Source organism: Zea mays, chromosome 9, assembly GCF_902167145.1.
Source record: "Zea mays cultivar B73 chromosome 9, Zm-B73-REFERENCE-NAM-5.0, whole genome shotgun sequence".
Classification (NCBI taxonomy): Eukaryota; Viridiplantae; Streptophyta; class Magnoliopsida; order Poales; family Poaceae; genus Zea; species Zea mays.
This window is the reverse complement of record NC_050104.1, coordinates 146544028-146616116: the sequence shown is the minus strand read 5'-3', so window position 1 is coordinate 146616116 and position 72089 is coordinate 146544028. Positions and strand designations below refer to the sequence as shown.

The 72089-nt window shown below is 46.4% G+C and overlaps 1 protein-coding gene and 1 pseudogene across 2 annotated transcripts; both read right to left on the bottom strand.

The window, feature by feature from the left end:
• Positions 1-32445: 32445 nt before the first annotated feature.
• Positions 32446-33807, bottom strand: LOC103639320 (glucan endo-1,3-beta-glucosidase GII-like; annotated as a pseudogene).
• Positions 33808-51195: 17388 nt separating this feature from the next.
• LOC100502326 (enolase) lies at positions 51196-56828 on the bottom strand. 2 transcript variants are annotated; one of them, XM_020543805.3, is made up of 11 exons: positions 56235-56828; positions 55819-55896; positions 55603-55719; positions 55352-55432; positions 54882-54958; positions 54663-54766; positions 53189-53287; positions 52991-53076; positions 52840-52926; positions 51631-51868; positions 51196-51559 (listed from the first exon to the last, which is right to left on the bottom strand). In XM_020543805.3, exons 1-11 carry the CDS (start codon positions 56667-56669, stop codon positions 51552-51554), a joined length of 1410 nt encoding a protein of 469 aa, XP_020399394.1. In that variant the 5' UTR covers positions 56670-56828; the 3' UTR covers positions 51196-51551. The 2 variants fall into 2 exon arrangements, with proteins under 2 accessions (XP_020399394.1, NP_001350194.1); NM_001363265.1 differs by having other exon boundaries at positions 51202-51559; positions 51671-51868; positions 56235-56760.
• Positions 56829-72089: the final 15261 nt, after the last annotated feature.

Sequence of the window (72089 nt, the reverse complement as noted above, 5' to 3'; positions counted from 1 at the left end):
GGCTACACCCGGTGGGTGCGCTCGCGCGCACCCACCGGAACAAAATGCAACCGAGAAAGGCTGGTCCCCTTGCAAAAAAGTGCTACGAAAGCCTCCAAGCGAGTGCTAACACTCCCTTCGAGGCTCGGGGGCTACTGTCGGGGACCATAATTAGGGGTACCCTCAAGACGCCTAATTCTCAGCTGGTAACCCCCATCAGCATAAAGCTGCAAAGGCCTGATGGGTCCGATTAAGTCAGGGGTCAGTCCACACGAGTGGCTCGATCACGCTTCGCCCGAGCCTAGCCTCGGCCAAGGGCAGCCGACCTCGAGAGACTTCCGTCTCGCCCGAGGCCCCCCTTTTACGGCGGACACCCCTCCGGCTCGCCCGAGGCCTTGGCTTCGCTTAGAAGCAACCCTGACTAAATTGCCGCGCCGACTGACCAGGTTGCAGGAGCATTTAACGCAAAGGTGGCCTGACACCTTTATCCTGACACGCGCCCCCCGGCAGAGCCGAAGTGACCGCCGTCACTCCACCGCTCCACTGACCAGTCTGACAGAAGGACAGCGCCGCCTGCGCCACTCCGACTGCAGTGTCACTCGACAGAGTGAGTCTGATAGGCAGTCAGGCCTGGCCAAAGGCGCCATAGGAAACTCCGCTCCGCCCGACCCCAGAGCTCGGACTCGGGCTAAGACCCGGAAGACGGCGAACTCCGCTCCGCCCGACCCCAGGGCTCGGACTCGGGCTAAGACCCGGAAGACGGCGAACTCCGCTCCGCCCGACCCCAGGGCTCGGACTCGGGCTAAGACCCGGAAGACGGCGAACTCCGCTCCGCCCGACCCCAGGGCTCGGACTCGGGCTAAGACCCGGAAGACGGCGAACTCCGCTCCGCCCGACCCCAGGGCTCGGACTCGGGCTCAGCCACAGAAGACGACGAAACTCCGCCTCGCCCGACCCCAGGGCTCGGACTCCGCCCTGGCCTCGGCCGAACGATCTCCGCCTCGCCCGACCCGGGGGCTCGGCCTCGGCCACGGAAGACAGACTCGACCCCGGCTTCGGAGGAGCCCCCACGTCGCCCGACCTAGGGCACAGGCCCGCCACGTCAACAGGAAGCGCCATCATCATCCTACCCCGAGCCGACTCGGGTCACGGAGAACAAGACCGGCGTCCCATCTGGCTAGCTCCGCCAGATGGACAATGATGGCGCTCCGCAAGCTCTGTGACGACGGCGGCTCTCAGCTCTCTTACGGAAGCAAGGCGACGTCAGCAAGGACTCGACCGCTCCTACAGCTGTCCCTCCGCCAGGCTCCGTTGCTCCTCCGACAGCCACGACATCACGCCAGCAAGGTGCCAAGACCTCTCCGGCTGCCACATTGGCATGTACCTAGGGCGCTAGCTCTCTCTCCGCTAGACACGTAGCACTCTGCTACACCCCCCGTTGTACACCTGGATCCTCTCCTTACGACTATAAAAGGAAGGACCAGGGCCTTCTTAGAGAAGGTTGGCCGCGCGGGGACGAGGACGAGACAGGCGCTCTCTTGGGGCCGCTCGCTTCCCTCACCCGCGTGGACGCTTGTAACCCCCCTACTGCAAGCGCACCCGACCTGGGCGCGGGACGAACACGAAGGCCGCGGGATCTCCACCTCTCTCACGCCCGTCTCCGGCCACCTCGCCTCTCCCCCCTTCGCGCTCGCCCACGCGCTCGACCCATCTGGGATGGGGCACGCAGCACACTCACTCGTCGGCTTGGGGACCCCCGGTCTCGAAACGCCGACAGCTACGCTGAATGGTTTTTCTTTAACCAGTTTGTACAATGCCAACTGACATAACGTCAAAGGAAGGATGATCCGCGTGTTAGGGTGAAATACCTAACTGAGGAGGACTACCCGCATCTGAATGAAGACTGGGAGGTTCATTTCTAAATTGCTCGCAACTTTTACAAACCCCATGCAAAATCCGCTTCAGCTAGAAGTTTTTGTGCCTAAAACTATCGTATTTCTATCAAACTTTAACCACTTCATGGAAGAAGAGAATGTCGAAGCCCAAGGAAAGGGAAGATTGGACGGTTTTGCTTTCTGGTTCGCTGAGTTCCTTCGGATGCGACTGGATTTGAATGATGAAAATTTGATTAGGAAAATACAAGGATGGAAGTCATTGGCCACTGCACTGAAAAAATGTAAAAGGGGAGGGTACCAGGTCTGGAATCCAAAGAATATAGTGAGAAACATGCGTGCTATTTTCACAATCCAAGGCATCAACATCTATGATTTCTCTAAGGCTGTGTTCGGCTGGTATGGATTCAATCCCCAAGTGTAATTAATCCAGACATGGATTGAAAGGATCCCCTATTGACACTTTTTCCCTACGTGGTTTAGTTCCCTGCCTCCTTTTCCCTGCCCCTTTTTCCTGTCTATTTTTCCTTGTTCGGTTAGCCCCAGTCCAAAGAATAAAAGCAGAAAATCTGATCCATTGTACATACATCTAAAATGTCAAGCTATACATAAAGATTTCTGCTCTAAACATGAAGAACCTTCAGTACACTCGTAGCAAACAGACAATAAGGTTTAGTTCTACATAAAGTTTCAATTCAACAAGATAACTGTATGTCCTAGCAAACAGACAATATGTTGGTCATAGTTTGCACATGATTTAAATAGATAAAAACAAAGAACAAAGTAGAGTTGGTGCTTGCAGTCATTTTGTCCCACTCGTAGACCAAGGTTCAATCCAACAAAATGCAGACATCACTCATGGCTCACAGTTCTAGGCATGGTTACAGCCTACCATCAAGTTTGGCCAGGCTTCTAAGTTTAAAACTTTATATAGTAATAGCAAAAGTGTCCTGGAGATGTAAAGCCTGCAAATATACAAGGGGAACAATGATTAGATTCTCACCGACAGAAAGAGAAATATATGTAAATATATGTACTCTAAACTGAAAGAGAAATATATGTAAATATATGTACTCTAAACTGAAATATAATATGTGCAGAACAAGGCCTCGCTGATGATCTTGATCACCAGGCTGGGCTGAAATATAAACTGAAATATAATATGTTGCTACAACCAATCAGATCCGTGGCTACAGTTAACACGGCGCTGGCTGGGCTGGTCTGGCCTGCAGTAGGAATATATGATGATCAACCAAGCACTTTGCTTCTTTCCTCCCAGTGACTGTCTAGGTCTCAGTACTTATTTACATACTAGTGTACACAGTCAGGACTCATGAAATAGCTTGAGATGAAAGGGCCAAAGAAGACAAGAAAACCAGGGAAAATATAATCCTAAGTAGACTAGTGTCTAAAAGAGAAAATCATTTCACATACAATGATTTCCACTACTGAATAACCCGAAACTTCTGCTTTTAGGAAAAGTAACAGCATTCATTCCAGAGACAAATGGAACAACCACAACCTCCTTATCGACAGAAGAAATATAAATCATAGATAGAAGTAATATCTATAAAAAACATTCATTGGCACTACTGATTAAACGTGATGCTTCTTAAATACAACTAATGGTCTAATGAAACTACATATCATAAACAAATGGTCTACTGTAAGCAGAAGTTAGGAACTGAAACTACACGTCATGATTTATTGAGTAAAGATGAAAGTAATCAATTGAACTAATCGATTCTTAGGGCACAAATTTGATTGTCAGCACAAAGTAATTGAAGGTTGAGATAAACAACCACTAGCGTTCACGTGCTCCACTACACGTCAAATTTGATTGTCAGCACAAAGGAATTGCTTAGAAAGAATCTGGATCTTGAGATCTGGTAGCGCCAGGGGGATGGAGGCCAGCGCCGGGCTGGTCGCCGGCTCGCACAACCGGAACGAGCTAATCTTTGGGCTGGTCGCTGGTCGTCGGGCTGATCGCCGGGCTGGTTCTCCTCCTCACCTAGCTACTATGTTCCACCAGCAGCAAGAGCTCTTGCAGGCAGAAGTTGCAGCGGTGAAAAGCAGATCCACTCTCCATCGACATGTGAGAAGGAGTCAGAGGAGAAGGACGTGAGTACCGGTGAAAACCTGATGTTCTCCACGCTGATCTTCGTGTCGTAGCCTCGTAGGTAGCCGCTGATGTAGCCGCCGCCGCCGCCGTCGCCTCACGCTGGTTCTTCGTGGTTTGTTTCCACGACGGGAAGACGAGGGCTGCTTCCCGGCCGGGTTGAGGTGAGAATAACCGGGATGGGCCGGTGTTGAGGCCCGGGCGGGGTGAAACGAATGTTGTTTTGTCGTGGGCCGGGATCTTTTCCAGACCGAGCTGATCCACGGGGAATTGGGCCTAACCCCGGTCGGGATTTACTTAAACGAACATGGCCTAAAGGACAGAGTATTTATGAACGGTCATGTGGTGCAGAGGGTGAGGATGAGGTTGGGATGGCTTGTATTGCTGACTTGGACTTACATGGATCTTCCAAAAGCATCAACCTTTATGATTCCTCTAAAGGACAGGGTATTAATGAACGATCTTGTGGTGCAGAGGGTGAGGATGAGGTTGAGATGGCTGGTATGACTGAGTTGGACTTACATGGACCTTCCAAAACCATTAGTGGTGAAGATTTATTGGTACTTAATTTTTTATCCAGTCTCCAAGGAGTCCAAGAGCTCTAGAGAAAGGGAAAAGGTTGTCGGTACTAAGATAGATGTGATGAGAGTTTAGTGACCGCTTCACGACAGTGGGGAAGGACACAAATGTCTTGTTTTCCGCAAAAGCCACCGCCAAGTGATGCAGATTTTATGTGTAGTAATTGAAAATGCAATTCAGACTGAGATTCTAGTTAAGCTTTTGTTGGGTGAATTACTTAAGACTATATGGTCTGTAGAACCATCAAGGCCTCGTCATCTGACTACAGAGGCAAATATGTGACTCTTTTCAGCGAGAGAAGCTTGGACATACGTTCCTGTAGATAGACTTACAAATCGCTGGCAGTTCCTGTTGTGTGTTTATCTCACGATGCTAAATTAGGACTTGCCATTGATGTGATATGAAAGTTATAAAACCGTATAATCTAACCTATCTCATGGAAATGGTAGCTAATGGTCTCATATTCAGTGCTGAAGGAGAAGTGAATGTCTAGTTTGTTGGTTTTGAGTTTATAGTTGTTCTAAACGCCTCCAAATCCATAACATGAGGATTTACTCCAAGTGAAGTTATAACTCACATGTATTATCAGTTATGTTATTTAAGGTGCTGCCACAAGTTATGTGGATTTATTCACTGTGATTAATTTTGACAAAAGGTTATTCCAAAAAAATCCGATAAAAGATAATCTAAAAAAGGTTGGCAAGGTCACAATAATGCTTTGTGGCATGGAGACAATTGACTATTTGATGTTTCACTGTTCTCTAGCCAAGTTATTATGGGGGTATTGGATCTAAAAAATGATCTTGAAAACTACCAAGACATGTTGTAGGATGCCTTGTAGGAGTACCATCCATTTGTTGGTCGTTATGGAAGACAAGGAATCAAGCTTGCTTTCAAAATAAGATTATTTCTGACCCAAATACAATAATATATATGTTTTGTTCATGGCTTACTACTGGTCTCTTTTCCAGCAGGACGAGCACGCTAATAGGATCAATTAAGGAGCGACGAGATTGCGCAAGGTGATGAACTTTGGAAAGCTGGTGATGAATTAGATGCCTTTGAGAAGATGTATTGGTGATGGACGAAGAATTAGTAGAGAAGGCTTTTTCTAGGCTGAATGTAGCTCATCTAGGGAGTGCGAGATCCCGGCAGTAGTCTGTGCGTTGCGACGACTCACAACAATACCCATGTAAACTATCCACAAAAAAGATCTTAAAGTTTTTTATTGATTGTCTCCGCTCTCCACATAATATTTTTTTATTTGACTAACTGATGTTGTTTACTCCATCCAATATGTCTTGATACAACACGAATAATGAATGAAGCGATTAGAAGAGAGTTCACAACGACTGGTTGAACGAATAGAGATTATTGAACGACATAATTCCACCATACATTGACCAAATAAGAGGAAGTTTGTGAGCTGAAGTTTCTAAAATAAGTTACATGAACTCAAACTTATTAAGAAGATAGATCAAAATATGGAGTGGTTACCAAAGTCAGACATCGATAAAAACTTAATGCGCTCCATACAAATTATAGTACTTCGTAGCAATTACTAACATTTAAAACCAACAAATATCCTTAATTTTACTGTTAATGTGACAAATCATTGTTGTTACATCCAATTCAGCAACCTCAAACACCATATAGTAAATTGCGCCAATGTGGTCTCAGAAATGACCTAACGCATGGTGACAGTTACATAGAAATGGTTGAAGCATACCGAGTCCATACTGAATTTTATATCTATCATTTGAGAAAATATAAAATAAATTTGAGGTTTTACCTTTTATGAATCTTTACTAGCTCAATGCTTAAAACAAGAATACAAATTTGTATAGCATATTCTATATGCTATTTATTCGCAATCAAATAAAAACAGCCAAAAAACTGATTACCGAATAATTACCGTTTCCGACCGCTTTCATCCCTCAAACCATCAGAGCATGCTATGCACGGAGCTTCCTCCTCTAACGCGCACTAAGATTGTCTTCGGTGCACGTGTAAAATAGGGGACATGATATTGTAGATGATACTTATTCGATCTCAAATTTAAATTTGTTTTTTAGTTAATTAATATGTTCGTAAAATACTTAATATATGTGTTTTGTATGTGTCTAGGTTCATCTTCATCTATGGGAATATAGACATAAAAATAAGTGCTAAAACAACTACTATTTATGACGGAGGTATTATTTAACACTGTTTGTAGAGTAAAGTTTGAAATATAAAATGTGATAGAGAGTTGTTAGACCATCTCTAACAATGTCTCAAACTGGTGCCTTAAATTGAAATATATGACTCTACGCAGGGCGACTTTTATTATAGGGCGACTTTTCAAGTGCCTAAAATATACTACACTGTAATGTGTTGCCTTATAATCTAGATTTAAGAATTTAATGCTAGAGTAGAATATTTTGTTGGTGCCCTAAATTTTATAAAATATACTTATTTTTAAATTATAAAATATTTTTATAGATCATATTGTTAGGATGCTCCTAGAGATAGTTAAGTCACGTACAGTGGCACCTTCGACTCATGTTGCAATGCTAGATACGGTAAGACAAACCACTGTTCGAATTAAAAAAATTATATGCCATCCCCACCTTGTCGTCGCCCTTCCCCATTACTTACGGATGGGGTCAGACGAGGACAAAGATGCTAGCTCCGATCCAAAGCACCAAACATGTCTCTGTATCAAGTAATACACAGTGGTTTTGGTGATGTAAAGTAAAACTATAGTATTTATGTTGTGACAATTGTAAATCATGGTTTTAAAATACTTTGGTTCCAAACAGGACCTAACCCTCATGGACACTGTCAGTATCCTGCAACAGGGGTACCCCTTACTACAGTGTGAAGGCGCGATGCCCATGCGGCTACGGGCTACCTCTAGTCGCGTGGTAAACAGCGCCCGACCCCACCACGTAGACGACTCCCGGGTCGCTACGCGGCCAGAAAAGACGATATACTCCAGGGTATCAACCGTGCGTCCGGACCCCATGAGGGAGTGCCGGACCCCTGTACGTACAGACCGGACCTCCGAGTAAGGTCCAGAACCTCCACGGACGTGCCCAGACCCCTGGGACGGGCCCCGAACCCCCCCTGTGCAGGGTCCGGGCCACGCACAGCAAGATCCCAGGACAAAACATGCACGGGCCTTGGACAGGACCCAGGCGGGGGTCCGGTGACGATACGTGTCTGGACCCAGTCTGGTGCGGACCTGTCCGCTTGCGCCACTGCTCCTCGCCCGGGCGGAGACCCGATGCTGCCACGTGGCCTACTGCGCGTGACGTAAGCTGGCGGACGGAGCCTGACGTAAGGCCTCCAGCATGGCCCCTGCATTTATTGCGGATAAGGCGCGCCGCCTGTCCGTCCCGCCGACAGGCGATGTGCCGCCTCAACATTTAATGAGCCCTGTCTATTCCGCTGGCAGGGATGTGCCGTCTCGACATTTAATGTGCCCTGTCCACTCCGCTGGCAGGCGGCGACCAGGCCATCCCGCAGGCGGCGTGCCTGTCCATTCCGTTGGCAGGCAATACGGCCATGCTGCGGAGTGCATTGTGCTCATCATCACTCGTACGTTGCCAGGAAGCTTCCGCTGCACGCCAATGCTACGCAGACCGCGGATATCAGGACACAAGGAGATTGCACTGGCGACTAGCATTAGTTGCTCCAAGTATTACATCCGTTATGTCCCTGGACCCGCATGTCGGGGCTCAGTGTCTTTGTACGTGCCCCCCTTGAGCTATAAAAGGGAGGGCACACGACGTTACAAAGCAGGCTCACTCGGACACTTAGACTCTCAGACTCACAAGTTTATACAAGCTCTCAAGCTCAATACATCACACAGTGGAATAGGGTATTACGCTCCGGCGGTCCGAACCAATCTAAACCCTTGTGTGTTCTTGTGTTCGTTCATCGCTTAGTAGACAGGCAAAACACTTAGGCCCCTCCTCATCTTAGGATTTAGAGCGGGTGCATTCCGCCACCCGGCCGGAGATTTCCTCTTCGACATTTGGCGTGCCAGGTAGGGGCTAGGCTTTATGTCTTTGCTTGTTTTCTTGCTCAGCATGATGGTGCAAATCATGGAGCACCGCGCCGAGACTTCAGAGGATTTCCTGGTGGAGGAGGAAGCTGCTACTTCCACGCCGCGGGTTCCCAACTGCCCAGTGCCGGGCATTGCTGTTGTGCACGCTGCATAGCAGCATACGACTGCGCAGACATCTCGGACTCCGTCGAGGGCTGCTCCGGGGGCGTTGTCTGCGGCCAGGGAGTTGCTGCGCCACCCTCCAAGCTCCACGGCCTCACCGGGGGCCATGAAGTAGTGGCGTGACGACGTCGACCGATTACTCGGCATGGCACACTCTGACTCGACTAGGTCTAGGCCACGGTCATCCTGGCGCCAGCATGAGGCGACGACGTCTGTGCACTCACCCTCTGTGAGGGGTGCACAGATCGACGACCTCCGGGCAGAGCTCAACCGCAAGCGTGCAGGAGAGGATGCCCGGGTCTCTCTGGAGAGGGCGCGGGAGCGCCGACAAAACTTCGAGGGTTGCAAAGACGCTCGAGTCTCTCTAGAGAGGGTGCGTGAGCGCCGGCTAAACATCGAAGGTCACAACCTCGATCAAGACTTTGTTGCGGTAGCACCGCAAACCCTAGTGGGCGCCCAGTTCTAGGCGGATGTCCCTTTGGCCGGCGTGGGCTACGTCGCACTCGCGGATCATCTGCGCGGCGACCTGGCCATCCAAGTTCCGGCCGCACCTGCCGGAAAAGTACGACGGTACGTCCAACCTGTCGGAATTCTTGCATGTGTACGTCACCGCCATTACGACAGCGGGTGGAGACACCACCGTAATGGCAACATATTTTCATGTTGCCTTGTCTGGGCCCGCCTGGACTTGGCTCATGAACCTTACCCTAGGATCAATCTACTCCTGGGAAGAGCTTTGCGCGTGGTTCGCAGCGAACTTCGCCAGTGCTTATCAGCGGCATGGCGTGGAGGCTCATCTCCATGCAGTGAGGCAGGAGCCCGGGGAAACTCTCCGGACCTTCATCTCCCGCTTCACCAGGGTACGAGGAACTATACCCCGTATCTCCGATGCTTCCATCATCACCGCTTTCCGCCAGGGGGTGCGTGATGAAAAGATGCTGGAGAAGTTGGCCACGCATGACGTGGAAACTGTCACCACGCTCTTCGCTCTGGCCGATAAGTGCGCCAGGGCCGCCGAGGGCCGTGCATGGCACTCGGCACCACAGACCAGGGTTGCCGAGACGGGTGGCTCGGGTGCCATCGCTTAGGACGGCAAGAAGAAGAAGAAGAACCACGGCTCCGAGAGGCTGCCGTCTGCCGCTCTAATCGTCGTAGCTGCGACTGGGGGCCGGAATGAGCGCAGCAAGTGCCCACGACCGCAGAGGGGTAACAGCGGCCCATGCTCTGTACACCCCAACAGTCGCCATAGCACTGCGGAGTGTCGCGAGATCATCGAACTCATGAAGCGCGTTAGCGAACGGCGCGAGCACACAACCAAGGATGGCTCCCCTCCTCATCGCCGGTCTGGCAAGGAAAGGGTCGACAGCGGCGAGGTGGCTGCGGGAGAACCGGACCTCAGGTATCAGTCACTCGAGGGGGTCCTGAAGGATGTTTTCACCGGAGACTCCGACTCCGGCGATGACAACTAGTCGGGCCACCGGGGAGACCCCATCCTTCCTGGTCTACAGGGCTGAAGCCTGCCTTCCCCCGGAAACCTTTATGGGCTCCTCACGGGTCCAGTATTTTAACGAGACTATGCAGGAATAGCTGCGGTGTGAGGACGTGGACTTCATCAACGAACGCAGATGGCAAGCGGTGACCTAAAATGCACGGTACAACCAAGCGCTCGGGCGCCACCGCCAGCGGATCGTGCATAGTAGGGAGCTCGGGGTCCGGGACCTAGTCCTACGGTGAGTACTGAACCGAGAAGGGCTCCACAAACTCTCCCCCAGTTGGGAAGGACCCTTCAAGGTGACGGAAGTATGCCGACCCGGGAGTGCCCGCCTCGCCACAACTGAAGGGGTGCCTCTTCCCAATCCCTGGAATATAGAGTATTCATGTAAGTCCTACCCACAGAAGCAAGTCCGAGGGGTTATGATTTCTTCTGTTAACTAGGTTGTGCATACGTGTATGCCAGCCCGGTGAGGTTCGCCCTCATAAGCCCGGCCTGTTGGTCTGCACTCATGCATGTCAAGTTATAAGGAAAGAATTTACCCCCTCAGATGTGCCCCTGTGATGGTTTTATTCTGCTACAGATTCCAGATATTATTATTTTTTATCTAACCCATCCATACGGTCTCCCACCCTTGCTGGTATGATGACATCCGAATTGAGTAGCCAGGCTTACGGTTTAGGACCCCTCTATGAAAGCAGGGGGGTCCGGCAGCCTCGGGGCTAGTTCTAAAGAATGGGTACTCGTCTCCTAGGGTGGTCCGAAGCTGTGTAGCCGCTTAGCTTGGTTCTGCACCCTAAGCCTGCACGCTCCACCACTCTGCGATGGGTATCCTAGTATTTGGAACTATAGCCCTGTGGGTCCGCGAACCTGGGGTCTGGTTCTAGGGAATGGACGCACGTCCCCTGGGGTGGTCTGGAGCCGTGTAGCTGCTTAGCCTGGTCCCGTACCGTAAGCCTACACGCTCCACCACTCTGCGATGGGTGTCCTAGTATCTGGAACTGTGTTTCAGGGGGTCCGGGCACACGGCTTGGCTTCCCAGGCCAAATCCTGCAGGTCCTGTTGCATGAATCAAAGGATGGCTGATACCAAACGATGGACCCTAATGGGTGTGTTGCTAACACTTCGTAACCGAAGCTGTGTGCAGGTCCAGGTCCCAGTCGAGGCTACCTCCTGGAGGCTGGGACACCAACTCTTCCTTTGGTATGCTGGTATCTAGCCTCGACACGTCGAGCCTACATCCCAAGGGGGCCAGGTATCAGGAAAGGAGTTGATAAAACCACACACGGCAAGAACAAGCGTCATACAGATAAGACCTATTTAATTGATAGTTCCCAAAAGTATCTTACAAAAACAAAGCTATTACATCCACCTTCAAGCGGGGCCCTAGCCTTATGTCTACAGGTATGACCTACTCGACATCAGTAGGGTCGCGCTGGAAGCGCGCGACCGCCATCTCCGTGACATCTTGTATGACCTCCTGGGTGGCGTCTTTAGTAACAGCAGCCGGGCCAGCGGTCACCGTTGGAGGCGGCACCGAAGTCATCAAAGCCAAAGAGATGGAGCCGCAGCTCAGCTCGCTTCCCACCTCATGGAGTTGGAGCTAGACCAGTTCATGGTGGTGTACTATGGGATGCTGGTGAAGCTCATATGAAAGATGGAGCCGCAACTCAGCTCGCCTTCCGCCTCCGGAAGGTCGCTGCGCAACACCCATTCCTCCGAATGCTGGAGGAAGAAGCGTTGCCCCCACGGACATCTTGCAGAGGTAGGCGATGATGGCCGCCTGAAGGATGAAGTAGGGCGTGAAGTGCTGAGGTTAGAAGCCGAGCTCCTCCAGCAGCAGCACGAAGAAAGACGAGATCGGCAGCGCCAACCCGCAGGAGAGTTGGAGACGAAGAGCACGAACTCCTTGGCGGCGAAATCGCCGTGAGGAGAAGCACCGATACAGATCCTTCCGGCGAACGCCGACACACCCCATCCGAGCAGGTTGCGCACCAAGTCGAGTACCACCTCAGACTGGAAGCACTCGGGAGGGTCCAACAAGGCCATGGCGGCTACGGTAGCAGAAGAGCGTGGAGAACTCGAGGGCGAAAGGGCGCTGCGAGTATGGCTACCGCGCTAAGGGGAATCCCTTTTTGAAGAAAGATTCCCCCACTGACGCCCCGAGACGCCGCAGAAGATCTCGCCTGACGCGCGCCAAGGTGACCCAGCCTCTGGCACGGGGGCCCGGGCCCATGAGTCATGCTCCTTGGGCGTCGGTCTCCGTGTGCGAAGAAGGCGAACCACCACGCAAGGAGCGAACCGCCGCACCTCTTCATCTCCGCCGAAAGCAGCGGGCCAACCTCTGACACGGGGGCCCGGGCCCACGAGTCATCCTCCTTGGGCGTCGGTCTCCGTGTGCGAAGAAGGCGAACCGCCACGCGAGGAGCGAACCGCCGCGCCTCTTCATCTCCGCCGAAAGCAGCGGGCCAGCCTCTGACACGGGGGCCCAGGCCCACGAGTCATCCTCCTTGGGTGTCGGTCTTCGTGTGCGAAGAAGGCGAGCCGCCATGCGAGGAGCGAACCGCCGCACCACTTCATCTCCGCCGAAAGCAGCGGGCCAGTCTCTGACACGGGGGCCCGAGCCCACGAGTCATACTCCCTGGGTGTCGGCCTCCGAGTGCGAAGAAGGCGAATCGCCATGGAGGAGCAAGCCACCGCCCGCGGTAGTACGTCTCTTCACCTCCGCCGAAACCAACATCCCAGTCTCTAACACGGGGGGCTGAAAGGGAAATGTGCCCTTGGACCATTTCTAGTATATTTTGGTGATTAAGTGCCCAACACATATTGAGTGAGAAACAATATGCCAAATGATGGATGAAGTGCAAATCGACAAGAAGGTATGGTTCTAGACTTAGTATATTGGTTTTTGTGTACTAATATATTTGTCTAAGTGCTTGAATCAGAAAAAGAAAGGGATTGGAAAGAGTTGGCTGTGTACAGCCAACTGCTGCTCAGTCTGGGTGCACCGGACAGTGTCCGGTGCGCCAGGCTGGCTCTACTGAACTGGCCACTCTCGGGAATTCGTCGACGGCATACGACTATAATTCACCGGACTGTCCGGTGAGCCAACAGCCGCCAGCGCAACGGTCGACCGCGCAATCCGCGCGTGACACGTGGCCCCAGCCAACGGTCGGTTGGGGGCACCGGACTGTCCGATGTGCACCAGACAGTGTCCGGTGCGCCAACGGCTACAATTCTGCAATGGTCGGCTGTGCCATTTAAGGAAGGAGATCCGCACCGGACAATGAACAGTGGATGTCCGGTGGTGCACCGGACTGTCCGGTGCTCCACCCGACAGAAGGCAAGAATTGCCTTCCAAGAATGCCTCCAATGGCTCCTAGCTGCCTTGGGGCTATAAAAGGGACCCCTAGGCGCATGGAGGAAATACTCAAGCATACTTTGAGCATTCTAAGTCTTCCACACTCCGTCTCCGTGCACTTGATTGTCTTTCTTGGTGATTTGAGCTCTGTTCTAGAGGTGAACTTGTTGCGATTCATTTGAGCTCAAGTCTTGGTTGTGTGTGCGCGTATTGCTGCGGATTTGTGTGTGTCACTTCCCATCCTTACTTTCGTGCTTCTTTGTGATCAACAATTGTAAGGGCGAGAGGCTCCAAGTTGTGGAGATTCCTTGCAAACGGGAAAGAGTAAAAGAAATAAAAACATTATGGTATTCAAGTCGATCATTGGATCACTTGAGAGGGGTTGAGTGTAACCCTCGTCCATTGGGATGCCACAATGTGGAGTAGGCAAGTGTTATACTTGGCCGAACCACGGGATAAATCACTGTGTCTCTTGTGCTTGTTTTCCTTGTGACTATTGTGTTTCACAAGAGCTCGATTCTTAGCCACTTGATTCTATTGTGCTAACACTTAATCAAGTTTTGTGGCTATAAGTTTTAAGTTTTTATAGGATCACCTATTCACCCCCCTCTAGGTGCTCTCAATTGGTATCAGAGCCGTTCTCTTCACGAAAGGGACTAATCGCCCGAAGAGATGGATCCTAAGGGAAAGGGGATGGTGGTCAACGATAAGGAGAAGGAATCCGTCTTCAACGAGCCAAGAGACGATAAGCCCACTGACTCTGGCTCAAGTCACAAGAAGAAGGACGGGAAGAAGAAGAGGTGTATCAAGAAGATAGTCTACTACGACAGCGACGAGTCTTCCTCTTCCCAAAGAGACAACGACGACGAGAAAAAGAAAACGGTTAACTCATACTTTTCTTTTGACTATTCTCGTATTCCGTCTAACTCCAATGCTCATTTACTTTCAATTCCACTTGGGAAACCTTCGCACTTTGATGGAGAAGACTACTCATTTTGGAGTCACAAAATGCGTAGTCACCTATTCTCTCTCCATCCGAGTATTTGGGAGATCGTTGAAAATGGAATGCTTTTTAATAGTACTGACAATCCCATTTTCATTAATGAGCAAATCCATAAAAATGCACAAACTACCACTGTTTTGCTAGCATCCTTGTGCAGGGACGAGTACCACAAGGTGAGCGGTTTCGATAATGCCAAGCAAATTTGGGACACCCTCAAGATCTCTCATGAGGGGAATGACGCCACCATGATCACCAAAATGGAGTTGGTGGAAGGCGAACTAGGAAGGTTCGCAATGATCAGGGGGGAGGAGCCAACCCAAACGTACAACAGGCTCAAGACCCTGGTCAACAAGATCAGGAGCTATGGAAGCACGAGATGGACGGACCACGACGTCGTCCGACTTATGCTCAGGTCCTTCACTGTACTTGATCCTCATCTTGTGAATTCTATCCGTGAAAATCCTAGGTACACCAAGATGACGCCCGAGAAAATACTCGGAAAGTTCGTAAGCGGGCGTATGATGATCAAGGAAGCAAGATACGTTGATGAGGCATTGAATGGTTCAATGCCCATCTACGAGCCTCAACCGGTTGCTCTCAAAGCAACAAGTAGCAGGGAGGCACTACCTAGCAAGGTGGCGCAAGTTGAGGCGGCCGGGCTAAATGAGGATGAAATGGCCCTCATTATCAAGCGCTTCAAGACCGCATTGAAGGGACGCAAGGAGTACTCAAACAAGAACAAGGCAAAGGGAAAGTGTTCCTGCTTCAAGTGCGGTAAGACAGGTCATTTTATTGCTCAATGTCCCGATAATAAAAATGACCAGGGAGACGAAAGACATGGGAAGAGAGAGAACAAGAAGGTTTACAAGAAGGCGAAGGGCGAGGCACGCCTTGGCAAAGAGTGGGACTCGGATTGTTCTTCGTCCGACTCCGACGATGAAGGACTCGCCGCCTCAGCCTTCAACAAATCATCGCTCTTCCCCAACGAGCGCCACACTTGCCTAATGGCAAAGGAGAGGAAGGTAAACGCTCGAGAAACTCCTAAGTACTCTACTTCTAGTGATGAGGACTCTAGTGATGATGAAGTAGATTACACTAGCTTGTTCAAAGGATTAGGTAGAGCTAAAGTAGAAAAGATTAATGAGTTGATTGATGCATTGAATGAAAAAGATAGACTGCTAGAGAGGCAAGAGGACATCTTGTATGAGGAACATGACAAATTTGTTAGTGTTCAAAAGTCTCTTGCCTTAGAGATTAAAAGGAATGAATTACTATCTTCTGAATTATCTATTTGCAATGAATCTATTTCTAGCTTGAAGATTTTGAATGATGATTTAAATGCTAAGCTAGAGGTAGTTAATAAATCTAGTCCTTGTGTAGAGCATGTTGTAATTTGCAATAGATGCAAGGATTTTAATGTTGATACTTGTGATGAACACTTAATTTCTATTTCTAAATTAAATGATGAAGTAGCAAGTCTTAATACTCAACTTAAGACTTGCAAAAGTGATTTTGATAAATTAAAATTTGCTAGGGATGCCTACACTGTTGGTAGACACCCCTCAATTAAAGATGGGCTTGGCTTTAAGAGGGAAGCCAAGAACTTAACAAGCCAAAGGGCTCCCATTTTCATCAAGGAAAAAGGGAAGGCTCCTATGGCTAGTAGTAGTCAAAAGAATAATGCATGTATTTATGATAGAAAATTTTCTAGGAATGCTCATCATAATAGGAGTTATAATGCTTATGATTCACATGCCATGATTGTTTCAAGTTCTTCCTTTGTGCATAGTAGAAATATGCCCAGAAACAATGTTGTTCATCATGTGCCTAAGAAAATGCAAAATAAAACTGCTACTGTTTTTCATGCCTGCAACACTGATTTTGTACTTTCATGTAAAAATATGAAAGTGGTTGCTAGGAAATTGGGGGCAAAATGCAAGGGAGATAAAACTTGCATTTGGGTCCCTAAGACTATTGTTACTAACCTTGTAGGACCCAACAAGAGTTGGGTACCTAAAACCCAAGCCTAATTTGCCTTGCAGGTTTATGCATCCGGGGGCTCAAGCTAGATTATCGACAGTGGATGCACAAACCACATGACGGGGGAGAAGAAGATGTTCACCTCCTACGTCAAGAACAAAGATTCCCAAGATTCGATCATCTTTGGAGACGGGAATCAAGGCAAGGTTAAAGGACTAGGAAAAATAGCTATTTCATCCGAGCATTCCATATCTAATGTGTTCTTAGTTGAATCGCTCGGGTATAACTTGTTGTCTGTTAGTCAACTATGTAATATGGGTTACAATTGCTTATTTATCAAGGTAGATGTGTCTGTCTTTAGAAGGAGTGATGGTTCATTAGCTTTTAAGGGTGTACTAGACGACAAACTCTATTTAGTTGATTTTTCAAAGGAGGAGGCCGGTCTAGATGCATGCTTAATCGCTAAGACTAGCATGAGCTGGCTGTGGCATCACCGTCTAGCACATGTTGGGATGAAGAACCTTCATAAACTTCTAAAGGGAGAACATGTGTTAGGTCTAACCAATGTAACTTTCGAAAAAGATAAACCTTGTGCAGCTTGTCAAGCAGGTAAACAAGTGGGAAGTAGTCATCACAGCAAGAATGTGATGACCACATCAAGACCCCTGGAGCTACTTCACATGGACCTCTTCGGACCCGTCGCCTACCTCAGCATCGGGGGAAGTAAGTATGGTCTTGTTATTGTTGATGATTTTTCCCGCTTCACTTGGGTATTCTTTTTGCAGGATAAACAGAAACCCAAGGGACCCTTAAGCGCTTCCTAAGGAGAGCTCAAAATGAGTTTGAGCTCAAGGTGAAAAAGATAAGAAGTGACAACGGGTCCGAGTTCAAGAACCTTCAAGTGGAGGAATACCTTGAGGAGGAAGGAATCAAGCACGAGTTCTCCGCTCCCTACACACCACAGCAAAACGGTGTGGTAGAGAGGAAGAACAGGACACTCATAGACATGGCAAGGACGATGCTTGGAGAATTCAAGACGCCCGAGCGATTTTGGTCGGAAGCTGTGAACACGGCTTGCCACGCCATAAACCGGGTCTACCTTCATCGCCTCCTCAAGAAGACGTCGTACGAACTTCTAACCGGTAACAAACCCAACGTATCATACTTTCATGTATTTGGGAGTAAATGTTATATTCTAGTGAAGAAAGGCAGGAATTCCAAATTTGCTCCCAAGGCTGTAGAAGGGTTTTAGTTAGGATATGACTCAAATACAAAGGCGTATAGGGTCTTCAACAAATCATCGGGTTTGATTGAAGTCTCTAGCGACATTGTATTTGATGAGACTAATGGCTCTCCAAGAGAGCAAGTTGATCTTGATGATGTAGATGAAAATGACGTTCCAACGGCTGCAATACGCACCATGGCAATTGGAGATGTGCGACCACAGGAACAAAAAGAGCAAGATCAACCTTCTTCCTCAACAATGGTGCATCCCCCAACTCAAGACGATGAACAGGTTCATCAAGAAGAGGCGTGTGATGATCAAGGGGGAGCATAAGATGATCAAGTTATGGAGGAAGAAGCACCACAAGCCCCTCCCACTCTAGTCCAAGCGACGATTCAAAGGAATCATCCCGTCGACCAGATTTTGGGTGATATAAGCAAGGGAGTAACTACTCGCTCTAGATTAGCTAATTTTTGTGAGCATTACTCGTTTGTCTCTTCTATTGAGCCTTTCAGGGTAGAAGAGGCCTTGCTAGATCCGGACTGGGTGTTGGCCATGCAGGAAGAGCTCAATAACTTCAAGCGAAATGAAGTTTGGACCCTGGTGCCACGTCCCAAGCAAAACGTTGTGGGAACCAAGTGGGTGTTCCGCAACAAGCAAGACGAGCACGGGGTGGTGACAAGGAACAAGGCTCGACTTATGGCAAAAGGTTATGCCCAAGTCGCAGGTTTGGACTTTGAGGAGACTTTTGCTCCTGTGGCTAGGCTAGAGTCTATTCGCATATTGTTAGCCTATGTCGCTCACCATTCTTTCAGGTTGTTCCAAATGGATGTGAAGAGCGCTTTCCTCAACGGGCCAATCAAGGAGGAGGTGTATGTGGAGCAACCCCCTGGCTTTGAGGATGAACGGTACCCCGACCATGTGTGTAAGCTCTCTAAGGCTCTCTATGGACTTAAGCAAGCCCCAAGAGCATGGTATGAATGCCTTAGAGATTTTCTAATTGCTAATGCTTTCTAGGTTGGGAAAGCCGATCCAACTCTTTTCACTAAGATTTGTGATGGTGATCTATTTGTATGCCAAATTTATGTCGATGACATAATATTTGGTTCTACTAACCAAAAGTCTTGTGAAGAGTTTAGCAGGGTGATGACACAGAAATTCGAGATGTCTATGATGGGTGAATTAAACTATTTCCTTGGGTTCCAAGTGAAGCAACTCAAGGATGGAACCTTCATCTCCCAAACGGAGTACACGCAAGACTTGCTCAAGCGGTTTGGGATGAAGGACGCCAAGCCCGCAAAGACACCAATGTGAACAGACGGACACATTGACCTCAACAAAGGAGGTAAGTCCGTTGATCAAAAGGCATACCGGTCTATGATAGGGTCTTTACTTTATTTATGTGCTAATAGACCGGATATTATGCTTAGCGTGTGCATGTGTGCTAGATTTCAATCCGATCCAAGTGAGTGCCACCTAGTGGCCGTTAAGCGAATTCTTAGATATTTAGTTGCTACGCCTTGCTTCGGGATCTGGTATCCAAAGGGGTCAACCTTTGACTTGATTGGATACTCAGACTCCGATTATGCTGGATGAAGGTTGATAGGAAGAGTACATCAGGGACGTGCCAATTCCTAGGAAGGTCCCTTGTGTCTTGGAGTTCGAAAAAACAAACTTCCGTTGCCCTATCCACCGCTGAGGCCGAGTACGTTGCCGCAGGACAGTGTTGCGCGCAACTACTTTAGATGAGGCAAACCCTCTGGGACTTTGGCTACAATCTGAGCAAAGTCCCACTCCTATGTGATAATGAGAGTGCAATCCACATGGCGAATAATCCTGTTGAACACAGCCGCACTAAGCACATAGACATCCGGCATCACTTTTTGAGAGACCACCAGCAAAAGGGAGATATCGAAGTGTTTTATGTGAGCACTGAGAACCAGCTAGCCGATATCTTTACCAAGCCTTTAGATGAGAAGACCTTTTGCAGGCTGCGTAGTGAGCTAAATGTCTTAGATTCACATAACTTGGATTGATCTATAGCATACATGTGTTTTATGTCTTTCATCATGTTCCTTTATGCATATTATTCTTCATTTATGGTGCTCAAGTTGTGCAAGCAATCCCCGGACCTCAAAAGTCCATGTGTGAGTGATGCACATATTTAGGGGGAGATGTGCTACAACTTGATCCTTTGAGACTAACCATGTGCTTGAGTTTACTTAATTTAGTCTCAAAGGTGGATTGAAAGGGAAAGGTGGACTTGGACCATGAAAGACTTCCACTGCACCTTGATGAAAGAGTAATTTACTCCAAGTTCATCTCCATGCTCTTATTGCCTTTTTACTTGTAATTGACGATTTTGGTGAGGCAATGGGGTTTTAGGGCCAAGATTGATCCCGTTTTGGTGCTTAATGCCAAAGGGGGAGAAAATAAGGCCAAAGCAAATGGATCAGCTACCACTTGTGAAATTTTTGAAAAAAGAGTAGAGTAGAACTTTTGATTTGTCAAAATAACTCTTACTATCAAAATTTGGTCTCTTGTGGGAAAATGTTTGATTATGGGAAAAAGGGGTGTTTTTGGCTCTTGATCATTTTTACTCTTGAATTATCTCTCCGTGTGTCTAAACATGTGTGTTTAACTTAGAGATAGGAAAATGAATTTGATTTGCAAAAACAAACCAAGTGCTGGCGAAGAACGATCCAAATATGTCAAATCTTGTCAAAGACTATTTTTGTTCTCAATTGCCTTGATGTTGCACTTCCATTTGTTGCTTTTTGATGTGTTGGCATAAATCACCAAAAAGGGGGAGATTGAAAGGGAAATGTGCCCTTGGGCCATTTCTAGTATATTTTGGTGATTAAGTGCCCAACACATATTGAGTGAGAAACAATATGCCAAATGATGGATGAAGTGCAAATCAACAAGAAGGTATGGTTCTAGACTTAGTACATTGGTTTTTGTGTACTAATATACTTGTCTAAGTGCTTGAATCAGGAAAAGAAAGGGATTGGAAAGAGTTGGTTGTGTACAGCCAACTGCTGCTCAGTCTGGGTGCACCGGACTGTCCGGAGGTGCATTAGACAGTGTTCGGTGCGCCAGGCTGGCTCTGCCGAACTGGCCACTCTTGGGAATTCATCGACGGCGTACGACTATAATTCACCGGACTGTCCGGTGGTGCACCGGACTGTTCGGTGAGCCAACAGCCGCCAGCGCAACGGTCGGCTGCGCAATCCGCGCGTGATGCGTGGCCCCAGCCAACGGTCGGCTGGGGGCACCGGACTGTCTGATGTGCACCGGATAGTGTCCGGTGCGCCAACGGCTACAATTCTGCAACGGTCGGCTGTGCCATTTTAGGAAGGAGATCCGCACCGGACAATGAACAGTGGATGTCCGGTGGTGCACCGGACTGTCCGGTACGCCACCCGACAGAAGGCAAGAATTGCCTTCCAAGAATTCCTCCAACGGCTCCTAGCTGCCTTGGGGCTATAAAAGGGACCCCTAGGCGCATGGAGGAAATACTCAAGCATACTTTGAGCATTTTAAGTCTTCCACACTCCGTCTCCGCGCACTTGATTGTCTTTCTTAGTGATTTGAGCTCTGTTCTAGTGGTGAACTTGTTGCGATTCATTTGAGCTCAAGTCTTGGCTGTGTGTGTGCGTATTGCTGCGGATTTGTGTGTGTCGCTTCACATCCTTACTTCCGTGCTTCTTTGTGATCAACAATTGTAAGGGCGAGAGGCTCCAAGTTGTGGAGATTCCTTGCAAACGGGAAAGAGTAAAAGAAAGAAAAACACTGTGGTATTCAAGTCGATCATTGGATCACTTAAGAGGGGTTGAGTGCAACCCTCGTCCATTGGGACGCCACAACGTGGAGTAGGCAAGTGTTATACTTGGCCGAACCACGAGATAAATCACTGTGTCTCTTGTGCTTGTTTTCCTTGTGACTATTGTGTTTCACAAGAGCTCGGTTCTTAGCCACTTGATTCTATTGTGCTAACACTTAATCAAGTTTTGTGGCTATAAGTTTTAAGTTTTTACAGGATCACCTATTCACCCCCCCTCTATGTGCTCTCAGGGGCCCGGGCCCATGAGTCATCCTCCCTGGGCGCTGGTTCCTAGGTGCAGAGAAGTCGAATCGCCGCTCGTGCCAGCACCGCGTCTCCTCAGGGCCGCAGCAGAAGACAGAGAAGGTGAATTTTCAAAACAAATGCAGCGGTATCGAGGCACCCCGCGTGTGGCCCAGCAAAACCATCAAGTGCGGAGGCCACATGTCAGTCAGCCGCGGGGACAGGCGTGACAGTTGGCGTGACCGAAGGCGGGCTGGCAGTAATTACATCAGCAAGTGCACGGAAGCAGCGTGCCAATCAAGCTTTGGCCCCACCTGCAGGCTCGTATCCTCCCCTCAGGCGGGCCCGGGGGCCACTGTTAGTACCCTGGAACAGGGGTACCCCTTACTACAGTGTGAAGGCGCGGTGCCCAGGCGACTACCTCTAGTCGCGTGGTAAACAGCGCCCGACCCCACCACGTGGACGACTCCTGGGTCGCCACGCGGCCAGAAAAGACGATATACTCCAGGGTATCAACAGTGGGTCCGGACCCCCATGAGGGAGTGTCGGACCCCTGTACGTACAGACCGGACCTCCGAGTAAGGTCCAGAACCTCCACGGGCGTGCCCAGACCCCTGGGACGGGCCCCAGACCCCCCTGTGCAGGGTCCGGGCCACGCACAGCAAGGTCCCAGGACAGAACATGCACGGGCCTTGGACAGGACCCAGGCGGGGGTCCGATGACAACACGTGTCTGGACCCAGTCTGGTGTGGACCTGTCCGCTTGCGCCAATGCTCCCCACCTGGGCGGAGACCCGATGCTGCCACATGGCCTACTACGTGTGACGTAAGCTGGCGGGCGGAGCCTGACGTAAGGCCTTCGGGTTACGCGGCCCCTGCATTTATTGTGGATAAGGCGTGCCGCCTGTCCGTCCCGCTGACAGGCGATGTGCTGCCTCAGCATTTAATGAGCCATGTCTATTCCGCTGGCAGGGATGTGCCGCCTCGGCATTTAATGTGCCCTGTCCACTCCGCTGGCAGGCGGCGACCAGGCCATCCCGCAGGCGGCGTGCCAGTCCATTCCGTTGGCAGGAAGTATGCCCATGTTGCGGAGTGCACTGTGCTCATCATCACTCGTACGTTGTCAGGGAAGCTTCCGCTGCACGCCAATGCTACGCAGACCGCGGATATCAGGACATAAGGAGATTGCACTGGTGAAAGGGAAATGTGCCCTTGGGCCATTTCTAAGTATTTTGGTGATTGAGTGCCAACACAAGTGCTTAAATGTGAATCTATGCCCATGGATGGACAAAGTACAAATCAAGGTTAAAGGTATGTTTCTCAGGCTTAGTACATTGTTTTATGGACTAATGTATTGTGTCTAAGTGCTGGAAACAGGAAAAATCGGATCGGAAATGAGTTGGCTCGAGCAGCCAAGAACCTGCCCAGTCTGGGAGCACGGACTGTCCGGTGGTGCACCGGACAGTGTCCGGTGCGCCAGGCTGGCTCGAGCGAAGTGGCCGCTCTCGGGAATTTACCGGCGACGTACGGCTATAATTCACCGGACTGTCTGGTGTGCACCGGACTGTCCGGTGAGCCAACGGTCGGCCGGGCTAACGGTCGGCCGCGCGATCTGCGCGGGACACGTGGCCGAGCCAACGGCTAGAAGGGGGCACCGGACTGTCCGGTGTGCACCGGACATGTCCGGTGCGCCAACGGCTCCAAGCCCACCAACGATCGGCTTCGCTATTTAAGGAAGGAAATCGGGCACCGGACAGTGTCCGGTGTGCACCGGACTGTCCGGTGCCCCCGATGACAGAAGGCAAGAATGGCTTTCCAGATTTGTGCTCAACGGCTCCTAGCTGCCTTGGGGCTATAAAAGGGACCCCTAGGCGCATGGAGGAGGACACCAAGCAACCTTAGAGCATTCTTGATCATCCACACTCAGTCTTTGCGCATTCGTTTGTCATTCTCAGTGATTCGAGCTCCGTTCTAGTGAGAACTTTGAGATAGTCTTTTGAGCTCGATTCTTGGCCGTGTGTGTGCGCATTTTGCTGTGGATTTGTGTGTGTTGCTTCCCTCCCTTACTCCGTGCTTCTTTGTGAACTTTAAGTGTAAGGGCGAGAGACTCCAATTTGTGGAGATTCCTCGCAAGTGGGATAAAGATAAGCAAAGCAAAACATCGTGGTATTCAAGTGGGTCTTTGGACCGCTTGAGAGGGGTTGATTGCAACCCTCGTCCGCTGGGACGCCACAACGTGGAGTAGGCAAGCGTTGGTCTTGGCCGAACCACGGGATAACCATCGTGTCATCTCTGTGATTGATCCTTGTTGGTTGTTGTGTTTTGTTGAGGATTCCGATCTAGCCACTTGGCAATTATTGTGCTAACGATTAACCAAGTTTTGTGGCTTAAGATTTTGAAGTGTTACAGGATCACCTATTCACCCCCCCCCCCCCCTCTAGGTGCTCTCAATTGGTATCAGAGCCGTTCTCTTCAAGAAAGGGACTAACCGCCCGAAGAGATGGATCCTAAGGGCAAGGGGATGGTGATCAACAACAAGGAGAAGGAGACCTTCGTAAACGAGCCCAATGATGACAAGCCCACCGACTCAGGCTCGGGCCACAAAAGAAAAGACGGGAGGAAGAAGAAGACAAGGCGCATCAAGGAAATTGTCTACTACGACAGCGACGAATCTTCCTCCTCCCAAAAGGACGACGACGACCACGATAGACGAAAGACGGTTAACTCAAACTTTTCTTTCGATTATTCGCGCATCCCGCATAGTTCAAATGCTCAATTGCTCCCCATTCCACTTGGCAAGCCCCCTCACTTTGATGGAGAGGACTACGGATTTTGGAGCCACAAAATGCGTACTCACCTGTTTTCTCTCCATCCAAGCATTTGGGAGATTATGGAAAGTGGAATGAAATTTGATAGCTCAGATAGCCCTGTGTTTATTAATGAACAGATTCATAAAAATGCACAAGCTACTACTGTGTTGCTAGCCTCTTTGTGCAGGGACGAGTATCACAAGGTGAGCGGCTTGGACAATGCCAAGCAGATCTGGGACACCCTCAAGATCTCTCATGAGGGAAACGACGTCACCTTGCTCACCAAAATGGAGTTGGTGGAAGGCGAGCTTGGACGGTTCGCGATGATAAGGGGCGAGGAGCCGACACAAACATACAACCGGCTCAAGACCCTTATCAACAAAATAAGGAGCTACGGGAGCACGCGATGGACGGACCACGACGTCGTCCGCCTAATGCTAAGGTCATTTACCATTCTTGATCCTCATTTGGTGAACAATATTCGTGAAAATCCCAGGTACACCAAGATGTCGCCCGAAGAAGTTCTTGGGAAATTTGTTAGCGGGCGAATGATGATCAAGGAGGCGAGGTACGTGGACGACGCCTTGAATGGACCGATCAACGAGCCGCAACCCCTTGCTCTCAAGGCAACACGAAGCAAGGAGGCGCTATCTAGCAAGGTGGCACAGGTTGAGGCGGCCGGACTTAATGATGAAGAGATGGCTCTCATCATCAAAAGATTCAAGACGGTGCTTAAAGATCGCAAGGGACAGCCAAGCAAGACCAAAGCCAAGGGGAAGCGCTCATGCTTCAAATGCGGTAAGCTTGGTCATTTTATTGCTAACTGTCCCGACAATGATAGTGATCAGGATCAAGGGAATAAGAGGGAGAAAAAGAAGAACTATAAGAAGGCAAAGGGCGAGGCTCATCTTGGCAAGGAGTGGGATTCGGACTACTCCTCGTCCGACTCCGACAATGAAGGACTCGCCGCCACTGCCTTCAACAAGTCATCCCTCTTCCCCAACGAGCGTCACACTTGTCTCATGGCAAGGGAGAAGAAAGTAAGCACTCCTAATACTAGTACTTATGCTTCTTCAAGTGAGGATGAGTCTAGTGATGATGATGAGATAGATTACTCATGCTTATTCAAGGGATTAGATAGAACTAAGGTAGACAAAATTAATGAATTGATTGATGCCTTGAATGATAGGAATATACTGTTAGAAAAGCAAGAGGATTTGTTGTATGAAGAACATGATAAATTTGTAGAAGCTCAGAAATCTCTTGCTCTAGAAATTAAGAGGAATGAAATGCTCTCTAGTGAATTATCTTCTTGTCATGAAACTATTGCTAAGTTAAAAAGTTTTAATGATGATTTAAATGCTAAACTAGAAGTAGCTAGTAAATCTAATTCATGTGTAGAAATTGTTGAAACTTGTAATAGGTGTAAAGATTTTGACATTGATGCTTGTAGTGATCATTTAGTTTCAATTTCTAAATTAAATGAGGAATTAGCTAGTCTTAATGCCCAACTTAAGACTAGAAAGAATGAATTTGACAAGCTAAAATTTGCAAGGGATGCCTACACGATTGGTAGACACCCCTCAATTAAGGATGGACTTGGCTACAAGAGGGAAGCCAAGAACTTGACAAGCCATAAGGCCCCCATCTCCGCCAAGGAGAAAGGAAAGGCCCCTATGGCTAATAGTGTGCAAAAGAACCATGCTTTTATGTACCATGATAGGAGACAATCTAGAAATGCTTATAGGAGTTGTAATGCATATAATGCCTTTGATTCTCATGCCATGTCTGCTTCTAGTTTTTCTTATGTGCATGATAGAAATGTTGGTAGGAGAAATATTGTTCATAATATGCCTAAGATAAATGTTGTTAATATTCCTAGGAAAGTTAATGAACCTTCTACAATTTATCATGCTTTAAATGCTTCCTTTGCTATTTGTAGAAAGGATAGGAAAATAGTTGCTAGGAAGTTAGGGGCAAGATGCAAGGGAGACAAAACTTGCATCTGGGTCCCTAAGGATATTTGCACTAACCTTGTAGGACCCAACATGAGTTGGGTACCTAAGACCCAAGCCTAAATTTGCCTTGCAGGTTTATGCATCCGGGGGTTCAAGCTGGATTATCGACAGCGGATGCACAAACCATATGACGGGGGAGAAGAAGATGTTCACCTCCTACATCAAGAACAAAGATTCCCAAGATTCAATAATATTCGGTGATGGGAATCAAGGCAAGGTAAAAGGGTTAGGTAAAATTGCAATCTCAAATGAGCACTCTATCTCTAATGTGTTTTTAGTAGAGTCTCTTGGATATAATTTGCTATGTGTTAGTCAATTATGCAATATGGGATATAACTGTTTGTTTACAAATATAGATGTGTCTGTCTTTAGAAGATGTGATGGTTCACTAGCTTTTAAGGGTGTACTAGACGGCAAGCTTTACCTAGTTGATTTTGCAAAAGAAGAGGCCGGTCTAGATGCATGCTTAATGGCTAAGACTTGCATGGGCTGGCTGTGGCATCGCCGCTTAGCACATGTGGGGATGAAGAACCTCCACAAGCTTCTAAAGGGAGAACATGTGATAGGTCTAACTAATGTTCATTTCGAAAAAGATAGACCTTGTGCAGCTTGTCAAGCAGGTAAACAAGTGGGAGGCTCTCATCACACCAAAAATGTGATGACAACATCAAGACCCCTGGAGTTGCTACATATGGACCTCTTTGGACCCGTCGCCTATCTGAGCATAGGAGGAAGTAAGTATGGTCTAGTTATTGTTGATGACTTTTCCCGCTTCACTTGGGTGTTCTTTTTGCAGGATAAGTCTGAAACCCAAGGGACCCTCAAGCGCTTCCTCAGGAGAGCTCAAAATGAGTTTGAGCTCAAGGTGAAAAAGATAAGGAGCGACAACGGGTCCGAGTTCAAGAACCTTCAAGTGGAGGAGTTCCTTGAGGAGGAAGGGATCAAGCACGAGTTCTCCGCTCCCTACACACCACAGCAAAATGGTGTGGTAGAGAGGAAGAACAGGACGCTAATCGATATGGCAAGGACGATGCTTGGAGAATTCAAGACCCCCGAGCGTTTTTGGTCGGAAGCCGTGAACACGGCTTGCCACGCCATCAACAGGGTCTACCTTCATCGCCTCCTCAAGAAGACTTCGTATGAGCTACTAACCGATGAAGAAGACGTTCCAACGGTCGCGATACGCACCATGGCGATTGGAGATGTACGGCCTCAAGAACATTTGGAGCAAGATCAACCTTCTTCCTCAACAACGGTGCATCCCCCAACTCAAGACGATGAACAGGTTCATCAAAAGGAGGCGTGTGATCAAGGGGAAGCACAAGATGATCACGTGATGGAGGAAGAAGCGCAACCGGCACCTCCAACCCAAGTTCGAGCGACGATTCAAAGGGATCATCCCGTCGACCAAATTCTGGGTGATATTAGCAAGGGAGTAACTACTCGATCTCGATTAGTTAATTTTTGTGAGCATTACTATTTTGTCTCTTCTATTGAGCCTTTCAGGGTAGAAGAGACCTTGCTAGATCCGGACTGGGTGTTGGCCATGCAGGAGGAGCTCAACAACTTCAAAAGGAATGAAGTTTGGTCACTGGTGCCTCGTCCTAAGCAAAATGTTGTGGGAACCAAGTGGGTGTTTCGCAACAAACAAGACGAGCACGGAGTGGTGACAAGGAACAAGGCTTGACTTGTGGCAAAAGGTTATGCCCAAGTCGCAGGTTTGGACTTTGAGGAGACTTTTGCTCCTGTGGCTAGGCTAGAGTCCATTCGTATCTTGCTAGCATATGCCGCTCACCATTCTTTCAGGTTGTACCAAATGGATGTGAAGAGCGCTTTCCTCAATGGGCCAATCAAGGAGGAGGTGTACGTGGAGCAACCCCCTGGCTTCGAGGATGAACGGTACCCCGACCACGTGTGTAAGCTCTCTAAGGCGCTCTATGGACTTAAGCAAGCCCCAAGAGCATGGTATGAATGCCTTAGAGACTTCTTAATTGCTAATGCTTTCAAGGTTGGGAAAGCCGATCCAACTCTTTTTACTAAGACTTGCGACAGTGATCTTTTTGTGTGCCAAATTTATGTCGATGACATAATATTTGGTTCTACTAACCAAAAGTCTTGTGAAGAGTTTAGCAGGGTTATGATGCAGAAATTCGAGATGTCGATGATGGGCGAGTTGAACTACTTCCTTGGGTTTCAAGTGAAGCAACTCAAGGACGGCACCTTCATCTCCCAAACAAAGTACACGCAAGACTTGCTAAAGCGGTTTGGGATGAAGGACGCCAAGCCCGCAAAGACTCCGATGGGAACCGACGGACACACTGACCTCAACAAAGGAGGTAAGTCCGTTGATCAAAAAGCATACCGGTCCATGATAGGTTCTTTGCTTTATTTATGTGCTAGTAGACCGGATATTATGCTTAGCGTATGCATGTGTGCTAGATTTCAATCCGATCCTAAGGAGTGTCACTTAGTGGCGGTGAAGCGAATTCTTAGATATTTAGTCGCTACGCCTTGCTTCGGGATCTGGTATCCTAAGGGGTCTAACTTTGACTTAATTGGATACTCAGATTCCGACTATGCTGGATGTAAGGTCGATAGGAAGAGTACATCGGGGACGTGCCAATTCTTAGGAAGGTCCCTGGTGTCGTGGAACTCTAAGAAACAAACTTCAGTTGCCCTATCCACCGCTGAGGCCGAGTATGTTGCCGCAGGACAGTGTTGCGCGCAACTACTTTGGATGAGGCAAACCCTCCGGGACTTTGGCTACAATCTGAGCAAAGTCCCACTCCTATGTGATAATGAGAGTGCCATCCGCATGGCGGAAAATCCTGTTGAACACAGCCGCACAAAGCACGTTGACATCCGGCATCACTTTCTGAGAGACCACCAGCAAAAGGGAGATATCGAAGTGTTTCATGTTAGCACCGAGAACCAGCTAGCCGATATCTTTACCAAGCCTCTAGATGAGAAGACCTTTTGCAGGCTGCGTAATGAGCTAAATGTCTTAGATTCGCGGAACTTGGATTGAATTGTAGCATACATGTGTTTATGCCTTTGATCATGTTCATTCTGCATTGTGTTGCTTATTATGGTGCTCAAGTTGTACAAGCACTCCCCGGACCTCACAAGTCCTTGTGCCAGTAATGCACATATTTAGGGGGAGATGTGTTACAACTTGACCCTTTGAGACTAACCGTTTGCTTGAGTTTGATTGTTTTAGTCTCAAAGGAGGTTTGAAAGGGAAAGGTGGACTTGGACCGTGAAAGACTTCCACTGCACTCCGATGAGAGGGTAACTTATTCCAAGTTCATCTTTAAACTCTTATTGCCTATTTGCTCTTAATTGAAGATTTTGGTGAAGCAATGGGGTTAAAGGGCCAAGATTGATCCCGTTTTGGTGCTTGATGCCAAAGGGGGAGAAAATAAAGGCCAAAGCGATAAATGGATCAGCTACCACTTGAGAGATTTTGAAAATAGTAGAATAGAGTTTTTTGTTTTGTCAAAACTCTTTTATTATCTCTCTTGTCAAAAGTTGGCTTCTTGTGGGGAGAAATGTTGATTATGGGAAAAAGGGGGAGTTTTTGAAATCTTGAATCAAATACTCTTGGAATGACTCTCTTTATGCCTTAACATGTGTGTTTGACTTAGAGATAGAAATTTGAGGTTGATTCGCAAAAACAAACCAAGCGGTGGCAAAGGATGATCCATATATGCCAAAATTGAATCAAAATAAATTTGAGTTTTATTTGAAGTGATATTGCACTTGTTCTAGTTGCTTTATGTTGTGTTGGCATAAATCGCCAAAAAGGGGGAGATTGAAAGGGAAATGTGCCCTTGGGCCATTTCTAAGTATTTTGGTGATTGAGTGCCAACACAAGTGCTTAAATGTGAATCTATGCCCATGGATGGACAAAGTACAAATCAAGGTTAAAGGTATGTTTCTCAGGCTTAGTACATTGTTTTATGGACTAATGTATTGTGTCTAAGTGCTGGAAACAGGAAAAATCGGATCGGAAATGAGTTGGCTCGAGCAGCCAAGAACCTGCCCAGTCTGGGAGCACCGGACTGTCCGGTGGTGCACCGGACAGTGTCCGGTGCGCCAGGCTGGCTCGAGCGAAGTGGCCGCTCTCGGGAATTTACCGGCGACATACGACTATAATTCACCGGACTGTCCGGTGTGCACCGGACTGTCCGGTGAGCCAACGGTCGGCCGCGCGATCTGCGCGGGACACGTGGCCGAGCCAACGGCTAGAAGGGGGCACCGGACTGTCCGGTGTGCACCGGACATGTCCGGTGCGCCAACGGCTCCAAACCCACCAACGGTCGGCTTCGCTATTTAAGGAAGGAAATCGGGCACCGGACAGTGTCCGGTGTGCACCGGACTGTCCGGTGCCCCCGATGACAGAAGGCAAGAATGGCTTTCCAGATTTGTGCTCAACGGCTCCTAGCTGTCTTGGGGCTATAAAAGGGACCCCTAGGCGCATGGAGGAGGACACCAAGCAACCTTAGAGCATTCTTGATCATCCACACTCAGTCTTTGCGCATTCGTTTGTCATTCTCAGTGATTCGAGCTCCGTTCTAGTGAGAACTTTGAGATAGTCTTTTGAGCTCGATTCTTGGCCGTGTGTGTGCGCATTTTGCTGTGGATTTGTGTGTGTTGCTTCCCTCCCTTACTCCGTGCTTCTTTGTGAACTTTAAGTGTAAGGGCGAGAGACTCCAATTTGTGGAGATTCCTCGCAAGTGGGATAAAGATAAGCAAAGCAAAACATCGTGGTATTCAAGTGGGTCTTTGGACCGCTTGAGAGGGGTTGATTGCAACCCTCGTCCGCTGGGACGCCACAACGTGGAGTAGGCAAGCGTTGGTCTTGGCCGAACCACGGGATAACCACCGTGTCATCTCTGTGATTGATCCTTGTTGGTTGTTGTGTTTTGTTGAGGATTCCGATCTAGCCACTTGGCAATTATTGTGCTAACGATTAACCAAGTTTTGTGGCTTAAGATTTTGAAGTGTTACAGGATCACCTATTCACCCCCCCCCTCTAGGTGCTCTCAACTGGCGACTAGCATTAGTTGTTCCAAGTATTACATCTGTTATGTCCCTGGACCCGCATGTCGGGGCTCAGTGTCCTTGTACGTGCCTCCCTTGAGTTATAAAAGGGAGAGCACACGGCGTTACAAGGCAGGCTCACTCGGACACTTAGACTCTCAGACTCACAAGTTCATACAAGCTCTCAAGCTCAATACATCACATAGTGGAGTAGGGTATTACGCTCCGGTGACCCGAACCACTCTAAACCCTTGTGTGTTCTTGTGTTCGTTCATCGCTTAGTAGACAGGCAAAACGCTTAGGCCCCTACTCATCTTAGGATTTAGGGCGGGTGCATTCCGCCACCCGGCCGGAGATTTCCTCTCCGACAGGCGACAGGCACTTAAAGTGACAAAATAGCAAATTCCCCGTGGTAAAGGGCCTTTCAATTTTGACTACAAAATTTATAAAAATTAAAGATCGGACCCTATTAAGCACGACCTGTATTTCTATTTATTTTTAAATGAAAATCGATTGAGGGTCTAAACGAACAATGAAGAATCATCTGTATCATGATCCGATACCACCTCTAGGGATATTTTACTGACACAAAAACAATTGGCCAATCACCAATCAAGGAGACAGATCCACAGTCGTTCAATGGTCAAATATAGATTTTTTCCCAAAAGAACCTACTTTCTTTTGTTATAGCTAGCTCATAGCCTGGATTTATTGAAGAGATATATATGGATGCCAGTTACGGTTGTATTTTCTACGGTTATACTCATCGAAGGCGTTAAAAGGTACAACACCTCAATCGTGTATAACTTTCATGTGGAGAAACTAATCTGGTACACTGGTGACTGGTCCGGTCCGTTGAAGAGGCCAAAATGCTTCTCCGTTTCGTCCCCCTGCTTCTTGTCCTCATTGAACATGGCGAATATGTAGGTCTCAAGCGGCCCGGACCTCTTGGGTGTGCCGTTGCCAACGTGGTTGATCAGGTTCTGGTTGTAGGTCCGTGCATTGTCTACAGTCTCGGCGCCGGTGCCTCCGCCGCCGGACGGCCATCCGCTCTCCGACACGACGATGGGCACGCCGGAGCCGCCTTCCTTCTCCATGGCCGAGTACATCGCGTCAGCCATGGCATCGAAGAGGTTGGTGTAGTCCAGTCCGCCGTCGTCGGTCACCACCGTGGTGCTTGGCTGGAACAGCGCGTAGTTGAGGTCGATCGTCCCGGCCGCGTCCCTGTACGCGAAGTAGGGATAGATGTTGGCCAGCAGCGGCGAGCCGACGCCGGCCAGGAACCGGACGATGGGGCCCATGACGGAGGGGTCGGCGAACGCGCCGGTGGACGGCGGCGAGGACGGGGTGGCGAGCACGCTCATCTTCACCGCCGTGGACACCTTGATGTTGCCGAGCCCGGCCGCCGAGAGCGCGTCACTGAGGCTCTGCATGGCCGGGAGGATCTTCTGCGTGTCGCCGCCTTCCACCTCGTTGCCCACGGCGATGTACTTGAAGCTGACGTCGTCCTTGTAAGGCTGCAGGTTGGCCTGAACCCACCCCGGCGCGTCGGAGATGAGGGAGTCGAGGTTGGTCTCGTCGACGATGAGGTCGATGCCCGAGCCGCGGAGGGCTTGTAGAATGGTGGCGTCGGGGGAGTAGATGCGCATCCCGCGATGCCGTTGGACCGATAGAGCTGCACCACGTCGGCCGCCGACGGGAGGCCGTCGCCGTTGGTGCCGTAGCACACGCCGATGGACTGCACCGCTGTGGATCAAATTAAACCCATTCGTCGTGCACGCAGATATCGTGTTAGTGTCTTATTAGTACGTGCGTGTATATATTCAAGATAGTAGATATGCATGCTTACGTACGTGCATGCCGATCTAGATGCCATGCATGTTGTTACCTGTAGGGATGGACGCAAAGATTCCGACGAGCAATGCAGCGGCGGCAAGCATGGACGTGATGCCTTGTCCTGCCATCCTCAATTCGGCGAGTCCAAGACAAAGCGCACTCAACTCTTTCTTGGCGCCCGATGTACGTACTATACTGAGCTGCGCTGACTGTCCTATTTATAGTACATGAGAAGCTCAGGTGGTTGTGAACATATTTGTACTGATGTATTTTAGACCGACAATACTAGAGATCAGTAGAAAAATTTATTTGTACAGGCGGGTAACTGAGAACCCCGGAAAAATCGTTTTTCGCTGGCGGTCGGACTAAGAAAATCGTCAGCGAAAATCTTTTTTAGGAAACATAAAATATGTTTTAAAAATAGCAAAAAAAAATATTTTCGTGTAAAATTTGCAGCTACACGGCCGGTGGAATCAAACCCCGCAACCTCTTCTCGCTCATAGCCCCCTCTATTACTTTGTCTATCACTTACTTAGTGTTTATATTGCATTTTTGTTGCTCGCATATTAAAACTATCTGAGTATAAATTAACTATCTGAGTCTGTAAACAAATTTAAATGAAAAAGTTGTCAACTACAAAGTTACATAACTTTTAAAGTTCTACAACTTTATTTTGATACTTTTTCCATCTGAGGTCGTTTATAAAATTTGCATTTTAAATTTGACAAATTTAGATGCAAATTTTTAAAGCCAAAATGATTTCAAATAAAAAAGTTGTCAACTACAAAGATTCATAATTTTTAGAGATCTATAACTTTTATGTTCATGATTTTTTCATACAAGATCATTTGAAAAACTTAAAAAAAGGATAAAAATAATTTCTAGTGACCACTAGAAATAGTATTTTCGCTTGATAACTGAAACTGTCAATAAAAATTAAACTCCGCCACAGGTTTTGAACATTTTCTACTAGCGTGCAAATCAAGTTCGGCAAGAGACTGGTCCACTTCTGCATTCCAAATTGCCCTTGGCGTACGTCGTCGGTTTCATGCTGAACACACAGGTATGCATGCACAATCGAGGTCATCGGTCCACTAATAGTCAATTACCCACACATATTTGTATGAACGCACATGGAAGGCCACATATTTTGTGGTTGAAGTCGCGGTGTGAGCATCTTGTCGCAAATATTTTTTTTTCTAATTACAATATTTTTATATTTAACCAATTTATTTAAACAAATATCAAATAAGTATGGTGCCAAACAAATAATAATCGATTAATCATGAAACATATTTTTATATTATCTAAATGTTTGGTTATGTTGATAATATTACGTATAAACTAGGCCAAATTTAAAAAAAAATACTTAAAATAAAAATAGAACTGCATTTTTTGGACTATGGTAGTATATTCGTCCATGGCCACATATATAGTCTTGTTGTTTTCGCATGGTCTTGCAGGAAACAACAATTGTGGCATTGTCACGCCTGTGGAATTCCACCACTCATACGCATGACTTAGTTGACAGAGTAGTCAACGATTGTTGAACAACGCGTTGTATGTACACTAGAGGCCAGAATGTAGTACCGTAGAGGTAACGCCACACACGTAGTAGTTCGGCCTGGTCCGAATGTGGAAACGAAGGAGACGCCCCTTGCCGTCGTCCGCCCGTTCGTTTGATTCAAATCTATATCGGTTGTGTTCTACAGTATTTTTTGTCTATGAATTATAGTTGTAGTAGTCCGAATAACTCGTTTTAATCTGAAGCAAACAAACTCTATATAAGATATAAAAACTAAAAAAATTTAAAGTCTTAAAAGACACTCGAGTTTGAAGCAGTCCCCACATTTTGCGCGGCTCTTGACCACGCGCATGCCACGTGTGTCCTTGACCTCGGATCCTAAGCTCTTTCTCCAACTTGCTTTTGAACCTCAGTCGTGTCCGCCCGTCCTTCAGCCGCTCCCAAACCTAACTACACAGGCAGCCACTACTCTTGCATCGGGTCGTGCTTAGACCAAGGCCGAGGCCCACGGACGGGTACGAACCCGGCCCATTTAAGCAGGCACGAAATGGCTCGTTAACAGGCTCAAAACCACGACCTTGCTTCAGACTCCAGTCCTCACTCCTCATGCTTGTATTCACGGGCCTAAATACGAAATCCCATTTTGCTAAACCCTAAAACAGTCCCACTCGCCCACTCCCCCAGCCCCCAGCACCCAGCCCCCACTCGTCATCTCGGCTATCCAGCCGCCGCCCCTAGCCCTCAGCCGCAGTCGTCCTGCCCCTAAGCCCAAGCGCGCGGCCAGGCGAGGAGGCGGCCAGGCCCTAGTGTGGCCAGGCGCGGAGGCAGCCAGGCCCCAGCGGCCAGCGGCCCATCAGCCGTGGCGCCACCTCCATGGCCACCGGACCCACCTACTGTCGCTGAGACGGCCGAAGCAGCCCCCCATGCTCCTCTCCGACCTCGAGGACATGGAGTTTCGCTTTCTCCCCGACCACCTTTGCGTCTGTGTGTCCCTGCTCCTGCTGCTACCGACGACCAACTCGAGTCGTCCACCATTTCTATGGATGGGAACTCGAATCGAATCGACAATAACACCAACCAAACATATGCTGATCCTCTAACTTTGAGTTCCACTGATCGCGATAATGCTTTGGATGCAGCTACATGTGGTACAAGTACAGCTGCGACGACATCGACGACGACAACAAGTACCGCAAGCACAGAGACTATATGCCACAAGCGCGGCCGCAAGAGCACCTCCAATGTATGGAATGACTTTGAGTAATTGTTCAAGGACATAAATGGTAAGAAGGTTACGTATGCTGCTAAATGCCTTTACTGCAAGTCTCAACTTACTGCTTCTTCAACTGCTGGTACTTGTCATTTGAAACGGCATTGTATTACTTGTGCATCTAAAACTCAATGTGCTGCTAAGACTCAATCTTTGATTCAGTTTAATGTTGATGGTTCTATTCGTTCATGGGACTATAATCCTAATATTGCTCGTACTTGGACCATCAGTTCGGAGTCTGTTTTTAGTCTAGCTGGCGGGTTGATTGAGGAGAGAAGGCGATCTCTAACAAGTGAAATGGTGGAGATTCTGACTTGCTTAAAAGATTGGCAGTAGGAGAGAGTCGGGAGCAGCACAACATTGCGTCTGGTGACCGTTGGCGCGGGCCACGCGTCGCCCGCTGATTGCGATGTCGACCGTTAGCTTGGGCGTGGCTGGCTCACCGGACAGTCCGATGCACACCGGACAGTTCGATGAATTATAGTCGTGACTCCTCCGAGTTTTCCCGAGAGCAGCGAGTCCGGTGCACCGCAGGCTGGTGCAAGTCTGGCTGGACACATCCAACCTTCTTCAATCCAATCTCATTTGATTTGACAAGGTTCCTAACACTTAGAGGAATATGTTAGTACCAAATCCAATTCACTAAGGCTAGAGTCATACCTTGATTCTTGATTTGCATATCTTTGATACTTAGCACATATCAACCAAAACATTATGTGTTGGGCATCTAATCACCAAAATATTTATAGAAATGGCCCAAGGGCATATTTCCCTTTCATTACTGCTAACCGTTGCGATTTTAGTCGTTGATGTGCAGGGGCGGACCGTTCGGACCAGGGGCGTGGACCGTTCGCGGGTGGCAGAAAGGGGCAATGGCTAGGAAGTGGTTGGCGACTATAAATACAACCCCAACCACCTCCATGCAACACATCCAAGCATTCTACTCACACATATTCAATACAAGGCCAAGCAATCCATTCCAAGACACATTAAAAGCTTCCAAACCTCCCCAAGTACCACAATTGAGACAAGTGATCATTAGTGATTAGTGACTTGAGAGAGTGTGATTCGTGTTTCATTTGTTGCTCTTGTTGCTTGGCTTTTAATCGTTCTATCTTCATATCCTTCTAAACTCTCTAGTGACTTGTAAAGCTAGCAAGAGACACCTAAGTGTGTCGTGATCCTTGCAGGGCCTTAGTGATCCTTGAGATTAAGAAGAAGCACTAAACCAGTCTTAGTGAACGCTTGAGAGAGGGAAAGGGTTGAAAAAGACCCAGCCTCCGTGGCCTCCTCAACGGAGAGTAGGTTCATTGGAACCGAACCTCAGGAAATAAATCGTTGTGTTCATTTGTGTTGATCATTACCTTATGATTTGATTCTTCCTCTCCCCTCTCTCTAAGTTCTCTTGCTTACAATCTTTTTGAGTTAGCTCCCAAAGTCATCCGCATCGATTGAGCAACTCATAGCAAGAAGAACTATCTTCCGCACTCCAATTTTGTTATTACTTATTTCTAATCCTAACCCCGGTTGAAGTTTGTGTTTAAAGTTTATAATTTTCAGGTTTCGCCTATTCACCCCACCTCTAGGCGACTTTTAATTGGTATCGGAGCCTGTTACTTCATTAGAGTCTAACAACTCGAAGTGATGTCGGGAGAGCACGACAAAAAGGAGTTAATCACCGGGGAAAAGCTCGGATCTTTGGGGAAGAAGTATGAAGGCAAGACTCCATCAAAGGAGGCCAACGTATTCGGCGACAAGCACAAGGAGTATAAGGAAGAATTCGTCGGCTCCATCAAATCACACAAGAATGGTGAAAGGGAATTAGGCTTACACCTAAGTCCTAAATAATTTTGGTGGTTGAATTGCCCAACACAAATAATTAGGACTAACTAGTTTGCTCTAGTGTATAAGTTATACAGGTGTCAAAGGTTCACAACAAGCCAATTAAAAGGACCAAAGTTGGGTTCAAAATAGAGAGCTAAAGGCAACCGAAGGCACCTCTGGTCTGGGGGCACCGGACTGTCCGGTGCACCACCGGACAGTGTCCGGTGCACCAGAGGACTCCAACTCAAACTTGCCACCTTCGGGAATTTCTGGAGGCACTCCGCTATAATTCACTGGACAGTCCGGTGTACACCGGACAGTGTCCGGTGCTCCAAGGAAGAGCTGCCTCAGGAACTCGCCAGCCTCGGGAAAATCACACTATAATTCACCGGACATGTCCGGTGTACACCGGACTGTCCGGTGTACACCGGACTGTCCGGTGCAACAGCGGGGCAACGGCTACTTCGCGCCAACGGTCGCCTGCAACAGCATTTAATGCGCGCCAGAAGCGCGCAGAAGTCAGGCACGCGCGCGCTGGCACACCGGACATTGAACAGTACATGTCCGGTGTGCACCAGACATCCAGGCGGGCCCAGAAGACAGAATCTCCAACAGTCGGAATCCAACGGCATTGGTGACGTGGCTGGCGCACCGGACTGTCCGGTGCACCATACGACAGACAGCCTCCACCAACGGTCATGTTTGGTGATTGGGGCTATAAATACCCCAACCACCCCACCATTCATTGCATCCAAGTCTTCCACTTCTCAACCACTTACAAGAGCTGGGCATTCAATTCTAGACACACCAAAGAGATCAAATCCTCTCCAATTCCACACAAGGCTTTAGTGATTAGCGAGAGAGATTTGTCGTGTTCTTTTGAGCTCTTGCGCTTGGATTGCTTCTTTTCTTTCTCACTTGTTCTTGTGATCAAAACTCCATTGTAATCAAGGCAAGAGGCACCAATTGTGTGGTGGCCCTTGCGGGGAAGTTTTGTTCCCTGTTTTGATTTGAGAAGAGAAGCTCACTCGGTCTGAGGGACCGTTTGAGAGAGGGAAGGGTTGAAAGAGACCCGGTCTTTGTGGCCTCCTCAACGGGGAGTAGGTTTGAGAGAACCGAACCTCGGTAAAACAAATCCACGTGTCTCACTTCATTATTCGCTTGCGATTTGTTTTCACACCCTCTCTCTCGGACTCGTTTTTATTTCTAACGCTAACCCGGCTTGTAGTTGTGTTTATATTTGTAAATTTCAGTTTCGCCCTGTTCACCCCCCCCCTCTAGGCGACTATCAATTGGTATCAGAGCCCGGTGCTTCATTAGAGCCTAACCGCTCGAAGTGATGTCAGGAGATCACGCCAAGAAGGAGATGGAGACCGGCGAAAAGCCCACTACAAGCCATGGGAGCACTTCATCGGAAGAGTCCCGCACCAAGAGAAAGGAGAAGAAGAACTCCTCCAAAGGGAAGGAGAAGAAGTCTTCTTCACACCAAAAGGAGAAGAAGGAGAAATCCTCTTCTCACAAGACGCGTCGGAGTGGGGACAAGAAAAAGAGGATGAGGAAAGTGGTCTACTACGAGACCGATTCTTCATCGCCATCCACCTCCGGCTCCGACGCGGCATCTGTCACTTCTAAGCGCCAAGAGCGCAAGAAGTATAGTAAGATCCCCCTACGCTACCCTCGCATTTCCAAACATACACCTTTGCTTTCCGTCCCATTAGGCAAACCACCAACATTTGATGGTGAAGATTACGCTAGGTGGAGTGATTTAATGCGATTTCATCTAACCTCACTCCACAAAAGCATATGGGATGTTGTTGAGTTTGGTGCACAGGTACCATCCGTAGGGGATGAAGACTATGATGAGGACGAAGTGGCCGAAATCGAGCACTTCAACTCTCAAACTACAACCATACTCCTCGCCTCTCTAAGCAAGGAGGAATATAACAAGGTGCAAGGGTTGAAGAATGCAAAGGAGATTTGGGATCTACTCAAGACCGCGCACGACTCACCAAGATCACCAAACAGGAAACGATCGAGGGGGAGCTCGGTCGCTTCCGTCTTCGCCAAGGGGAAGAGCCACAAGATATGTACAACCGGCTCAAAACCTTGGTGAACCAAGTGCGCAACCTCGGGAGCAAGAAATGGGATGACCACGAGGTGGTTAAGGTTATTCTTAGATCACTCATCTTCCTTAACCCCACTCAAGTTCAATTAATTCGTGGTAATCCTAGATACACACTAATGACCCCCGAGGAAGTTATCGGGAATTTTGTGAGCTTTGAATGTATGATCAAGGGCTCAAAGAAGATCAACGAGCTTGATGATCCCTCCACGTCCGAAGCACAACCGGTGGCATTCAAGGCGACGGAGGAGAAAAAGGAGGAGTCTACACCAAGTAGACAACCAATCGACGCTTCAAAGCTCGACAACGAGGAGATGGCTTTAATCATCAAAAGCTTTCGCCAAATCCTCAAGCAACGGAAGGGGAAGGATTACAAATCCCGTTCCAAGAAGGTTTGCTACAAGTGTGGTAAGCCCGGTCACTTTATTGCTAAATGTCCATTATCAAGTGACAGTGACAGGGATAACGACAAGAAGGGCAAGAGGAGAGAAAAGAAGAGGTACCACAAGAAGAGGGGCGGCGATGCCCACGTATGCCGCGAGTGGGACTCCGACGAGAGCTCCACCGACTCCTCCGACGACGAGGACGCCGCCAACGTCGCTGTCACCAAGGGACTCCTCTTCCCCAACGTCGGCCACAAGTGCCTCATGGCAAAGGACGGCAAAAGGAAGAAGGTTAAATCTAAATCCTCCACTAGATATGAGTCCTCTAGTGATGATAATGCTAGTGATGAGGAAGATAATTTGTGTACCCTTTTTGCCAACCTCAACATGGAACAAAAGGAAAAATTAAATGAATTAATTAGTGCTATTCATGAAAAGGGTGACCTTTTGGATTCTCAAGAGGACCTCCTAATTAAGGAAAATAAGAAACATGTTAAGGTTAAAAATGCTTATGCCCTAGAAATTGAGAAATGTGAAAAATTATCTAGTGAGCTAAGCACTTGCCATGAGACAATAGACAACCTTAGAAATGAAAATGCTAATTTGTTAGCTAAGGTTGATTCTCATGTTTGTAATGTTTCAATTACCAATTCTAGAAATAATGATGATAATTTACTTGCTAGAATTGAAGAATTGGACATTTCTCTTGCTAGCCTTAGGATTGAAAATGAAAAATTGCTTGCTAAGGCTAAAGATTTTGATGCTTGCAATGCTACTATTTCCGACCTTAGAACAAAGAATGACATGCTACATGCTAAGGTTGTAGAATTGAAATCGTGCAAACCATCTACATCTATTGTTGAGCATGTATCTATTTGTACTAGATGTAGAGATATTGATGTTAATGCTATTCATGATCACATGACTTTAATTAAACAGCAAAATGATCATATAGCAAAACTAGATGCTAAAATTGTCGAGCATAACTTAGAAAATGAAAATTTTAAATTTGCTAGAAGTATGCTCTATAGTGGGAGACGCCCTGACATCAAGGATGGCATTGGCTTCCAAAGGGGAGACAATGTTAAACTTAATGCCCCTCCTAAAAGATTGTCTAACTTTGTTAAGGGCAAGGCTCCCATGCCTCAGGATAACGAGGGTTACATTTTATACCCTGCCGGTAATCCTGAGGACAAAATTAGGAGAATTCACTCTAGGAAGTCTCACTCTGGCCCTAACCATGCTTTTATGTATAAGGGTGAGACATCTAGCTCTAGGCAACCAACCCATGCTAAGTTGCCTAAGAAGAAAACTCCTAGTGTATCAAATGATCATGACATTTCTTTTAAAACTTTTGATGCATCTTATGTTTTGACTAACAAATCCGGCAAAGTAGTTGCCAAGTTTGTTGGGGGCAAACACAAGGGCTCCAAAACTTGTGTTTGGGTACCCAAAGTTCTTGTTTCTAATGCCAAAGGACCCAAAACCGTTTGGGTACCTAAAGTCAAGAACTAAAATTGTTTTGTAGGTTTATGCATCCGGGGGCTCAAGTTGGATCATCGATAGCGGGTGCACAAACCACATGACAGGGGAGAAAAGGATGTTCTCCTCCTACGAGAAAAACCAAGATCCCCAACGAGCTATCACATTCGGGGATGGAAATCAAGGTTTGGTCAAAGGTCTTGGTAAAATAGCTATATCTTCTGACCATTCTATTTCCAATGTCTTTCTTGTAGATTCATTAGATTATAATTTGCTTTCTGTATCTCAATTATGCAAAATGGGCTACAACTGTCTCTTTACTGATGTAGGTGTCACTGTCTTTAGAAGAAGTGATGATTCAATAGCATTTAAGGGTGTGTTAGAGGGTCAGCTATACTTAGTAGATTTTGATAGAGCTGAACTCGACACATGCTTAATTGCTAAGACTAACATGGGTTGGCTCTGGCACCGCCGACTAGCCCATGTTGGGATGAAGAATCTTCACAAGCTTCTAAAGGGAGAACACATTTTAGGACTAACAAATGTTCATTTTGAGAAAGACAGGATTTGTAGCGCATGCCAAGCAGGAAAGCAAGTTGGTGCCCATCATCCACACAAGAACATCGTGACGACCGACAGGCCGCTTGAGCTACTCCACATGGATCTATTCGGCCCGATTTCTTACATAAGCATCGGCGGGAGTAAGTATTGTCTTGTAATAGTGGATGATTACTCTCGCTTCACTTGGGTATTCTTTTTGCAGGAAAAATCTCAAACCCAAGAGACCTTAAAGGGATTCTTGAGACGGGCTCAAAACGAGTTCGGCTTAAGGATCAAGAAAATTAGAAGCGACAACGGGACGGAGTTCAAGAACTCTCAAATTGAAGGCTTCCTTGAGGAGGAGGGCATCAAGCATGAGTTCTCTTCTCCCTACACGCCACAACAAAATGGTGTAGTGGAGAGGAAGAATCGAACTCTATTGGACATGGCAAGAACCATGCTTGATGAGTACAAGACTTCGGATCGGTTTTGGGCCGAGGCGGTCAACACCGCCTGCTACGCCATCAACCGGTTATATCTTCATCGAATCCTCAAGAAGACATCATATGAACTCCTAAACGGTAAAAAGCCCAACATTTCATATTTTAGAGTCTTTGGTAGCAAATGCTTTATTCTTGTTAAGAGAGGTAGAAAATCTAAATTTGCTCCTAAGACTGTAGAAGGCTTTTTACTAGGGTATGACTCAAACACAAGGGCATATAGAGTCTTTAACAAGTCCACTGGACAAGTTGAAGTTTCTTGTGACGTTGTGTTTGATGAGACTAACGGCTCTCAAGTAGAGCAAGTTGATCTTGATGAGATAGGTGATAAAGAGGCTCCATGCATCGCACTAAGGAACATGTCCATTGGGGATGTGTGCCCTAAGGAATCCGAAAAGCCTCCAAATGCACAAGATCAACCATCCTCCTCCACGCAAGCATCTCCACCAACTCAAGATAAGGATGAGGCTCAAGTTGATGAAGAAGAAGATCAATCAAATGAGCCACCTCAAGATGACGGCATAGATCAAGGGGGAGATGCAAATGATCAAGACAAGGAGGATGAAGAACCAATGCCGCCACACCCAAGAGTCCACCAAGCAATCCAACGAGATCACCCCGTCGACACCATCCTCGGCGACATTAATAAGGGGGTAACCACTAGATCTCGTGTTGCACATTTTTGTGAGCATTACTCTTTTGTTTCCTCTATTGAGCCACACAGGGTAGAGGAAGCACTTCAAGATTCGGATTGGGTGGTGGCGATGCAAGAGGAGCTCAACAACTTCGCTAGGAATGAGGTATGGCATCTAGTTCCACGTCCTAATCAAAATGTTGTAGGAACCAAATGGGTCTTCCGCAACAAGCAAGATGAGCATGGTGTGGTGACAAGGAACAAAGCTCGACTTGTGGCCAAGGGATACTCCCAAGTCGAAGGTTTGGATTTCGGTGAAACCTATGCACCCGTAGCTAGGCTTGAGTCAATTCGCATATTATTAGCCTATGCTACTTACCATGGCTTCAAGCTTTACCAAATGGACGTGAAGAGTGCCTTCCTCAATGGACCAATCAAGGAAGAGGTCTATGTTGAGCAACCTCCCGGCTTTGAAGATAGTGAGTACCCTAACCATGTTTACAAACTCTCTAAGGCGCTTTATGGGCTCAAGCAAGCCCCAAGAGCATGGTATGAATGCCTTAGGGATTTTCTCATCACTAATGAATTCAAAGTCGGACAGGTCGATCCCACTCTATTCACTAAAACTCTTGATAATGACTTGTTTGTATGCCAAATTTATGTTGATGATATTATTTTTGGGTCTACTAATAAGTCTACATGTGAAGAATTTAGTAGGATCATGACACAAAAGTTCGAGATGTCTATGATGGGGGAGTTGAAGTACTTCCTGGGATTTCAAGTGAAGCAACTCCAAGAGGGCACCTTCATTAGCCAAACGAAGTATACTCAAGACATTCTAAACAAATTTGGAATGAAGGATGCTAAGCCCATCAAGACACCCATGGGAACTAATGGGCATCTCGACCTCGACACGGGAGGTAAGTCCGTGGATCAAAAGGTATACCGGTCGATGATAGGTTCTTTACTCTATTTATGTGCATCTCGACCGGATATTATGCTTTCCGTATGCATGTGTGCAAGATTCCAAGCCGACCCTAAGGAAGCTCACCTTACGGCCGTAAAACGAATCTTGAGATATTTGGCTTATACTCCTAAGTTTGGGCTTTGGTATCCTAGGGGATCCACTTTTGATTTAATTGGTTATTCGGATGCCGATTGGGCGGGGTGCAAAATCAATAGAAAGAGCACATCGGGGACTTGCCAGTTCTTGGGAAGATCCTTGGTGTCTTGGGCTTCAAAGAAGCAAAATCCGGTCGCTCTTTCCACCGCCGAAGCCGAGTATATTGCCGCAGGCCATTGTTGCGCGCAATTGCTTTGGATGAGGCAAACCCTGCGGGACTACGGTTACAAATTAACCAAAGTCCCTTTGCTATGTGATAATGAGAGTGCAATCAAGATGGCGGATAATCCCGTCGAACATAGCCGCACTAAACACATAGCCATTCGGTATCATTTTCTTAGGGATCACCAACAAAAGGGAGATATCGAGATTTCTTACATCAACACTAAAGATCAATTAGCTGATATCTTTACCAAGCCTCTTGATGAACAAACTTTTAACAAACTTAGGCATGAGCTAAATATTCTTGATTCTAGGAACTTCTTTTGTTAAATTTGCACACATAGCTCATTTATATACCTTTGATCATGTCTCTTTCATATGCTATGAATAATGTGTTTTCAAGTCCATTTCAAACCAAGTCATAGGTGTATTGAAAGGGAATTGGAATCTTCGGCGAAAACAAAGGCTTCCACTCCGTAACTCATCCTTCGCCATCACTCCAAGCAACTCTCCATTCCTGGGGGAGAAAGCATGAGCACCAAGCAAAAGGACTCCATCTTTGGTATCATCTTCACTCATTTGTTTTTGACCAAAGAGGGAGAAAGTAACACAAGGGCTCTAATGACTCCGTTTTTGGCGATTCATGCCAAAGGGGGAGAAAGTATGAGCCCAAAGCAAAAGGACCGCACCACCACCAATTTCAAAAACTTAGTTTTGCAAAGAGTATTTTCAATTGGTATCTTATTGTGTTCAAAAGGGGGTGAAAGTAGTATTTCAAAAATGATATGTCAAAACCCTCTTGAACACTAAGAGATGGATCTCATTTAGGGGGAGTTTTGTTTAATCAAAGGAAAAGCATTTGAAACAGGGAGAGAAAATTTCAAATCTTAAAAATGCTTTGCAAAATCTTATTCAATTACCTTTGACTATTTGCAAAAGAACTTTGAAAAGGATTTACAAAAGAGTTTGCAAAAACAAAACATGTGGTGCAAGCGTGGTCCAAAATGTTAAAAATAAAGGAGCAATCCATGCATATCTTGTAAGTATTTATATTGGCTCAATTCCAAGCAACCTTTGCACTTACATTATGCAAACTAGTTCAATTATGCACTTCTATATTTGCTTTGGTTTGTGTTGGCATCAATCACCAAAAAGGGGGAGATTGAAAGGGAATTAGGCTTACACCTAAGTCCTAAATAATTTTGGTGGTTGAATTGCCCAACACAAATAATTAGGACTAACTAGTTTGCTCTAGTGTATAAGTTATACAGGTGTCAAAGGTTCACAACAAGCCAATTAAAAGGACCAAAGTTGGGTTCAAAATAGAGAGCTAAAGGCAACCGAAGGCACCTCTGGTCTGGGGGCACCGGACTGTCCGGTGTACACCGGACAGTGTCCGGTGCACCACCGGACAGTGTCCGGTGCACCAGAGGACTCCAACTCAAACTTGCCACCTTCGGGAATTTCTGGAGGCACTCCGCTATAATTCACCGGACTGTCCGGTGTACACCGGATAGTGTCCGGTGTTCCAAGGAAGAGCTGCCTCAGGAACTCGTCAGCCTCGGGAAAATCACACTATAATTCACCGGACATGTCCGGTGTACACCGGACTGTCCGGTGCAACAGCGGGGCAACGGCTACTTCGCGCCAACGGTCGCCTGCAACAGCATTTAATGCGCGCCAGAAGCGCGCAGAAGTCAGGCACGCGCGCGCTGGCACACCGGACATTGAACAGTACATGTCCGGTGTGCACCGGACATCCAGGCGGGCCCAGAAGACAGAAGCTCCAACGGTTGGAATCCAACGGCATTGGTGACGTGGCTGGCGCACCGGACATGTCCGGTGTGCACCGGACTGTCCGGTGCACCATACGACAGACAGCCTCCACCAACGGTCATGTTTGGTGGTTGGGGCTATAAATACCCCAACCACCCCACCATTCATTGCATCCAAGTCTTCCACTTCTCAACCACTTACAAGAGCTAGGCATTCAATTCTAGACACACCAAAGAGATCAAATCCTCTCCAATTCCACACAAGGCTTTAGTGATTAGCGAGAGAGATTTGCCGTGTTCTTTTGAGCTCTTGCGCTTGGATTGCTTCTTTTCTTTCTCACTTGTTCTTGTGATCAAAACTCCATTGTAATCAAGGCAAGAGGCACCAATTGTGTGGTGGCCCTTGCGGGGAAGTTTTGTTCCCGGTTTTGATTTGAGAAGAGAAGCTCACTCGGTCTGAGGGACCGTTTGAGAGAGGGAAGGGTTGAAAGAGACCCGGCCTTTGTGGCCTCCTCAACGGGGAGTAGGTTTGAGAGAACCGAACCTCGGTAAAACAAATCCACGTGTCTCACTTCATTATTCGCTTGCGATTTGTTTTCACGCCCTCTCTCTCGGACTCGTTTTTATTTCTAACACTAACCCGGCTTGTAGTTGTGTTTATATTTGTAAATTTCAGTTTCGCCCTATTCACCCCCCTCTAGGCGACTATCAAATGGCGACAAGAAGAAAAAGAAGATGAAGAAGGTGGTCTGTTACAATACCGACTCATCCACGCCCTCAACCTCCAACGCCGAGTCGACATCTTCAAAGCGCCTAGAGCATAAGTAGAGTAAGATCCCTTTTCGCTATCCTCGCATTCCTAAACGTGCTCCTTAACTTTGCATTTCCTTAGGCAAACCACCATACTTTGATGGTGACTATTATTGTATGTGGAGTGATAAAATGAGGCACCATCTAACCTCACTCCACGAAAGCATTTGGGATATTGTTAAGTTTGGAGCGCAGGCACCACAACTGGGCGATAGGACTATGACTTCGATGAGGCCGCTCAAGTGAGGCACTTCAACTCCCAAGCCACCTCCATACTCCTCGCTTCCTTGTGTAGAGAGGAGTACAACAAGGTGCAAGGGTTGAAAAGTGCTAAAGAAATTTGGGACGTCCTTAAGACGGCGCACGAAGGGGACGAAGTAACCAAGATCACCAAGCGTGAAACAATCGAGGGAGAACTCGGTCGGTTCGTCCTCAATAAAGGAGAAGAGTCACAAGCCATGTACAACCGGCTCAAGAAAATGGTGAACCAAGTCCGCAACCTCAGGAGCACCAAGTGGGATGACCATAAAATGGTCAAGGTTATTCTAAGATCTCTTGTTTTTCGTAAGCCCACTAAAGTGCAATTAATTCGTGAGAATCCTAGGTATAAGCAAATGTCTCCCCAGGAGGTGATTGGCAAGTTTGTGAGTTTTGAACTTATGGTCAAAGACTCCAAACACATTGTCAACTTGGAGCAAGGTGTCACCTCCACAACTGAGGTGCAACCCGTTGCATTCAAAGCAACGGAAGAAAAGAAGGAAGAGCCTACACCAACCAATAGGCTCAGCTTCCGGCAAATCCTCAAGCAAAGAAAGGGGGGGGAATACAAACCCCACTCCAAGAGGGTTTGCTACCGATGTGGTAAGTCCGGGCACTATATTGCTAAATGTCCATATGCAAGTGATAGTGACAGAGACGACGACAAAAAAGGGAATAAGAAGATGGAGAAGAAGAAGTACTATAACAAGAAGAAAGGTGGCGAGGCGCACATAGGAAGGGAGTGTGACTCCGACGAGAGCTCCACCAACTCCTCCTCCGACGAGGACGTCGCCAATATCGCCATCAACAAGGGTCTTCTCTTCTCCAACATCGTCCACAAGTGTCTTATGGCCAAGGAGGGCAAAAAGAAGAAGGTATACTCTAGAGACACCCCCAAATATACTACGTCCGATGATGAGGGTAGCTCTAGTGAAAAGAATGATGTTTTGTCTTCTCTTTTGCAAACCTTACCATAGAACAAAAGGAGAAATCAATGAATTAATAAAAACCATTAACGAGAAGGATGAAATCTTGGAATGCCAAGAAGATCTACTCATTAAGGAAAACAAAAAATTTGTTAAGCTAAAAGATGCTTTTGCTCTTAAAGTTGAAAAATGCAAAATTTTGACTAAAGAGCTAAATACAAGCAATGATTCAATTTCTTGTCTCAAATCTGAAAATGCTAGTTTAATTGCTAAGATTGAGGAATTGAATGCTTGTCGTGTCCCTACATCTACCATTGAGCATGTTACTATTTGCATTAGATGTACAGATGTTGATGTTAATTCTATGAACGATCACCTTGCTAAGATTAAAGAACAAAATGATCACATCGCTAAGTTGAATGCCAAAATTGTCGAGAATGAACTTGAAAATGAAATTTTAAAGTTTGGACGAAGTATGCTTTACAATGGGAGACGCGGTGGCATTAAGGATAGAATTGGCTTCTAACGTGGGAACCAAAACAACATCAAACTTAATGCCCATAGAAACAAGATTCCCAACTTTGTTAAGGGTAAGGCTCACATAGTGCAAGATAGAGAAGGTTACATTTTATACCCTGAAAACTATCTTGAGCATAAGATTAAAAGAATTTATGCTAAGAAATCTCATCATGTTGTTCATCATGCTTATATTTACAGAAATGAGGCTTCTAGCTCTAGGCATACAACTCATGTTAAGATGCCTAAGAAAAAGATTGTTGATGCTTCAAATGAACATAACATTTCATTTAAGACCTTTGATGCATCATTTGTTCTTACTAACAAATCAGCCAAAGTAGTTGCCAAATATATTAGGGGCAAGCGCAAGAGTCCAAAGACTTGTGTTTGGGTACCCAAGGTGCTTGTTTCTAATGTGAAATGACCCAAGACCGTTTGAGTACCTTAGGACAAAGCCTAAATTTGTGTTGTAAGTTTATGCATCCGGTGGGACATGTTGGATAATCGACAGCGGGTGCACAGACCACATGACAGGGAGAAAAGAATGTTCTCCTCATATGAGAAAAATGGTGATCCACAAAGAGCAATCACATTCGGGGCTGGGAATCAAGGTTTGGTCAAAGGATTGTGTAAAATTGTTATATCACTTGACCATTCCATTTCTAATGTATTTCTTCTAGAATCTCTAGGTTACAACTTGCTCTCTGTATCTCAATTATGCAAAATGGGCTACAACTATTTATTTACTGATGTTGATGTTACCGTCTTTAGAAAAAAATGATGATTCACTAGCTTTTAAGAGAGTGTTAGATGGTCAGCTATATTTAGTTGATTTCACTGATAATAATGTTGAACTAGACACTTGCCTAATTGCTAAAACTAATATGGATTGGCTCTGGCATCGCCGACTTGCTCATGTTGGGATGAAGAATCTTCACAAGCTTCTAAAGGGGAAAGACATTTTAGGACTAACCAATGTTCATTTTGAGAAAGATATGATTTGTATCGTATGCCAAGCAGGGAAGCAGGTTGGAGTTCATCATCCATACAAGAACATCATGAAGACCAAAAGGTCACTTGAGCTACTCCACATGGATCTATTCAGTCTGATTGCTTACAGAAGCATCGGCGGGAGTAAGTATTGTCTTGTAATTGTAGATTATTATTCTCGCTTCACTTGGATGTTCTTTTTGCAAGAAAAAACACAAACCCAGAAAATCTTAAAGAAATTCTTGACACATACTCAAAATGAATTCGGATTGAGAATAAAAAGATTAGAAGCGACAATGAAACGAAGTTAAAAAAACTCTCAAATTAAAAGATTTCTTGAGGACGAGTGCATCAAATATGATTGCTCTTCTCTCTACACCTCTCAACAAAACGGTGTTGTGAAAAGAAAGAATATAACTCTTATTAATATGGCAAGGACCATACTTAAAGAATACAACACATTGGATCGATTTTGAGTAGAAGAGATTAACACCGCTTGCTATTCCCTCAAAATTATCATATAATAGCTACTAAAAATCAATTACATGAGGGTCCGATGGGCCAGCGGCCGTGTGCCTTTTATTCTTGAACTGTTTCTGAAAAAAAAAATCTATCCAAACACTAAAATGAGAGACAGAGGAGACCTCTGTTCCATTGGCTGAATCCGGCGATCTCCCTTGTCTCTCACGTCGATGGCGATAAATAGCTATCGCCGGCGGTCACGAGTGTTACAGTTCAGTATCCATGTTTATAACCCATGCTATACATAAATTAAACAAATCCAAGTTGAAGAAAACAAAAGATGTAAACCCCACCAGTGCATCCACTATATGTATGTTCAACAACAATTGCCATCATCTAGTAAAAAATGGTACATTTCACCACCCTATTTCCATATACTTGCCGAGGACGAACTCACGCAATTGGACAAGAAAACAAAGAAAAGCTAAGTGGCTACATACGAAGGCGGATCAATATTTCCAATTCTCCCCGCAACTCAAACGATACCACAGATCAGCTCGTGTTGACTGTTCTCCAATTCTCCCCTGCATAGACGCCTTCACTTCCAAGTTCTCCCTCGATTCTAAGCAGCTGCAAAGACAACATTGCAAGATTACCAAAAGTCAGCTGTATTCATGGTTGTGTGTACGCTGTGTACTCACCTAGAAATAGAAATGTAAAGGATCCAACAGACAGAAAAACCTGATTGTAATTAGTGAGACACTCTCCACGGCAGGGGGCACCGGCTTTGATCTGTCCGGCTGAAGCACCAACAGCCAGGTCAGCAATGAAAGAATCTTCAGTGTCTCCCGACCTATGTGACACCATCACACCCCAATGAGCATCCTTTGCCTGCTTCACAACCTCTATGGCCTCAGTGACAGTGCCCACTTGATTTGCCTGCATATATAAAAACCTTATGGACAAACTAAACATGACATGAAACACAAAAGGGCATACTAAAGGCCTGTTTGGTAGGCTCTCCCAGACGCCACACCGCGCCACACTCTGGTGTGGCGCTCAAATCGGCCGCCGCACCTTAGGCGTGGTGCGGCGCCGTAGGTGCCAGTCCAAACAGCCCCTAAGAGCCCCTAAGGAATATAGAAACTTTGCAGGCAGTGGTATGTTTCCTACCCAAACCTATGAAATAATCGTGTTCAAAATAGAGGATCAACAGAACCATATACGAACTTTAGAAGTTGCAGGCAGTGGTATGTTTCCTGCCCAAACCTATGAAATAACCGTGTTCGAAATAGAGCATTAATAGAACCATATATGAACAAAACCGTATGTGAACTTTAGGAGACAAAGGGCATACAGACTAGTACTGTAGGCTCCATGTGCGATCAGGAGAAGGGATAAACCGAGTCAAGCCTTCCCCGCAAATGCGGAGAGACGAAATCTGTGACCTGCTGACTCGGTGGGACAACTCTTACCACTGCACCTGCACCAGGCCTTCCCTTCTTAGGGGAGCAAGGGTGTAATGAAAATACATGTGCAATATGCCTAGAGGTTCCATCCAACTAGTTTAATTGCAAGTTTCTCACTTTCAGCAAATTCAAGTAATATGTGGATGATAAATTGTTTTACTGTTTCTGAGTAAACACAACACATGTTCTATATAAATAAACTTACACCTCAACTCATACTACACAAAGCTTCATTTATAATGAACATTGAGAAGGAAGAGTAGGTCTTCAATAAAAAATAAGTGTTTGCATCCAAATGTTGTCAAATAAAGCATGCCTAATTCCAGAGTTACATGTCATGTGGTACTGTCAATTGTCACTCTTGAACCACTCCAATAGCATGGATATATAACACAAACTAGCCCAATAAGAAAGAATTTATATGGATGACTTGATACTTGCCTTGAGAACAAGAGCGTTGCAAGTGTACTCATTAACTGCCCGCTTAATGCGTTCAGGATCAGACATCAACAAGTCATCCCCTGCAACCTGTACACATTCATATCATGAGCTACTGACAAACTATAGCGGAAAGTTTAAGAAGAAAAAACACCTGGCACAGCTCTAGAGTGGTCAATTTTTTTGAGTGCTCCCAGTCATCTTTATCGAAGGGCTGTTCAATGGAGACAAGTGGGTACTCTAGTGCACAAAGTGGAGGGAAGAAATCAGTGAACGTGTGTTTATAAGGTTCATAAAACTAAAATATGTACAAGAAAAAGAAAGATAATGGCAACCCACAATTCAGGGATACCTGAACAAAGCTGGCTATAGATCTCAATCATATCATCAGCAGTTTTAAAGTTCTGCCCTGATTTCTTTGTTGATTTGAACTCCAGGTCATATTTCTTTCCTGCAGAGAGTTGAGTGAACTTGGCCATGAGCTAACTCATTCAGATAGCAAATACAAAAAATCCAAATGCATTGACTATAAAATCAACTATTGTTCAACAACAACATAGCCTTTTAGTCCCAAGCAAGTTGGGGTAGGCTAGAGTTGAAACCCAACAAGATGTCACCAAAAGGGAAAGAGAGAGAAAGGGGAGGAAAAAAGCTTTTGAGAGCACTAAAAGGGAAAAGGCCTAAATCACGGTTCGGGCACGTGGATAGCTTCTTTCCAAGCACTTCTATCTAAACACAACTCCATTGAGATATTACATTCCTTCAACTCCATTAGAATCAACTATTGTTCAAGCCCGCTATTTCTAAGGTTCAAGAATGTACTACTGGTCATCTGGATGCAAATAGAGTATGTAGCAACAAGGTTACAAGATTCCTGCTATGTGGTTCTGATAGCATGCTTTCAATAGCAGTAGCTGGTTCTGGTGTTTGGTAGCAACAATATACAAACAGATGAGAGCGTGGACAAAATGAGGCATAAATAAATGGATAGAGGCCTGAAAAGTGAAGACTCTAAGGGTGTGTTTGGTTCAGCTGTGAGTTGTGTAAAAACTGATGTGAGAAAAAAATGAAAGTCATTTGGTTCAAACTGCTGTGAGACCCTGTGAGTTGTCCATTGTAAGCAAACTATATATTGTTTATATACAATTTGTCTAACTATATCTCTTAATCAATATATCTAATTAAAAACAGATTTCACATTTGGGTTCCTGATATTTTTATAAATAAAACAAATTTACAATTCCATTATTAATTTTTTATTTCAATTATTATAACCCTTAATTATTTTTAATCCTATTTTAGTTTCTATTTGAAGGGCGGGCCTGGTGCAGCGGTATAGCCTACCACCTGTAACGGGAAGGCCCCGGGTTCAAGCCCCAGCCTCTGCATATTATGCAGGTAAGGCTTGGCGGTTAAAGATACCCTTCCCCAGACCCCGCACAGTGCGGAAAGCCTATGGCACTGGGTACACCCCTATTTTAGTTTCTATTTGTCGCATCTGTTTATTAATGTAACTTGGATAAGCAACAAAAGCAGAGTCCAAGCTATTTTCAAATTTGTACTACAGGAAAACTATTTTTTCAAAGCAGCTGCGGAAAAGTTGAACCACTTTGGTTCAGCTTCTGCTTTTCAAACAAACCCTGAAACATAAGTGTTTCAATGTTGTATAGTAAGCAAGGAATTCTTCCATCAAACACAACCAGAGCAGCAGAATGATTACAACCTATCACCAAATTTTATAGTCCATTTGATATTTTTATTCAGAGAGTTAAGTTTTGAACATTTACATAGTCCATGCATAGGCAATGCACTTCTTTTCTAGTTACCTGTACAAAAATCAGTGGCAGCAACATCAATTGCCAATTTTATTCTTCCATTATATCCAGCCCTCTCTATTGCCGCAATGACAAGATCCAGGCCTTCAGATATGCTGAACATCAATAAAACAACATAGATATGACATAATGAAATTCATATGTAGGTCCCTAATAGGGAAAACAATAAATGCTTGATATCAGAAAATAGTAAATTATTTTCTTACTTGCCTGGAAATATTTGGAGCAAACCCACCATGATCTCCAATGTTGCAGCTGTCTGAGCCATATTTCTCCAAAATAACATCCTATAAAAGTAACTAGTAAGTAAATATCTACAAAAGTGAGCAAACCTTTCTGGCGATCTGAAGGCAAAATTTGTAAGAGCTAAGATGTTCATAATGTCAGTACTTTGCCTCAACGAATATGACCAATATGAGCTACAAATCAGGCTGTGATAGCCCCTAACACATGCAGAATATTACCCGACTAATTTGAATATTACTTTCTATTACTCCATGGTGAAATTTAGCTAAAGTAAATGCTATTAACCTAGACACTAGCGTACACCTAGACACATGATTATTTCCAACAGTTTGATGAACATATTGAACCCAAGTATAACTGTATAAGTGGACAACAACACTTATGTGGCTAACATATAGATGCATCCAACACAGAATGTTAGACATGAAGGCTACCTTGAGATGATGATAGGTCTCAGAACCCATCTGCATTGCTTCTTCAAAGTTCTTAGCACCAATAGGAAGGATCATAATTTCCTACAAATAAGAAAGGTTTATAATTACTCCAGAACATGAAAAATTATCTATCTTAATATATTTCTGTTTAGGAAAAAGATGACTCGAGTGGACAAAATATGAGAATAATGCCTTCAACTTCCAAGATTCTAAAGGTCAACTTCCAAGATTCTAAAGGTTTGGAGGTATACTTGAATGGGAAGACCATTTCCAGCATGCTTTCCACCATTAATGACTGTAATTGCAGGTACAGGAAGAGTTGTAGCGCTTTTGCCAACAAGATTCGCTATATGCTTGTAGAGTGGAACCTGCACGGCAACAAGCATCCAATGATCCAACAGTAAGAATTTTGTGTGGTGACACGACACATTTATCAAATTATGATGATTTTAGCAGAAAAATAGCACCTCTTTTTCAGCAGCACCAGCTTTGCAAGCTGCAATTGACACTGCCAGCATAGCATTTGCTCCAACTCCAAGCTCAGCCTGCATTTCATACAATATCACAGCTATTTCCATTTGGACAAAAAAATCTATTTGCTAGAAATAAGGGAACAAAATCCAGTGCAAAAAAATTGTGGCAGCAGTGGTAAGTGGAAACACAACTAGACAGTACAAAGAATAGCATTATTTCTGAACGGTCAAATATGACCAAAATAATTAGTGCCACATACTGCCACTAAATTGGCTGTACCAATGTAAAGTATTGCTTGAGCATATGGCGCCATCAGTTGTTTGTGTACACTGTATAGCATGGGTTTGGCAATGCAGAATTCAGAGAAAAACACGCAGATGGGGGAAAGGGACAAGATCTCCGAGTGCACCTTGTGGCGCGCCTTGTTCAAGTCCATGATAGCCTGGTCGATCTGCGACTGCTCCTGCGGATCCATCCCAACGAGCGCCTCCGATACCTTGTCATTGATCATCCGCACCGAGTCGGCGACCACCTTGGCGAGTATCTTCCGCCTCTCGGCGGCCCCGGCCGCGTCGGCGGCGGCGCCCTCGAGCGCGCCCGAGCCGGCCGCGGATGCTCGGTGTATGGCCTTGTTGGTGTGCAACTCAACCTCGACAGCCGGCGCGCCGTGCCCGTCAAGGATCTGGCGCGCCCGAACCCTCGTGATCACGGCGGGCGCCGCCCGCCGCATGTGGCCCGCGATGAAGAGCACCGGGTCGGGGGCCTTGGCGCGGACCGCCGCGTTCACGGCCTCCTCGATCTTGCGCGAGAGCAGGTGCTTCTCCAGGTACTCCTGCACCGACATGGCTGCACGGCGGTGGAAATTTTCCTCTCCTCACGACCTCACCTCCACGGTTCCCCACGACTCCGCCGTATCGAGGTGCTTGCGGTGAGACCTGAACTAGGAAGACGAGACACAGGGAAAGGTCAGTGTGCACGCGTTGGTCCTGTTTGATGTTGGGCTGAATTCTCAATTTCCGGCACAAAGCCCAGGACTTCGTTCAATCTGAAAGAGAGACCGCCAGCGAAAGGGCGTAGGAGAGCCTCGGCAGCAGGTTTAAATTCGACTTTCTGTACAAGCGAATATCTATACGTATCTAATTGATTGTGTATTTAGGCATGTATAGTAAAGAGAAATGATTCTAAAAACACAATAGATAAATAAGAGACTTTATTTTACGATGGAGTGTCTATAAATATAGTATATTAATAAATACAGAAGTAAATGTGTATATACAACATCGGATCAATATAACAGACGGTAAATTTATACAATGGAAAGTGAGTAGACTATTGCTACTTGAGTCGTCTCTTTTGCAAATGGTCCCTTTAAACACCTCGAGAGTCTCTACATTAAACACCACTGTATATATCCTTATAATTATTATACAACTGCTATAGATAAAGACTATAGACGAAATAAATTACAGTTTATAAATAAACACTAAATCAACTATAGAAATTTCTATATTTCACATTCGTTTTACAGGTCTCACTGGGTTTGACGCCTAATTCATATGACGTATAACATTTGACACCAAGATTGTGAATTTCTCCGGTTTATGAGATTTTCACCTCTTTCCCATTTTTTTCTAAAAAAATTGCTTCCCATGGAAACTGACCAAAATGCTTCTCTCTTCGTTCTCTAAAATCGAGAATTGTCCATGTCGTTCTTTTCTTCGCTCAGGGGGAAGAGAACGAGCCACGAGGTGTCAGATGTTGGGAATTCTCACCAGTGCAACACGGGATCATCTGAAATTTGCAGAAAGGCATGTGCTCAATTTTGATCTAAACTTAAGCACCTAAGCCTAATGGTTTGTTTGTAACAGCTCCAGTGACTGGTTTAAAAAAACAGTAGCACTTTATTTAAAAAAAATGTTAAATAATTATGGTCCACAAATCCAGATTCACCAAATTGGTAAATCTAGAGACCAAATTCATCATTTTGGTCAACCTCCACAAGAGATGCTCCAACAACTTAAGTTTAATGTAGTTAGTGAAATTTATTCGTTGTGTTATGGGTTCGTCATGGCTTGTCATGGCCAATTGGCCATGGTCGCCCGCACACTTAGGGTTGGGCAAAAAAAAAACTGAAACCTAAAAACCAAGCGGAACAAATATAAAATTTCGTTTTTTGATCGATTTTTCTGTGCTATTCGATTAATCGGTTTAGGTTTGGTTTTCAATCCGTGGAAATCGATAGCTAATTCGTGGAAACATTGTGCAGAGCTATCGGTGATGAGACGCTGTCAACTTGCCCTTTGTATCCGGGCAGCACGCTTCCTGCCAAATTCATGCTAACAGCGAGGCTGGTTCCGCTGCCGGTGGTTATGGTACGAGACACTGTAGATGTAGAAGCAGGTTATGATTTCGAGGCTTTCTTCAGAGAATCTGTGTAGGTAGGTGTGTTACTGTTAGCCGTCTGGAACTGACCTTGTTCTTCTTCTATACGGAGCTCGGAGTAACTTCTTGTACAGGTAGATCTAACGAGGGTTTGCTCTAGACACATATTGAATGGTGTCGTTGTTGTCCGGAACAGAAACAGGATAGGCAGAGGACGCAATTGAAGCGACCTGTACATCTGTCTGACTGGGCAAAAAGAAGCCTGGTGGTGGTTGGATCCTTCCTTGGACTCACCCAATCTGAACCTCAACTGGGCACTGGCACAGACACCCCTGTTTCCCCACCTCACCGGTCACCGCCCGCGACTCTGCAGGAGCTGGATTTATGGAGCCAAGACTCTCGCATCTCTTCTGCTGCCGGTCCGGCGCAGCCAAGCACGAGGAGGAAGGAGTTCGCGGTCGTTTTCTGCCGCGGCACCCGGCACGCACGTGGAGCCCGGAAAGCGGTCGCAGCTTGTCACAACCCGTTGGTGATGGAGCACCGCCAAACACCGTGAGTAGCAACAGATCTGGTGGAAGCAAGCTTCCTGGTGCTAGAACCCTGGTAAGTTTCCAGGAGAACAGGTATGTGGTTCTGGTAACTTTCTGTTATTTCATTTCATGCCCGTACATCAGAGTTACAATGTATTTTTATAGCCGACTAGCACAAGGCCACGATCCCCTTCTCTTCTATACTTCTAATGACAGCTAATGACAGCTAAATGACAGCTCATAGATTTCCTAGGATAGCAGAATACAGCTGGCTTAATATTGAATCACTACTACTTACCTAGGCACCATCCACGATCCTGACATTACCCCCTTCGCCAAAACTTGCTTGTCCCCAAGCAAGGACAGTAGGAAAACGAGCCTGCACGGCATAAAAATCCCTCCAAGTAGATAACTCCAGCAACATGCCTGACTCTCGGAGCACAACCAGCACGATTGTTGCATTGCCCTTTTCCCACCAAATCTGTGGTTGAAGATTTCCTCACCCTCATGTGCCTTGGCTGAAAGTTGCAGACGGTATGCCATTGCCCCAACCATTGCCAACACTTTGTATGGTCTAGAGTACCTTGCTCTTTGAACACAGAACTGTCAGCAGCCTGCTGTTGAATCCAAACAGCCACCCATAAGTCCTCACTCCCTTTGATCATAGGGACTGCCAACACCAAGACTGCATACCTATACAATGAGTTAAAGAAGTAACCACCCATGGAAGCCTGATGCAATGACCCAATAGGAAGCTGCTGCCCTTGTTGTGTTTGTTGGAAAACTGGACACTGCCTTACCAACTGATCAACACCGATTTTCAGATCTGTCCAACCAAATAAACTCTTGAACCAGTGATAAGGAACAACCCTCTGTCCTGAGAATACATCCTGACATGAAATGTGACCAGTCACCATAGACCACAGATCCTGAGCATAATCATCAGTTACTATGTTCTCCTTGCCTTTATCATACACCATTCTGAACTGTAAGCTCATTAACTTGTTCATGGATTTTCGTTGAATGTCCAGTTGTGACTGAAATGCCATATCACTGTTTCCTGGGCTAGAAGCAGGTAGCCACCCTTGTGTTAGCTCAAATATCACATAATGAACACTGCCATTGTTCTGCCTCCCATCAAAAATCAACACAAAACCAGACCCATGTGCTTCAAGTAGCAAGCTATTGTTAACCTTTAGAAGCTTCACAATGCATAAGATGTCAGTATCAACCAAACTGAGATCTAGCATCTCTTCAGGGTGGTACCCCTGGGATGGTGTTATGATCAGCACCCCTTCACCTGAATGGAAAACATTGAGATAACTCCTTTCCACAACCATATCTCTAAGTAAACCTCTGCGCATACTCAGGTTAGATGAAAACTCCTTATCCCACTGAATTTTACTAAGAATTTCATCGGGCAAACCTTGACCATCACAAATCCACCTTACTGCACTCATAACTATCACCTGCACCAAATTCCCTGCTACTTCTTTTCCACAGAGCATTTCCTCTTCCCCAGTCCCACCATCTGCTAACTCAACCTGCATCACCTCATCCACAGCCCCTTCTTGAGATACCACAAAGTAATCTTCCACCTCTTCTTCACTGATTTCTCTAACCTGTAGTATCTCCCAATCCTCATCATCAACCTTAGGGGCACTTATAATCTCGCCTGCACCATTAGTTTCATGGGTTGATTCTGAAACCAAATCTTGAGAAAGGATGCCACCAGCACTAGTAGCATCAACATTTTCAGCATTCTGCTCCTTCTCAGGGCTTTCCTCAAGCACACTGATAACACTAGCAGGAAGAAGCCCCTCCATGCTTCCAACTTTCATAACCATAGCAACTGCCATACTTGATGGGTCAGACTTGCTGGTCTCATCTACAACATCACCCTTCTTCTCAGCCAATTCTTCTAAAGCTTCTCCACCTTGAGCAAGTTGCTGCAGTAATCCCTCATGTGTGTGAGTTTCAACTTGCATCTCCTCGTCCCATGCCACTGTAAGACCCATTTCACTAGACACTGGGTATGTACTTGCTTGCTGTGGCATTCCAACAAACATCCATGGGACATTAGGTTCAACATCCTGCTCACAATTATTGTGCCACTGATCACCCACCCCATGAGCTAGCTGTTGCGCTAGGCCATGTGAATCTGAACCAAATACTCTACCCCATACCATCTTCTCAGCAGACTTTTCACCAAACACTGAGAAATTGGTACCTCCAAGTATCACTGGAACGCAGTTGTGACTACCATGCTCCTCCGTCTTCCTCGCAGTAACCAGTTCCGCCTGGCCCTGCAGTCTGTGTTGTCCCACCTCCCAATTCTCGAGTTGGTGGTCTAGCCGGTCCAGAATGCGCCACATCTTCTCCCACCTCTCCTCCTCCTTCTGCGAAGTTGCCATCGCTTCTAGAAGAAATCTTGTCTGTGTCGCAGACGGTGTTGATGCCGCTGCCTGTTGGAGTCCAACTCCAATCTTCCGACGAAGAGCACTTCGTCTTCTAGTCGTTGTCTTTCCCAGCAGCAAGCTGGTCTCCTTCGTCGCACCCCGCCGAGGATTGACGGCTTTGATACCAATTGTCACAACCCGTTGGTGATGGAGCACCGCCAAACACCGTGAGTAGCAACAGATCTGGTGGAAGCAAGCTTCCTGGTGCTAGAACCCTGGTAAGTTTCCAGGAGAACAGGTATGTGGTTCTGGTAACTTTCTGTTATTTCATTTCATGCCCGTACATCAGAGTTACAATGTATTTTTATAGCCGACTAGCACAAGGCCACGATCCCCTTCTCTTCTATACTTCTAATGACAGCTAATGATAGCTAAATGACAGCTCATAGATTTCCTAGGATAGCAGAATACAGCTGGCTTAATATTGAATCACTACTACTTACCTAGGCACCATCCACGATCCTGACACAGCTCCAGCCCCCCCTCGTGGTCGCGGATGAAGAGGCGCTTCATCGGCGTCGGCGAGGCGAGGGTGCGAGGCGGAGGCGAGAGACGGCATCCTCGTTGCGCTTGCGCAAGTGGGGCGGCGCTATGGTGTGGTGTCCACGGATTGATGGCTATGCGATTCAGCGTTTCCCCCGCGCACCGGTCTGCTGAGGCCGTTGGTTGGGACCTCGCACAGTTTAATGTTGGCTGTCTGACTCAGCGTCGTTGCTCGTTTCGATCGAAGGAACAGGAGCAAAAGGAAGTCGTGGATGCTAAAGACCTGGCAGTGATCCATTCAGCCTCGTCTGATCCAGGCGGTGTTGGATGGTACTGGCATGTTTCTCTCCTCTAGCTAAGCATTGGCTATTTGGCTCAGCATTAGAGGGATCTGAGTATCTGACTATCAGTTCGTGCTTAATCTTTTCACGTGCTCCATGCGGAAAAAAATTTGTTGCAGCCCGGCTGCAAACCAGGCTGTTTGCAGCCCCTCACAAAAAGGTGGATAGGCCCCACCTGCAGGTCCACCAGATAACGTTTTAGTTGTATTATTTACCTGCGGGTGGGACCTATCTTCCTTTTTGTGAGGGGCTGCAAACAGCCTGGTTTGCAGCCGGGCTGCAACAAATTTTTTTCCCTCCATGCATCATCTACAGAAAAAACAGAAGGAGCAGCAGTTTGGCAGGGTAAATATCAGGCTGCTGCCTGCTGGCTTTTGGCAGATGGAGAGGGGTCACGTCGAGAGGATGGGACACCGGGCACGAGGCAAGGCAACACAGCCCAGCAACCTCTTGCAACTTGTTTGGAAACAAAATATTTCAAACCATACTATTTAGTATACATGTGTAAGGCTAATTATAGACAAACTTTAGATTGAAATATAGTTTAAAATACTCTAAAAATATTATGGTTTACTTCAGTGAGTGGAACATGTCTCTAAAAGGGTGTTTGGTTTGATAAATAAGTCAATCCATCATCTTCTCACTTCTCATTTCTTTTGTTTGGTTTGTAGGATGAAATAAGTTGATTCATCACCACCTCATTCATCATAGTTAATTAGTTACAACTAACATGAGAAATTGAGTCATTCCACTAAATTTAAGAAATAGACTTACGATGCACTATCTCATCTTGAATGGAGCAATTCCTCAGATCCAAACACCCTTAAATTTATCACAATCAAGTACTCACACTGATGATCATAATGTCCATCCCTCACACCCTCGAGGAATCGCCAAAAACTTCAAGAGAACCTTCAAACACATTTAGGCCTTGTTGGGTTATATAGTGATAGGTGGGGATTGAGGAGATTAAATTTCTTTCTAATCAATTTTGACTATAGAGAAATTTAATCAACTCCAATCCCTTTCAATTCATCGCAACCCGATATTGCCTTTATGGCTCATTTGGGACCAAGATTAACGGAGGGGATAGAGAGAACCAAAATCAGAGATTTTGATCTACTCAATCCCGTCCGTTACACCTTTGAAAGGGAATTAGGCTTACACCTAGTCCCTAATTAATTTTGGTGGTTGAATTGCCCAACACAAATCTTTGGACTAACTAGTTTGCCCAAGTGTATAGATTATACAGGTGTAAAAGGTTCACACTCAGCCAATAAAAAGACCAAGTTTTGGATTCAACAAAGGAGCAAAGGGGCAACCGAAGGCACCCCTGGTCTGGCGCACCGGACTGTCCGGGGTGCCACCGGACATGTCTGGTGCACCAGGGGGACTCAGACTCAAACTCGCCACCTTCGGGAATTCCTAGAGGTGACTCGGCTATAATTCACCGGACTGTCCGGTGTACACCGGACAGTGTCCGGTGCGCCAAGGGAGGTCGGCCTCAGGAACTCGTTTGCTTCGGGAAACTCCAACGGAGAGTCCACTATAATTCACCGGACTGTCCGGTGTGCACCGGACTGTCCGGTGCGACTCCGGAGCAACGGCTAACTCCGCGCCAACGGCTACCTGCTACGCAATAAATGCGCGCTCTGCGCGCGCAGAAGGCAGGCGCGCCCATTCCGGCGCACCGGACAATGAACAGGAGTTGTCCGGTATGCACCGGACACCCAGGCGGGCCCACAAGTCAGAAACTCCAACGGTCAGAATCCAACGGCAGTGATGACGTGGCAGGGGGCACCGGACTGTCCGGTGTGCACCGGACTGTCCGGTGCGCCATCGAGCAGACAGCCTCCCAACGGCCACTTTTGGTGGTTGGGGCTATAAATACCCCAACCACCCCACCATTCATTGCATCCAAGTTTTCCACTTCCCAACTATTACAAGAGCTCTAGCATTCAATTCTAGACACACCAAAGAGATCAAATCCTCTCCAATTCCACACACAAAACCCTAGTGACTAAAGAGAGTGATTTGCTTGTGTTCTTTCGAGCTCTTGCGCTTGGATTGCTTTCTTCTTTCTTGATTCTTTCTTGTGATCAAACACTCACATTGTAATTGAGGCAAGAGGCACCAATTGTGTGGTGGCCCTTGCGGGAAGTTTGATTCCCAAGTGATTTGAGAAGAGAAGCTCACTCGGTCCGAGGGACCGTTTGAGAGAGGGAAGGGTTGAAAGAGACCCGACCTTTGTGGCCTCCTCAACGGGGAGTAGGTTTGAAAGAACCGAACCTCGGTAAAACAAATCCGCGTGTCACACATTTCATTATTCGCTTGCGATTTGTTTTGCGCCCTCTCTCGCGGACTCGTTTATATTTCTAACGCTAACCCGGCTTGTAGTTGTGTTTATATTTGTAAATTTCAGTTTCGCCCTATTCACCCCCCCTCTAGGCGACTATCAATTGGTATCAGAGCCCGGTGCTTCATTAGAGCCTAACCGCTCGAAGTGATGTCGGGAGATCACGCCAAGAAGGAGATGGAGACCGGCGAAAAGCCCACTACAAGCCACGGGAGCACTTCATCGGAAGAGTCCCGCACCAAGAGGAAGGAGAAGAAGAAGGACTCCTCCAAACGGAAGGAGAAAAAGTCTTCCTCTTCTCACCACAAAGAGAAGAAGGAAAAGTCTTCTTCCCACAAGCCGCATCGGAAAGGCGACAAGCACAAGAGGATGAGGAAGGTGGTCTACTACGAGACCGACACTTCATCAACATCGACCTCCGACTCCGATGCGCCCTCCGTCACTTCTAAGCGCCAAGAGCGCAAGAAGTATAGTAAGATTCCCCTACGCTACCCTCGCATTTCCAAACATACACCTTTACTTTCTGTCCCATTAGGCAAACCACCAACTTTTGATGGTGAAGATTACGCTAGGTGGAGCGATTTAATGCGATTTCATCTAACCTCGCTCCACAAAAGTATATGGGATGTTGTTGAGTTTGGTGCACAGGTACCGACTGTAGGGGATGAGAACTATGATGAGGATGAGGTGGCCCAAATCGAGCACTTCAACTCTCAAGCAACAACAATACTCCTCGCCTCTCTAAGTAGAGAGGAGTATAACAAAGTACAAGGGTTGAAGAGCGCCAAGGAGATTTGGGATGTGCTCAAAACCGCGCACGAGGGAGACGAGCTCACCAAGATCACCAAGCGGGAAACAATCGAGGGGGAGCTCGGTCGGTTCCGGCTTCGCAAAGGGGAAGAGCCACAACACATGTACAACCGGCTCAAGACCCTGGTAAATCAAGTGCGCAACCTCGGGAGCGTAAAGTGGGATGACCATGAGATGGTTAAGGTTATTCTAAGATCTCTTATTTTCCTTAACCCTACTCAAGTTCAATTAATCCGTGGTAATCCTAGATATACTAAAATGACCCCCGAGGAAGTCATCGGGAATTTTGTTAGTTTTGAGTGCATGATCGAAGGCTCGAGGAAGATCAACGAGCTTGATGATGCCACCACATCCGAAGCTCAACCCGTTGCATTCAAGGCAACGGAGGAGAAGAAGGAGGAGTCTACACCAAGTCGACAACCAATAGACGCCTCCAAGCTCGACAATGAGGAAATGGCGCTCGTCATCAAGAGCTTCCGCCAAATCCTCAAGCAAAGGAAGGGGAAGGACTACAAGTCCCGCTCTAAGAAGGTTTGCTACAAATGTGGTAAGCCCGGTCATTTTATTGCTAAATGTCCCATATCTAGTGACAGTGATCGAGGCGACGACAAGAAGGGGAGAAGAAAGGAGAAGAAGAAATACTACAAGAAGAAGGGCGGCGATGCCCATATTTGTCGGGAGTGGGATTCCGACGAAAGCTCAAGCGACTCCTCCGACGACGAGGACGCCGCCAACATCGCCGTCACCAAGGGACTCCTCTTCCCCAACGTCAGCCACAAGTGCCTCATGGCAAAGGACGGCAAACGGAAGAAGGTTAAATCCAACTCCTCCACTAAATATGAATCTTCTAGTGATGATAATGCTAGTGATGAGGAGGATAATTTGTGTTCCCTTTTTGCCAACCTTAACATAGCTCAAAAGGAAAAATTAAATGAATTGGTTAGTGCTATTCATGAAAAGGATGACCTTTTGGATTCCCAAGAGGATTGTCTAATTAAAGAAAACAAAAAACATGTTAAGGTTAAAAAGGCTTATGCTCTAGAAGTAGAAAAATGTGAAAAATTATCTAGTGAGCTAAGCACTTGCCGTGAGATGATTGACAACCTTAGAAATGAAAATGCTAGTTTAAATGCTAAGGTTGATTCTCATGTTTGTAATGTTTCAATTCCCAATCCTAGAGATAATAATGATGATTTGCTTACTAGGATTGAAGAATTAAACATTTCTCTTGCTAGCCTTAGAATAGAGAATGAAAATTTGATTGCTAAGGCTAAAGATTTTGATGTTTGCAAAGTTACAATTGCCGATCTTAGAGATAAAAATGATATTCTTCATGCTAAGATTGTTGAACTTAATTCCTGCAAACCGTCTACATCTACTATTGAGCATGTGTCTATTTGTGATAGATGTAGAGATATTGATGTTAATGCTATTCATGATCACATGGCTTTAATTAAACAACAAAATGATCATATAGCAAAACTAGATGCTAAAATTGCCGAGCACAACTTAGAAAATGAGAAATTTAAATTTGCTCGTAGCATGCTTTATAATGGGAGACGTCCTGGCATTAAGGATGGCATTGGCTTCCAAAGGGGAGACAATGTCAAACTAAATGCCCCTCCTAAAAATTTGTCTAACTTTGTTAAGGGCAAGGCTCCCATGCCTCAGGATAACGAGGGTTACATTTTGTACCCTGCCGGTTATCCCGAGAGCAAAATTAGGAGAATTCACACTAGGAAGTCTCACTCTGGCCCTAACCATGCTTTTATGTATAGGGGTGAGACATCTAGCTCTAGGCAACCAACTCGTGCTAAGTTGCCTAGAAAGAAAACTCTTAATGCATCAAATGAACATAGCATTTCATTTAAGACTTTTGATGCATCATATGTTTTGACTAACAAATCTGGCAAGGTCGTTGCCAAGTTTGTTGGGGACAAACACAAGGGCTCCAAGACTTGTGTTTGGGTACCCAAAGTTCTTGTGTCTAATGCCAAAGGACCCAAAACCGTTTGGGTACCTAAAGTCAAGAACTAAAATTGTTTTGTAGGTTTATGCATCCGGGGGCTCAAGTTGGATACTCGACAGCGGGTGCACAAACCACATGACCGGGGAGAAAAGGATGTTCTCCTCATATGAGAAAAACCAAGATCCCCAACGAGCTATCACATTCGGGGATGGAAATCAAGGTTTGGTCAAAGGACTTGGTAAAATTGCTATATCTCCTGACCATTCTATTTCCAATGTTTTTCTTGTTGATTCTTTAGATTACAACTTGCTTTCTGTTTCCCAATTATGTCAAATGGGCTACAACTGTCTTTTTACTGATGTAGGTGTCACTGTCTTTAGAAGAAGTGATGATTCAATAGCATTTAAGGGTGTGTTAGAGGGTCAGCTATACTTAGTAGATTTTGATAGAGCTGAACTCGACACATGCTTAATCGCTAAGACTAACATGGGTTGGCTTTGGCACCGCCGACTAGCCCATGTTGGGATGAAGAATCTTCATAAGCTTCTAAAGGGAGAACACATTTTAGGATTAACAAATGTTCATTTTGAGAAAGACAGGATTTGTAGCGCATGTCAGGCGGGGAAGCAAGTTGGAGTCCATCATCCACACAAGAACATCATGACGACCGACAGGCCGCTTGAGCTACTCCACATGGATCTATTCGGCCCGATTGCTTACATAAGCATCGGCGGGAGTAAGTATTGTCTTGTAATTGTGGATGATTATTCTCGCTTCACTTGGATATTCTTTTTACAGGAAAAATCTCAAACCCAAGAGACCTTAAAGGGATTCTTGAGACGGGCTCAAAATGAGTTCGGCTTAAGGATCAAGAAAATAAGAAGCGACAACGGGACGGAGTTCAAGAACTCACAAATTGAAGGCTTTCTTGAGGAGGAGGGCATCAAGCATGAGTTCTCTTCTCCCTACACCCCTCAACAAAATGGTGTAGTGGAGAGGAAAAATCGAACTCTATTGGACATGGCAAGAACCATGCTTGATGAGTACAAGACACCGGACCGGTTTTGGGCCGAAGCGGTCAACACCGCCTGCTACGCCATCAACCGGTTATATCTTCACCGAATCCTCAAGAAGACATCATATGAACTCCTAACCGGTAAAAAGCCCAACATTTCATACTTTAGAGTTTTTGGTAGCAAATGCTTTATTCTTGTTAAAAGAGGTAGAAAATCTAAATTTGCTCCTAAAACTGTAGAAGGCTTTTTACTTGGTTATGACTCAAACACAAGGGCATATAGGGTCTTTAACAAGTCCACTAGACTAGTTGAAGTCTCATGTGACGTTGTGTTTGATGAAACTAACGGCTCTCAAGTAGAGCAAGTTGATCTTGATGAGATAGGTAATGAAGAGGCTCCGAGCATCGCGCTAAGGAACATGTCCATTAGGGATGTGTGTCCTAAGGAATCCGAAGAGCCTCCAAATGCACAAGATCAACCATCCTCCTCCATGCAAGCATCTCCACCAACTCAAAATGAGGATGAGGCTCAAGTTGATGAAGGGCAAAGTCAAGAAGATAAGCCACCTCAAGATGATGGCAATGATCAAGGGGGAGATGCAAATGATCAAGAAAAGGAGGATGAGGAAGAACCAAGGCCGCCACACCCAAGAGTCCACCAAGCAATCCAACGAGATCACCCCGTCGACACCATCCTCGGCGACATTCATAAGGGGGTAACCACTCGATCTCGTGTTGCACATTTTTGTGAACATTACTCTTTTGTTTCCTCTATTGAGCCACACAGGGTGGAGGAAGCACTTCAAGATTCGGATTGGGTGGTGGCGATGCAAGAGGAGCTCAACAACTTCACCAGGAATGAGGTATGGCATTTGGTTCCACGTCCTAACCAAAATGTTGTAGGAACCAAATGGGTCTTCCGCAACAAGCAAGATGAGCATGGTGTGGTGACAAGGAACAAAGCACGACTTGTGGCCAAGGGATACTCCCAAGTCGAAGGTTTGGATTTCGGTGAAACCTATGCACCCGTAGCTAGGCTTGAGTCAATTCGCATATTATTGGCCTATGCTACTTACCATGGCTTTAAGCTTTATCAAATGGACGTGAAAAGTGCCTTCCTCAACGGACCAATCAAAGAAGAGGTCTATGTTGAGCAACCTCCCGGCTTTGAAGACAGTGAGTATCCTAACCATGTTTATAGGCTCTCTAAGGTGCTTTATGGGCTCAAGCAAGCCCCAAGAGCATGGTATGAATGCCTTAGAGATTTCCTTATTGCAAATGGCTTCAAAGTCGGAAAGGCCGATCCTACACTCTTTACTAAAACTCTTGAAAATGACTTGTTTGTATGCCAAATCTATGTCGATGATATTATATTTGGGTCTACTAACGAGTCTACATGTGAAGAATTTAGTAGGATCATGACACAGAAATTCGAGATGTCTATGATGGGGGAGTTGAAGTATTTCTTAGGATTTCAAGTGAAGCAACTCCAAGAAGGCACCTTCATTAGCCAAACGAAGTACACTCAAGACATTCTTGCTAAGTTTGGGATGAAGGATGCCAAACCCATCAAGACACCCATGGGAACTAATGGGCATCTCGACCTCGACACGGGAGGTAAGTCCGTGGATCAAAAGGTATACCGGTCGATGATTGGTTCATTGCTTTATTTATGTGCATCTCGACCGGACATTATGCTTTCCGTTTGCATGTGTGCAAGATTCCAATCCGACCCTAAGGAATCCCACCTTACGGCCGTAAAACGAATCTTGAGATATTTGGCTTATACTCCTAAGTTTGGACTTTGGTACCCTCGGGGATCCACATTTGATTTGATTGGTTATTCGGATGCCGATTGGGCGGGGTGTAAGATTAATAGGAAGAGCACATCGGGGACTTGCCAGTTCTTAGGAAGATCCTTGGTGTCATGGGCTTCAAAGAAGCAAAATTCGGTCGCTCTTTCCACCGCCGAAGCCGAATACATTGCCGCAGGACATTGTTGCGCGCAATTGCTTTGGATGAGGCAAACCCTGCGGGACTACGGTTACAAATTAACCAAAGTTCCTTTGCTATGTGATAATGAGAGTGCAATCAAAATGGCCGACAATCCCGTCGAGCATAGCCGCACTAAGCACATAGCCATTCGGTACCATTTTCTTAGGGATCACCAACAAAAGGGAGATATCGAGATTGCTTACATTAATACTAAAGATCAATTAGCCGATATCTTTACCAAGCCACTTGATGAACAAACTTTTACCAAACTTAGGCATGAGCTCAATATTCTTGATTCCCGCAACTTCTTTTGTTAGATTGCACACATAGCTCATTTATATACTTTTGATCATATCTCTTTTATATGCTATGACTAATGTATTTCCAAGTCTATTTCAAATCAAGTCATAGGTATATTGAAAGGGAATTGGAGTTTTAGGCGAAGACAAAGGCTTCCACTCCGCAACTCATCCTTTGCCATCGCTCCAAGAAAAGGACCTTGTCTTTGGGGGAGAGAGTAAAAGCCCAAAGCAAAAGGACCGGACTTCGTCTTTGGTATAATCTTAACTCATTTACTTATGACCAAAGGGGAAGATAGTACTTTATGGGCTCTAATGATTCCGTTTTTGGCGATTCATGCCAAAGGGAGAGAAAGTATGAGCCCAAAGCAAAAGGACCGCACCACCACCAATTTCAAAAACTTAGTGCTTTCCAAAAGTATTTATCAATTGGTATCCTATTGTGTTCAAAAGGGGGAGAAAGTAGTATTTCAAAAATGGTATATCAAAACCCTCTTGAACACTAAGAGGAGTATCTCATTTAGGGGGAGTTTTTGTTTAGTCAAAGGAAAGACATTTGAAACAGGGGGAGAAAATTTCAAATCTTGAAAATGCTTTGCAAAACTCTTATTCATTTACCTTTGATTATTTGCAAAAGATCTTTGAAATGGATTTACAAAAAGAATTTGCAAAAAAAACAAAACATGTGGTGCAAACGTGGTCCAAAATGTTATATAAGAAAGAAACATTCCATGCATATCTTGTAAGTAGTTATATTGGCTCAATTCCAAGCAACCTTTACACTTACATTATGTAAACTAGTTCAATTATGCACTTCTATATTTGCTTTGGTTTGTGTTGGCATCAATCACCAAAAAGGGGGAGATTGAAAGGGAATTAGGCTTACACCTAGTCCCTAATTAATTTTGGTGGTTGAATTGCCCAACACAAATCTTTGGACTAACTAGTTTGCCCAAGTGTATAGATTATACAGGTGTAAAAGGTTCACACTCAGCCAATAAAAAGACCAAGTTTTGGATTCAACAAAGGAGCAAAGGGGCAACCGAAGGCACCCCTGGTCTGGCGCACCGGACTGTCCGGTGTGCCACCGGACATGTCCGGTGCACCAGGGGGACTCAGACTCAAACTCGCCACCTTCGGGAATTCCTAGAGGCGACTCGGCTATAATTCACCGGACTGTCCGGTGTACACCGGACAGTGTCCGGTGCGCCAAGGGAGGTCGGCCTCAGGAACTCGTCTGCTTCGGGAAACTCCAACGGAGAGTCCACTATAATTCACCGGACTGTCCGGTGTGCACCGGACTGTCCGGTGTGACTCCGGAGCAACGGCTAACTCCGCGCCAACGGCTACCTGCTGCGCAATAAATGCGCGCTCTGCGCGCGCAGAAGGCAGGCGCGCCCATTCCGGCGCACCGGACAATGAACAGGAGTTGTCCGGTGTGCACCGGACACCCAGGCGGGCCCACAAGTCAGAAACTCCAACGGTCAGAATCCAACGGCAGTGATGACGTGGTAGGGGGCACCGGACTGTCCGGTGCGCCATCGAGCAGACAGCCTCCCAACGGCCACTTTTGGTGGTTGGGGCTATAAATACCCCAACCACCCCACCATTCATTGCATCCAAGT

Coding starts and splice junctions, on each gene's coding strand:
- LOC100502326 (NM_001363265.1), bottom strand. CDS start 56,669: ATGTCGGTGCAGGAGTACCTGGAGAAGCACCTGCTCTCGCGCAAGATC. Junction 55,897..56,234: donor TGAACAAGGCGCGCCACAAG/GTGCACTCGGAG, acceptor TATGAAATGCAG/GCTGAGCTTGGAGTTGGAGC. Junction 51,560..51,670: donor GTCTCACTAATTACAATCAG/GTTTTTCTGTCT, acceptor TTGTCTTTGCAG/CTGCTTAGAATCGAGGGAGA.